The 60,948-nt window shown below is 44.1% G+C and overlaps 2 protein-coding genes across 6 annotated transcripts; one reads left to right on the top strand and one right to left on the bottom strand.

The window, feature by feature from the left end:
- The first annotated feature begins 15,032 nt into the window (after positions 1-15,032).
- Positions 15,033-34,287, top strand: GTF3A (general transcription factor IIIA). Its single transcript, XM_028502906.2, has 10 exons — positions 15,033-15,049; positions 19,449-19,839; positions 21,985-22,085; positions 26,266-26,362; positions 26,735-26,823; positions 27,831-27,904; positions 31,592-31,672; positions 32,259-32,488; positions 33,646-33,705; positions 33,948-34,287. Exons 1-10 carry the CDS (start codon positions 15,033-15,035, stop codon positions 34,110-34,112), a joined length of 1,305 nt encoding a protein of 434 aa, XP_028358707.1. The 3' UTR covers positions 34,113-34,287.
- A 224-nt stretch (positions 34,288-34,511) lies between these two features.
- Positions 34,512-49,644, bottom strand: MTIF3 (mitochondrial translational initiation factor 3). 5 transcript variants are annotated; one of them, XM_036018347.1, is made up of 5 exons: positions 49,460-49,592; positions 42,164-42,231; positions 38,227-38,690; positions 35,701-35,858; positions 34,512-34,816 (listed from the first exon to the last, which is right to left on the bottom strand). In XM_036018347.1, the coding sequence occupies exons 3-5, from the start codon at positions 38,687-38,689 to the stop codon at positions 34,601-34,603; spliced, it is 837 nt and encodes a 278-aa protein (XP_035874240.1). In that variant the 5' UTR covers position 38,690; positions 42,164-42,231; positions 49,460-49,592; the 3' UTR covers positions 34,512-34,600. The 5 variants fall into 5 exon arrangements, 4 of the variants coding, with proteins under 4 accessions (XP_035874240.1, XP_035874241.1, XP_028361057.1 ...); XM_036018348.1 differs by lacking the exon at positions 49,460-49,592 and adding an exon at positions 45,149-45,163; XM_028505256.2 differs by lacking the exon at positions 42,164-42,231 and having other exon boundaries at positions 49,460-49,608.
- Positions 49,645-60,948: the final 11,304 nt, after the last annotated feature.

Below are 60,948 nucleotides of genomic sequence, written 5' to 3' on the forward strand. Positions count from 1 at the left end.
CACTCAGACCTTGCTAGTGGGAATGAATGTAAAATGGTAGCACCACCTGAAAACAGGCTGGCCATTTCTTAAAAAAAAAAACAACCAGAAAACAAAAACATGAAACTACCCTATGACCCAGCAATTGCACTCCTGGACAATTATCCTAAAGCAATGAAGACTTATGTTCATGCAAAAACCTGTATGTAGACGTTTATTTGTAACAGCCAAAATTTGCAGCCAACTTAGCTGTCTTTCAACAAGTGAACAGTGCAACTGTGGCACGTCCATACCACAGAATACTGCTCTGCAATAAAAAGGAACTAACTCTGACACACAGAACTTGGGTGGCTTATAGTGCCTCTTTGCCCTTTACCTGGTTTAGCTAAATTTCTACAATTCTTCATTCTTTGTACATTGTATATCTTAGCTCAGAGACTAATTTAAGGCTTTGGCTTTAGAGCAGTCTAGGGAAAATCCCAGTTGTCCAAACGTTTGTCAGTCCGAGGTCTTCAAAATTAAGGTTTACCAGAACAATAAGCGATGTTAGAGCTGAATATTTTTATGTCTTCCTAGTACAACAATTCTGAAACTTTTTGTCTCAGAATCTCTTTACATTCCTGAAAGTTTTTGAGGACCCCGAAGAGCTTTTGATGTGTGGGCTATACCTACCCATATTTGCCATATTGGAAGCAAAAACTAGAGGAATTTTTAAAAATATTTTATTAATTCACTTAAAAAGAACAATAATACATCCTTGACATGTTAACATAAACAGCATTTTTGATCCAAAGTAAATATATTTTGGGAAACAACAAAACATTTGGTGAAAAGAGGAGCATTGCTTTCCATCTTGGTGAATTTCTAATGTTTTGCTTTCTCATTTGCAAATCTCTTTTAAGAGCTGAGTTCTCATGTCTGCTCCCGTCTGTTGTGATCTGTTGGTTGGTTGAGCTGAAGCATGTGAGAAGCCCACCTCACACAGATGTGCAGTTGGAAGAGGGAGAACTAGACAGGCCTCCCAAAGTGTCTGCATCCCCCCAGGGATCCATGGGCCACACTTTGAGAATCACTGACCTAGTGCATTTCCTCAGATTTCATTAAAGTTCTTCTTTTCTCAAAGTCACAGAAGACATGCAGAACTTGACATTTTGTTCAAGTCTTTGGAGGACATAGTGCTTTTAGACAATTTAGGGAATCGTAAACAGGAAATAAGATAATGAGGAAAACTGTCTCCAGAAGGCATGTTTGGGGGCGGGGAGGTGATGTCTGTTTTCTTTAAAAGAATTCTCCGACGACAAGGGCTGAGAAGCTCCCCAGGCCCGGCACTGGGCAGCCCAGAACAATACTCCTGAACCGCCTGCGCCGTGAGGTTGCACAGGTGACCCAGTCCTGGGAAAACTGGGCGTTTTAAGCAGCTAAGTAAAAGCAGCGTCTATCTTAGCTTTCCTTTTTAATGAGATTAGTCTTGCTTTTCCCCTCCTCTTTATTTCACTGTCTGCAGGCCACCTCTTGGCGCGCACGGTAATGTGATTAGCTGGCCTGTGGCCCACACCGAGGCCACTGTCACAAAGATCTCTGCTTACTTGAGTGCACCTCTTTCCTGAATGTGTTTATAGTCGCAGGGGTATTGTTAACTCTTGGATCCCAATAGAATGGGATATTTACGACACCCTCCTCCCTCCCCCACCCCCATAAAAGTTGATTCAGGGAGACACTTAGGGAAGAAATAGACAAGACAGATGTGTTTCCTTCCCCAGATGCTGAGGGGCTTCAATTGTTCTGCATATGTAATGACTTTTTATGGCTCCTCGCAAATGTCTCTCCTGGCTTTTCAAAAGGTGTCAAAGTCAAATATAGGTAGTTACTGAGAACGCTTTAGTAATCTCACCGGATGCTCCAGCTGGCTAGAAATCCTCTATCAGAGGATACATGATAAGCCTCCGCCCTCTTCCCATTTTATGGGTATGACTGATTTAAGACTGTGTAAGTACAGACAAAAAGCAACAGTATCTTTCACAAACATTCAATGGTTCAATAATTGTTTTAAGGGCAATTTATGTAATTACAGCAAGAAGAAATGAAATTGTTGGAGAACGTGTAACCTCCACTTCTTTTCTTCTAATGCAAATCAATAAATCCAATAATTTTTAAAGGACGAGTTTGATTGTAGTGATTTTGATAATTCAGGTTCAGCTGAATGGGAAAATGCCCAGGGCAGGGAGCGCTCCTGTCTGGAACGCCGCCCTTGGGCAGCCTTGTGCTGTGCTGCTCTCACCTGAAAGGCGATCTGTGAGTTTTCGCCCCGTGACTGGGCCCCAGCACACAGGGACTCCCGCCTTGACGTCCGAGGGGCGTGCGGAAGAGTCCTGGGTGCTCCGCAGACCTGCCGCCACTGCCATTTCCCGTCAGGGCCTGCAGCCAGGAGGCAAATCCTCGATGGATAACAAAATGGCAAGACGGAGCAGACACGTCCTCAGCACAGCTACTCTTCCACCTACCTTCCTTCCAGGTCCGTTATCTTCTGTCTGTGAAAGTCCTTGATGAGGTGTGCTCAGTAGTATGCTGGTAAAGGCTTAACAACCAGCAGTTTGGGGGGGAAATGAGTCTTGATTTGTCCTGTTTGTCATTCCTGTGGGGTAAACACTCCCCTGGCTGACTTCAAGCCACTGCCGTGATGTTACAACCCCACAGTTGGGAAGAGATGCCGCTGATGAGCTCCTGCTTGCCCTTGCCCGGCTCCAGCGCGCACCCGGCTTCTTCCTGCTTAAAGGAGGAGCTGGAGGCCCCCAAGCCTGTGCCTCCAGGGCGACTACAAGGGCAGTGAAGGAAGAGAGCCTCTACAGGTTTGTGCCGTCTAGAGCGTCCCACACGGAAAGCCCCCCACGAATCGTTGCCGAATTGCATCATGATCATTACTATTTCTATCCTTGCTGTTGTTATTTTGTTGACACTTATTACATTTAAATGTACTCTTATAAGAGCCTCATTATCTCATTTGCTGATGATGAGTACAGGGCTGTATTATGGACTATGGAAAACAGTATGGTGGTCCCTCCAAAAATTAAGAGTATTAACACTACTGACCTATACACTTAGAAATTAAGTTGATAAATTTTATGTTATGTGGGATTTTTTTAAAACACAGTTAAAAAATGGAATTGCCGTATAATCCAAAAACTCTACTTCTGAGCATATATACCCCCCAAAATTGAAAACAAGGACTTGTACACATATTTGTATATCTTGTTCAAAGCAGCATTACTCACGATGGCCGAGAAGTACTAGCAATCCAAGTGTCCACTGACAGGTGAATGAATAAACAAAATGTGGTCTATACAACAAAATATTATTCAGCCTTTAAAGAATTTTGACAAATAGTACAACACGGATGAACCTTGAGGACATTGTGCGAAGTGAAATAAGCCAGCTACGAAAGTACAAATAGTGTGTGTTTCCACTTACAAATAAGGTACCTAGAGAGGGGTCAAGTTCATAGAGACGGCCAGCAGAATCATGGTTTCCAGGGCCAGAGGGAGGCAGGCATGGGGTTTGGTTGGTTGGTGTTTAGCAGACGTGGCGTTTCAGTTCTGCAAGATGCAAAGAGGCAGGTGGTGGTGATGGCTGCTTGACAATCTGAATGTACTGTTACCGCTGAACTGGGCACCTGAAAATGCTTAGGGTGATACATTTTATGTTATTTGTATGTTACCAAAACTTTAAAAAATAAAAAGTTAAAGAATATATCAGCAAGAATAAATGCATTTGTTGAAAGAGTTGTTATGAGAATTATACTCATTAAATGCCTGGAGACTAATAACAGTGTTTATTTCCTAATCTTACCTCTTGTTCTTTCCCGCTTTAAGGAACATCCCTTCCTCCCTGTTCCACCTCTTCTCTTCTTATGCTGTTCTCTTCTTATGCTGTTCCACCTCTGCCTTCTTTCTTGTGTGTGTGTGTGTGTGTGTGTGTACACAGCTGTTTTCAAACAATTTTCAGTCATTACAATCACATCTTTCTTCATCTCACCTACAATTATCAGTGTCATCCCTCTGCAAAAACACGTTTTGTGTTTTCCCTTACCAAGGAGGTAGGCAAACCAAATAGCTGCCTCATATAACACCTCATAACCCTCCTGGACTTAGGCCCCCAGGGCAGTAGACAGAGGGAGGGATGGGATGGGGGGTGGGCAGTCTGGGAAGGACCGTGTTCCTTTCAGGGCCCCACCACCAGTGCAGAGTCTCAGGGAAGAGCTTGCACGGCACCTTCCACGTGGCAGTTCAGTGAACCGGAAGCCTAGGGACCTGGCTTATCAGTTCTCATTTATTTATCTATACATTGGGAATAACACAGTTTCTTATCATTTTTACAGAAAGTTTGGATATATGGCTTTGTGTTTTAAAAGCACAAAGTATGATGTATGCCCACATATCAGTGATCTGGCTGATACAGAGCTATTTTACCATACTGATCCAAATATGTAAGATAGTTGGTGTTATTAGCATAAAAATGTTTGTTGCATATTTTTTAAATTTCCATTTTTGCTATACTTTGGTCCTTGTTGTCTTGGTTATTATTTGTCTTTGAAAGTGGTGAGGAGCTCTGTGACCACGAATCGTAATCCTATTCAGCTACACCTATTCGTGATGTCCCAGGAAATGCTGTCGACCATTGGTCCTCATCAAACATTTCCCAAATTTCAGGATTGGACAAAAGTTACAGAGATTTCCATGTTCTCTTAAGGCTTTTTCCTGTACTTTTATTGATTTAGGCTGTTGCTGCTGAAATACATAATGGTTTCTTCATAAATTAATTTGAATATTATGTCAACTGCTTTATTCATTTGCTTACAGTTATTTGGGGCATATACCCAGAGGACTGTTTTCTACTTTGGATTAAGAATATTCGGTCAACAGTTTCTTGTGGAATGAATGCTGTGCCAGGGTTCATAACTGGGCTTCCCAAGGTGCTGCTGGTGACTGTTTTATTCAGTACCCTGTTCCAGGATGAGGCCCAGCTTCAGCCCGCCCCCTTCTCATTCTCCAGCCTCAGAGGAAAACTTGGACTTCCTGGTGTTTAAAGACAAATCCACTGACTGTGGTCTAACCCTAGATACCTAAGTAAGCTCATAGAAGAATCTTCAGTTTAAGTAGCCAGTTTTATATTCTTGGCTAATTGGAGAACCATACCCCACATGGGCGGGGCGGAGGGGGGAAATCGGAGCTGTAGCATGTCCAAGGTACAGCAGGCGCACACACCTTGTCTTACTGGGCTTATGACCTCCTCGGGAACAGGAGGGACATGACTGCTTGTTAGCCCACCAATAAAACAGACACGGAGATGGAGGCCCAGAGGGACAGGGTGACTCAGTGAGCCCCTAGGAGACGTGGGCAGACCACGACACCAGGCACCCTCAGCCCACACACCGTGGGCATTGACACTGGGAGATGGGTGAGGGGCAGATTCACTAGGAAAAAGGGAACATGTAAACCTCATCAATTCAGCCCAATAAGAAATGCTTCCTCCTTCAAAAACTAGAATGTGTTTGTCGTCCAGAGACCTTTTCATGAAAGCACTTACTTATGTCAATACACCAACTGGGCACAAGGAAAAGAGTGTTTGAATGTATGTAACTGCTATTATATTAAAGTTGTTCACACTGTGGGTGACAGTTCTGTTTCAGCCAGTGCCGCTCGCATTCCTTTCTCTCTTGGGCCGTCTCAGAAACCAGACCAGTCAGTGCAGCTCAGGACTGCCGTCTCCCCTGACTGAAAGACAGGCAGTTACGACACTGCCTACTTTTCCCAAGCTTTTTAGATTAAGAAGAATTGATCTGGCTTTTTTTTCTTGTTCAACCTATTACTACATATCTACAACAAATAAAAGTTATTGATTTAAATATATTTTCCTGTAATATCTTTCAAAGGATTTGTGTTTAAAGCTCAAGGATGGCTTGCATATTGATGATTTGCTTGCTTGTGTTTTTAAACTGTTTATCCCAAGAAGATCACAGAGGGTTCTTTGGAGAAGAGTTACCAACTGGACGTCACCCTCTCACTAGAACAGTGTGTGCTAGGGCCTGAGGCTGGAGTGGTCGAGCACGGTCCCGGAGGGAGGAGAGCCCGGAGACAGCGATCACGGACCTGCAGGGTCCCAGTTTGCTTCAGCCACAAAGTGGGAGTGGGAGATGGGGAAAATGTTTGTGTCTTGTTATATGTTTAAATAAATGGGACCTTTTTAAAAAGACATTAAGATGTGTTGTCATTAAGAATCAGATACTCAGAAAAATAAAACTTAGAAATTCCACCAACCAATCGAAGAATGAATGCAGTTACACAGAGTAACAAGGACCAATTTTAGTCATTTGATAAAGCATGACAAGATGTGTGAATCATACATACCTGTCCTTGAACATGCCCTTTAATACTGGAATTTGAGTTTTATGAGGTGCCTATAATTAAAGTTTTGGGTTCCGTTTTTAAAGAACTGAAAATTAAACACTTTAAAAGCCAACACCTTGTTTCTCAAGATGTAACCCCGGGCAGATTTTTATGGCTGCACTAGGCTTGTAGTCACTGACTGGCACTCTCCTTCTAATTCTTCAACTGCTCCTAGCACTTCCTCTTTATGGTGGGGCTGCACTTCCCGCGGGGCCACAGGCGGAGGCCTGCCTCGGCCCATCTCCCTGCCAACAGGCTGTGCAGCCACAGCTCAGTCCCCCAGTCCCCCGGGGGTGGGGGCGTGGGGGGCAGACGCAGGGCCCAGGACGGTGACAAAAGGTGGGGGCTGACACTGATGGGGCTGAGTCCAGGCTCAGATGCCGGCCGAATTACCAACTGAGGGGAGTTGGAATGGGAAACACAACCAGTGTGTCTGAAAGCATAACCGGCCTTTGTCAAACCACAGCCACCTTTGCTGCCCTGAGCTCAGTGGTGGGCCTGGCTGGCTGGTACAGGCTCGCAAGGATCTTCGGGGATGTTCCAAGTCTGTTATTAAGTGCAGCCATTATCGTTATTAATAATGAAATGATGTGGAAAACAAAGGTGGTAGTACTCCAAGCTGATCACTTCCTATTTGTTTTTCACTGCCCTTTACTACTCTCTGTGCCCTGGAGGCCGCCTGCGTATTGTGGCAGTGTGGACACTGCGTAAGGGTTCTCACTGGATGTCTCCTCCCAGCCCTGCATCAGTGACATCATGTCAGTAGGTGGAGGCTGCCCACCGTGCCAGTGTGCGTGCAAGGGTTGGCACCATAGAAATTAGCAAAATGTTACAAATCAAGGCTTGCTTTATTGTTTGGTTGATGGTCTAGAATAGATCTAAGAAAGTGATGGAGAAAATGCTAACGCATGTTAAACTTCAGTGTATGTCGGTAGCTGTTACACTGTAAATAGTCGAGAAACTGAAAATGTATTCCTCCAGTGTCTGAAATGTTATCTGATGTACAAAGAATTCACATATATCATGAATAAACAACTGAAGTTTGGACATAGTCTGTGTTGTTTGACTTTTGCCTTACTCCCCAACAAAAACATCAATTAACATTTATGCAGGAACTACCCTTGTTTATCGGCTGCAACTGTGTCTGGCCACAAACACACAGACTCAACAAAACTGACCACAGGCCTCTGTGAGAATCGATTGGCTTTATGGAATTCACAGTCACTAGTGCTGCATTTTTTAATCTGTCAGCTGTGTATCACACCTCCCCTACATCCGTAAGTGCATAGCAAACCCATATATAAGCACATCACACACACACATACACACATGTGCTCTTATCCCTGGTGCTGGTTGCTGACATGCACTAACACACCACTGCTCACACCAGTGCAGTGTGACTCCAGACTTCCAGGGCAGTGGCTTCCACACCTTTCCTAATGGCAGCCCATTTTGACAAGCTACACACCTCTGGGCCTACCTACCTCAGTTAGTTTGCATAGGGCACAGAGGAAGAGTTCCTCAAATACATTCAGCAGAACTAGGCATGTTTTAAATTCAGCAGGAGGGGTGTGGGTTCACCTTTGAACCTCAGTGCATTTCTGTGTGAACGTGTAGTCACTGGGGAAGTGCAGGCAGGTGCTGGGCTGATCCCACGACCCACAATGAACTAAATGGATAGTAACAAAGCTAAACCAAAGTAAGTTATAATTTAAAAGCAAGAAAGGCAGCAGTTATGAAAAGCATGGCCAACTCGGGACAGCACTGATGACAGAGTGTTCCTCCCTGAGCTGCACAAGCCAACCCTGCTCAGCAGTCAGACCTCCAGGGACTGACGTGGAACTCTTAGTATATTCTAGCCCTGTGCTAAGTTTAGCTCATAAATAATACATCGTGCCAACTCCTAAGGACTCAGTTCTTGGGTCACAAATAATTAGGCATCAGTTATCTATAAAAACAAAAGTGTCTGGAACTGCCTGTCATTTCAGAACAGAAGGAAGGACCTGTTCAGCACAGGTGGGCTGCGCATCCATGTACGCCCACGCATCGCAGGCTCTCAGGAATTCTGTGGTATCCCTAACGTTTCATGCATAAATGCCCTCTGCACCCAATTTGGCTCAGACTTTGGAGTCCTGTGCTAAATAAGGTCCTTGCTCGTAGTTAGGGCAACCAGGCTGGCATCTTTGTGGAAGCACAAATCCTTCAGGTGATCAATCAGTCAGTGTTGCCGGGCCAAGTCAATCACAGGGTTTCTGCGGTTAGCACAAGGCTGTACTTTCTCCAGGCCTGTGGAGGGCTTCCCTAGCTCTTGGTCTCTACAGAGGCCCATCTCCGTCCCAGGCCAGAGGGGACTTGGCCAGACAGCCCTCTATCATCCGAACGAGGCCCAGTGGCTGGTTATCTCTGCTCGGGAAGTCCTGGGTTTGCTTCGTGTGCACTTTAAAAAGCTTATCTTTCTGTTTATTTGTCTCTCCTGATCGAAACAGCATTGGCCGGGTGACAGACTGGCACCCGGAACTGCCCCAGCAGCCGGACCTCCTCAACTTTGGTTTAGAGTTGATTTTGGGGTTAAAGTTTACACGTTTTGAGAAAGGTGGTAAAACATTAATGACGGCTAAAGTTCCTTCTCTCTCGCCCATAAGGTAACTGGGTAATCCTGTTTGCTCTACAGAGTGAGCCGTGTCTGCTGAGGGTAATCTGAAATGAGCAGCACAGACAACATCCTTGACTTCCTCCTGCCTCTGTGCCGCTGCGTGGGGTGGGTGTTACAAGGTGCTGTCAGGCAGCCAGAAGCAGCCTTGTCCTGACCGAGACCCACTCTTAATCAAGTCCCCCAGTGGGGCAAGTGCTGCATATTTTGTGAGAATCGCTGGGTTAGAAACTGGAGTACCTAAGACGCTGGGAACCACACAGACTCTCAGGGCCTGAACCTTGTCTGCAGACGTGCCACCTGATGCAGGCACAGCAGCGAGCCTCGGCCCACAGTGAACTGGGGAGCTGGGGAGTCTGACCGACTTTCATCACTGGAGGCTCTGATTGTATTACCATCTCTGGCCCCCAGAGTCCTGGATGACCTTGGCCCGTGCTTCAGATGCTACACCTAGAATGCGATGTGCTTCTTTGTTCACTGCCTGCTTCCACTGGAACAGAGGCTCCATGAGAACAGGACTTCGGCCTGTTTTGTGCATTGCTGTCTTCCCAGGGCTTAGAGCAGGCACTGGCCCAGAGCAGGCACTCTGTAGCTGTTAAACAAACAAATGAATCCTGTTTCACACTTTTTCCCATTGCCTTTGTGGCACTTACCACTTCCCTGGGGAGACGTGGGTGTTACGTGGCATATGTGGAGCAATGAGGCGACAGGGTAAGACCAGCAGAGCCAGGAGCTGAACCACGGGCAAGGCCAGCACTCTGTGGCAGGAAGTCAGCAGGCGCCAGGCCCGTGTGGGCCAAGGGCTGAGGTTGGGCAGGCGCCTCTGCGTCTGCCGGGCAAAGGTCAGATTGGCATGGACAGCAGCGGGGCAGGAGGGTGGGGCCGGGTGAGTGTGGAGGATACGGGCATGGAGAAAAACTACCTGTTTTAAAAATCTAACTGAATTCTGTTTTAGCTGACTTCAAAGGCATGGCCAAAGCCATTTGCAGCAGATTATCCCCCGGTGGGGGTTAGGGATGTTCCTCAGTGTTTCTTATCCTGTGGTCTTGAGTCTAAACTTTCCTGAACACAGCCCAGAGGCCTCCTCCTTCCAGCTTGGGGCAGGCGGCTGAGAAGTGGCCCAAATCAGAGGGAAACATGTACTGGTGACTCCTGACCATTCTCTGGGTAGTGAGAAAAACCCTCATCAGTCGTCTCGTTTCCTAAAAAGTCTCTTGCAGTAGGTGCCCAGGACAAGAGCACCCCTGAGCTCAAGTGGGAGGTGACCTGCTCACTTGAGGGCTGAAGGTGGTGTCATCAGCCACAGGGGAGGCAACTTGATGAAGCTCTTTGTTACTGTCCAGGCTGCTTAGAACAGTCCTACAGGTGCAGTCGATGTCAGTGCTTCAACTACCAGGTGTTCAGGTGCAGGTGCTTGGCAATCCCCACCCAAGTCTGTCGTATGTGTCCCTAGGTGGGGGTGGGGTGCACTCAATGTGCTCCCACAGACAGCAGTGTGTGGCTGCTGTTTGCAATGTGAGAAAAGGCTCGCCTGACTGACCAAAGAGAGAGGTGCACAAGTCCTTCAGGATGCAAAGGGATGCTCCAGGCCTATGTGGTCTCTGACGGACGAGGGCCCTGCCTCACGGACAGCGTGGCTGCACAGCCCTGGCAGCCGTGTATAGCCCTCTGACCAGGATCACTTTCCAACAGTACAAAAATCCAAACCATGTAAAGGAAGCAAATAATAAATCTCTCAGGATCATGATTCCCCAATTTGGCTGTTTACTTTAATCAAATCACAAACAAATGATCAAATTTGGATTTGATTATGTGCCTATAAAGATAACTAAGGAGACAACATAAGTTGCTGTCCATCAAACTCTTCTCAGACAATGGCTGGCATTACCACACGCCAATTACGTTTTTATCAGGCAGTTAAGTTAATTACCTGTGGTAAATGTGTTCATGGGACCAGTGGAGACGGCTGTCAACATCTGCTGGCCACTTTAAAGTGCTGCCGGAGGACGGGAGGAACAAGATACAAAGTATGCAGGTGTGTTTGCACCTGTAGCGTCATATAAAAGCCCACCAAGTTTTTTAGGCTGAAACCTGTGCATCTTTTTTCCACCACAAGATGGCTCTGCACGGTTTCTTCTTGGAAGCAAGGTGGGATCCAGGGCAAATTTGTGTTTGTGAAGCACCACAAGCCTGGGCGAAGCGTCAGGGCGAGGGGGTCACTTTGTAGCATGGACTTGAGGCCCCCTTCCTTGCAGACTGAAACCCTCAGTGCCTTCAGCCACCCTCTGTGCCAGGTGACTGCTGCCTCTGGTGCCTGCCCCCTGCCAGAGCCGCCGAGAGCTGAGAGCTGCCGGCTTCATTCACTGAGGAAAACCACGGGCTGACTCAGTGTCGGTTTCATGCTCTGTCAGTCTCCAAATGAGGGTGCTACCCTGCCTGAAATTCTCCCCCACGTGCAGCAGTGGCAACTCTTCACATGGTTTTTAATATACAACTTAGTCCCTTTGGCTTTTTGTATTGGTAACCCCTTTACCAACTCCCCAAACTGGTATAATTCAAAACTTGGTGTGGCTCAGTGGTTGAGTCCCAGCCTGTGAATCAAAGGGTCTCCGGTTTGATTCCCAGTCAGGGCACATGCCTGGGTTGCAGGCCAGGTTCCCACAACCTGTAGGGGATGCATGAGAGGCAACCACATGTGGATGTTTCTCTCCCTCTCTTTCTTCCTTCCCCTCTCTAAAAAGAAATAAATAAAATGTTAAACAAAAAAAAACCCTTGTTCTCCATTAGGAATGTTAGACACATTCACATTTCTTCCCGCACCATTCCTAGGCAGTACCAGCTGCAGTTAATCCCTGTTTTTAGGAAAATTATGGGTTTATCTCATTATCTCCAAAGCATTTTTTCTACCAGACTAAAAGCCTACAGAATAGTTTCACTGCCTTTGACTGTTCTGAGTGCTTACCATATATTGACTTACTTAATTCTCTCTTCCATTTGACTCTGCTAAATCAGCTGCTATTTAAATTCCTGCTTTCTAAAATACAAACTTGTGTTCGAGTACAGTTTGAACAAGTTGTCTCCTGCTCTTTTCTCCTTCTGGGATAATATGCTTTTTGGGAAAACCTCCTTTCTGTCATTTTATCAGGGTTTCAGGAGGAAGCAGTCACTGCTTGTGTTCAAGTCACCAACTCAGTAAGACCGCTGACGGGAGCCCTTGCACAGAACATCTCATTCACTCATTCTGTCACCTTTTACTGTGCCTTCGTTGTTCAGGCGAGGAAACAGAGGTGCAGAGGAATCGACCGCACAGCTAGAAGGTCAATAAGAATCCAGTCCCTGATCCCTTTCTTCGTCATCCACAAGGTCACGTCACCCTCCCCTGTTCCCAGGTCCACCTCTTCCTTCTTTTTCCTTTTTATCTTGGTGGGGCATTCTGTAGCTTCCTTAGAAAGAGTACGGGGAAGTAAAATTTCAGGGAACCTGTGCATCTAAAAATATCTTTTGTCTATCCTACTTAATTGATTGTTTGGCTGAATATGGAATTCTAAGTTTAAAATATTTTCCCTCAGGATTTTAACCGCATGGCTAAAATAAAGATTTTCAAGAAGGAAAGAGAAATCACAATTTATCACGTGGAGCAGACGTTAATAGCATTGATATAATCATGTTAGTAACAATATGGAAGCCTGACTTAACTAAAATTATGGCATAATCCCTCAGGATAAGGAGCCGATTGAGCGTGTAGACTCTGAAGCCAGAGTGCCGGTGGCAAACCTGCCCCCCCACCTTCCCCTCCCCCCAGCATGTTTATAAGCTGTGGGGCAGGGACACAGGCTTTACCCTTCTGACTCAATTTCCTTATCTGTAAAATTGGGCTATAAGAGAACCCAGGGTTTGGGGGAGTAATAAATTAATACATGTGAAATGCTTACAATAATGCCTGCTGTGTAGTCAGCTCCATATAAGAGTAACCTAGTGTTGTTATTTTATAAACATTTAGGAGAATGGAATGAGAAGTGTGTGTGTGTATGTGTGTGTGTGTGCACGTGTGTCTTAATCTTCATCTTCTGTAGGGAAAAATCAATCGAAAATGCCTAAAATGGAAAAATCAGAAGCAACACTATGCTATTTAGAGAGGTAAAGGAACATACCGAAAAGTGGAAGCAAAGATGAACATACAGTGGTAGCTCCTGGAGAACAGGAAATTGGAGGGAGCCTGGGATGGGGGCGGGGGTGGGCAGAGGCAGGTAGTTTTTCACAATAAGCCTTAGAAAGTGATGTGACTCCCGGCGCCCCAGGAGTGACTGTGAGACAAGGAGTTGTGTGCAGGACTTATCAGGTGTCTTCAGAGGAGGAAGGAGAGGATGGGGTGCGAGCCAGGGCAGGAGAGGCACAGCCTGGGCTAAGGGTCAGGTGCTTCCCACCCGCAGGTGGAGGAGGCTTCCCACAGCCCCAGGATGTGCATCTGGGGACAGTCCTGGCACTGGCACCCAGAAGGCTGGCATAGGCCTCAAAGTGTGCAGAAATATGGGTGGTGGCCTTTAAAGAGCTAACGGTCCCAAAAATATAGTTTAAAACTCCCCAATTTGTGTCTCCAGCACTGTGCCCCACTGTGTCCACCTGTCTCTGCTGCTCCTCATCTTAGTCATGGGGTGGCTCTCGCCCTGAATCCTTGTTTTGTAAAAAGCTTTGATAAATATTTTTGGGTGAATGGATGTTGCAGAGCATATGTGAAGTTTCCGTGTTACCACTCCGTGCTGCTAGGTAAGCGGAACAAGTGACTTTCTAGCCTCAAGAAGCAGGCAGGTTTCACTCTAAAATGTAGTTGGTAAATAAACACCTCCCCATGCTAGTAAAGGGATTCCTCAGTAGGGCTGTGTAGAGCCCACAGATGTGGGGACAAGAAGGGTCATTGAGGGCCTGAGCCTTAGGGACCAATGCGCAGGTGTGTGGCTGTTAGCGGATGCAGAATGTCTTGTGCAAGGACACGGGTGGAAATTCCTTACCTGTGAGGAGAATAATGCCTTCCTTATAAACTTAATGGGAGGATGAAATGAGATGGTGTCTTTAAAGTACTTCGTATAGTAATTAGTCAAGAATCGACCTAAAATAATTCAGAAGAAGAGGGGTGTGTGTGTGTGTGTGTGTGTGTGTGTGATATTTCAAAGCCATTCATAGGATACAGAAAACTTGTGAAGTATGAAAGAAATTATAAAAACTCATTGACATACCAGAAAGCGGTAATTAAGTCTTCTGTTCAAGCCAAAAATTAGTATTTCTTGTGACATGTTATCTGGGCCAGTAAATGTTTTACCAAGAGAAATGCTGTGAAAACGTCCACTATTGATTCTGCTGCTTCATTAGCAGAGCTGGAAAAGGTATTGATTCAGTCAAGAAACACGAATTGGCACCTGCCGCATGGCAGCTTCTGTGCTAGGTGCTGGGGCTACAGTGGTGACTAGCAGGCAGGAAGCCCACCCTTCAGAGCTTGCAAAGGGCTGCTGGGGAAGACTGGTGAGACAACTGTGGTAAAGTGTGTGGAGTGCTGTGAGGAGGGAAATGCAGAGTACTGTGGGGTGTGCAGCTGGCCACTTCGCCAGTAGGAATGTGCCTGTCAAGCTCTGGGAGGAATTTACCCCTAAGCTGCCACCTGATGAGTTGACATTGGCTGCTCCTGAGGAACAGCAGGGTGCAAGAAGGAGAGAGTGATACCAACCAGCTGAAGAGGATGTGGGAGGTCTGAAGGGAAGTTAGAGATGGCAGGTGTGAGCAGTGAGAGGGCTCAGAAGTGGGAAGGCAGGCTGGACGTAATGCTGGCTCCTTTGAGGTCTTGCAAGGGCACCTGTAAGGAGTTGGGGTTTTATCCCAAAGGCTATGGGAGACCCCTGAAATTGCTGCCTTTGGGAAGGGGCCCTCAGCCATAGTGTGGACAAAGGATTTGGGAACGTGAGCCTGGTTGCGGCATGCACCTGAAGATCAGGTGAGATGCTGGCACACTGGATCAAGATGGCAGCAGGGGAGCTGAAGAGGGGCAGGTGGATTCTATCCTTAAAGTAAAGCAAGAAGCCACCCATACAGGGGGCAAGGACTCCCTGGAGATGACTGCTTACCTCTTTCAAGGGCATCTTTGGTAGCTGGCAGAGGAAATGATCAAACACAAAAGTCTTGGCTGGCTGTGGATGGAAAAAGTACATTCCAGCATCTGACTGCATGGGTAACCACAGAGCAATTAGGCCTCGCTCACTAGATGGAATCCCGCTACTTCAGAATAAAATGGCTTTGAAGTGGATGTGAGTGATTAAGCGTAGGTCTGTGGTGGTACCCTCGGGCCATTACAACCACAAGAAAATGTGATAATCAGACCTAAGCAGGGGGAGGGCTGATTAGAGCAGCCAGGCTGGAAATGCACAATGAGTGGAAAACCAAGAAGATAAATGGTAGTGGGACTGAGCACTGTCCACTGGATAGTTCCAAAGGTCCACGTGGGGGACATTCAAAGAACAGATGCTGAGAGGGTGAGAAATCCATTAACAGTACAGCTAGGAGCAAGGACAGAGATAAGGTGACAGCGTGGGGCACCTCTCCTGACTGAGCAGTGAGACAGTCAGTGGCTCTTGGGGGCTCCCTGAGGGATGCCTGTGTGGGTTTCATCGAGAATGTGGCTGAGGGCTGGAATCTCTGTTGCTCAATCCTGAGGCTCAGCAGAAGGAACTTTTCTTAATGTGGCTTTCCAGCCTCCTTCAGGCTGCCCACGACCAATGTAACAGTGCTCATTCACTCACTTTTTGTTTGAGCCAACATTTGAGAACTTAGCGTCAGAAACAGTGTACAGATGTGTAGCACTTCATGGACGGTGAAGGGGTCTACACAGGTTATGGTAACCATGGTGACGAGAGCTGACATTCCCTGAGCCATTCCTCTGAGTCACCCATTTTGCTATGTGCTTTGCATATATTTTCTTGTTTAATTCTCACAATCTGTGAGGTAGGTACTATTGTCCTCAGTTGACCCATGACGAAACTGAAGCATAAAGAGGTTAATAGCTGAGTTCTTATGTGATGCCCACAGCAACTCTCGGAGTCTCCTTTGTTTTATAAATGAGGCAAAGATGGCTGGGAAGAGTTGCCCAAAGTCATACTGAAGTAGTTAGTGGCAACTGGGACCCAATCCAAAGGCCTTTCTTGCACACCTACAAAAGAAGAACAAATAGTTCTGTTTCTTTAAGTTACAGGTGTGTTTCATAGACGATGTCCTGGTTCCCTGCCAAGCCACAGGGACGATGGCCTTAGCTGACCGCCTGGGCTGTGCTGGACGCATCTGAGATAAATAAGCCTTGGAAGATTAGAGTAAAATTGGAATTAAAGGAACTACACACTGAAGATCTTCCGGGGCAACCCACACTCAAGCTATCATGCCCAGTTATCACAGTAACTACATTCAATCTGGTCACACTATGAATCTGGTTTTTGGTTAAAAGAAGCTTATATAATGGCTGGATGCTGAGTCAGAGTCCCCCTCCTCTCAGAACTCTTTGTCTTCAGACACTCTCTTGTTAGTCTGAGGTCAAGACCACGGGGTCAGGAATTTCTTTGCGTGATGAAAGACTTTTGCTCTTTGTATTGGTTATACTGTATGCCAAATTACCAGACTTGGTGGCTTAAACCAACACACATTTATTATCTCATAATTTCTGTGGATCAGGAATCTGGGCACAGCTCAACTGGCTTCTCTGCTTCAGAGTCTCTCCCACACTGCAGTGAAGGAGACAGTCAGCAAGGGCTGGGGTATGATCTGAAGGCTCCAGTAAAGAAGAATCTGCCTCTCAGCCACATATTTGTTGGCAGGATTCAGGTCCTATTCAGAAGTATCAATGAAGAGAGTATATCCATTAGCTATTGCTATATAATTGCTGCATAACAAAGCATCCCACAATTCAGTGGCTTCCTATTGTTTATGGTTATGGATGTGTGTGTGGATTGGCTGAATGTCAGATGGTGGCAGGCCGATCTGTGCTGGGCTTTCCTGGGGTGACTTGGTTTTTCTTCATGTCTGTCTTCTTCAGGGGAGAAGCTAAAGCAGAAATGTCCTCCTTGTGGCAGTGGCAGAGGCACAACAGAGCAACCCACAGGTTCTCTGGAGGCCTAGGTGTGCTGTCACTTCCAACTTATAGGGCCAAATTAAGTCACACAGCTGAGCTGAGAGCCAAGGAGAGAGAAAATATCTCCAGCCTTCTTTATGGGAGGAAAGAAGTCACGTGGAAAAGGGCAGGCACAAAGCTGAGGCAAGTAGACACAATCTTCTTGCTAGAACAGGCTCACCAGAGTTCTGTCTAGGTTAACCCACAAGACGCACAGTCTTATCCCTTCCGGGATGAAGTTGTTTGGGCTTAGGGAAGAACCCGAATCCCAGATGGGCCAAAGACTTTTTCAGGAGTCATTAGCCATGGCACATTAAGGAGCCAGATTATATAAGATCCAGGCTGCTTGGGTTGAGCCAAAACCCTTAGAAAACCACAGTCACAGGGGCAGAAACTGAGTCTTGTAGAAGAAGACAAGCAGGCCTGAAGCCTGGGAGAGAGAGAGAGGGGAAAGGAGGACAGGAAGGGATGAGAAACGGGTAGAAAGAGCTCAAACATCTTTGCAGGTGTTTAACTTATAAGCAAGAGACTATTATCAGCTTCTTGACTGCATTTAATTATAAAAATTAACATGTATTGTGGGGCAACTTCAGTTTTAAATGGTATTGTCCTTTTGTTCCTACACACACCCACAAAAATATTCTTTACATTTAGAAAGAAGAAAAAGGAGTATTTTAGCTAAGCTTCCTGATATTTGCATATTGTCATCCTATGGATAGCTGCACAGATGGCATTAATGGACATATAACAACGAGATAACACTTTTGATTATAAAAATCATATTCTTCCTATGAATCAAGTCCATACTATATGTACATATAATATATGTGATATTATATCATAATATATCTCTCATAATATATATGAGATATATGACCTTTTAAACAGAGATAAATTCTGGGATTGTGTAACTGTAACGAACATAAAAATTGGGTTCTCCTGAAAAAAGAAATCCAGCTCCAATCACTTACCATATAAGACAACATCTAATTGTTTGGGGATAATTAAAAGTTTTGAGAAACACCTCCCCAGTCATTCTTTCATTTTCAAGGTGTTCTTATTCATTGATCATTCTGTTAACATTTGACACCACTGATAATCCTCCTTTGGGGAATCTTTTTCTTTGGATTTTCTGCCCCTATTACCTCTGGTATGTCTTGGACAATTCTTCTCTTGAATTCAGATTTTCTTCTTCCCCAGATGGGTTCCCAATGGTCCTGGGTTGGAGGGTCAGGAACTACATCCTGGGGATGAATGTGCCTTACGTATGGGGCCTTTTCCAACTGCCCCAATGATTGTGAAGGGACACTGGCATTCAGTGAGAGAAAGGTATAAGGAGGGGATAAATAGGACGGTTCCAAATGACAAGGACTCGTTAAAAAACAAATAATAAAGACGAGGAGACTGAGGCTCAGGAGTGGATATGATGTAAGGATCCAGGTCAGGACTGACTGCTCTTGTTCTCTGCAGGAACCTGTTCATCATATCCAGACAAGGGCTTGCTTAATGATTTGCAATGATGTAGGCTGTGAAACAGACAAATGTGGCAGAACTCAGACCATCCATCATGTCATTCTCATCCAAGGACATCCTTTAAACATGTGGCTTTATAAATAAAGATACATACAACACTCATTCAAGACTCTAAACAGTGTTTTCAAATTTCCATGTCCGTCAAATCACCTGCATATCTTTTTGACTTAAGTAGGTCTGAGGTTGGGATTTCTAACGATGCTGCTGGTCCACAGAGCACACTTGAGCAGCAAAACCTTAAGGAAGTGGTTCCCAAACTTTTCTCTGCATTGGAGTTACCCAGGGAGTTTCCAAACTACTGATTCCTGTTTCCCACACACAGAATTTGTAATTTAATTGGTCCAGGGTAAGCTCTGAGCTTGAGTTTTAAAAGATCTCCACGTGTTCTTATCTGCAGCTAAGTTTAGGAAGCGCTGTTCTGGGTGGGGCTTGAGGAGGAAGTATGTAGATGGCGCGCAAGGAAATGAATTCGTAAAGAAGACAAACTATATAACGTCATAAGAACAGGAAAGCTTAAATTTTGCAAGGTTAGTACTTTAAATAGGATGGTGACAGATGGGAAACGTCACATTTAATCAGTGCCTCGGGATATGTTTGAGGCCCAAGGCTCTTTTTGCTGTGAAGGAGGTAGCCAAAGCCCCTCAACCAGAGCGAGAGAGATTTAGACCCAAGAAGGGAGGTGGGGGGCGGTCTTAGTCTCACGGCCTAGGAGCACGCACGAACACCACGCTAAAGGGGCGTGGCCTGCTGTCCGTGCGCAGGCGCACAAGTTCCGCCCCTTGGCGGTCGGGGAAAGGCCGCAATCCCGGAAGTGCGCCGAGTTGGGTGTGGGGTCTATTCGGAGCGGAGGACAGGTGTTCCTGTACGCGGTTCGGCACGTGGCCTGGCGCCTGGCCCCGGCCGCCCTGGAGCCGCCAGGCTCGGTCGCCGAGGCGGTGTCGTCCCTGACCATTTTCGACGCGTTCGTGAGAGCAGGCAGGAGCCCCGCCCCGCTGCTCCCGGAGCATCCTAGGAGGTTCATCTGCTCCTTCCCGAACTGCAGCGCCAATTACAACAAGGCCTGGAAGTTGGATGCTCATCTGTGCAAGCACACGGGGGAGGTAAAGAGCCTGAAGGCGTGGCCACGGAGGGCCCTGGCGACTGGGCCCTGGGACTAGTGGTGGTTGAGCTGTCTGTGTGCTCCGCCCGGGAGTTCTGGGAACAGCGCGTGGGTGTGCAGGGTTGCATGCCTGGCTTTGCAAAACACGTTCACCTTTGGTACCGTGGACCACCCTAGTGAAACAGCCATGATTAGTGAACCAGCCATGATTAGTGAACCATGCCTTAGGTTAGGAAAGTTGCTGAGGGGTAGACGAGAAGTTCTAGGACCGAGGTATTCTTGTCCACGGGTTCACGGTTTACTGAGCAGCCTTTCCCTTTCTTTCATTTTGAGTCTTGGCCAATCACCACCTCCAGGTAATCTGTAAATAGGTGCACAATTGCAAGTCCCCACTCCAGCAGACACCTGCCTAAAGCACCTCTTTCCCAGAACTTGTGTGTAGAATGACTTATGGTACTGGAGGTTTTGCAAGCAGCATGCATTCATTCTTTCGAAACTCAGTACCATTCCTGCCGTGGAGAGAGCAGTGAACAAAACAGGCAAAGCCTCTGTTGCCAAGGCTCTCTCTTTGCACAAGAGAGAGCCAGTGGGCCTTTGGGGGTGGGGTGGGTGGGACAAGCCAGTGTTAGTGGATGGGACCCATATGAGAGAACCTCTGAGAAGCAGGTCTAGTGGGATGATTTGTAGGCCAGGACACAAAAGGGTTTGGAGTGTGGGTTTTCCTTTCAGAGAAGACAGTTGAGGGAAGGGAGGCTCATGGAAGCCAAAGAATCTGCCCAATTTCCTACTTTTGGGAGGAGACTGGCTTCACACTGCCTTAGTGAAAGACCCGTAATTTGTTTAAGTTAGAGACCCGCAGTTGGTGCCTTTGCCACTAACACCTACCTAACTCGAGATCACTCCTCCATGTGGCCTTAATGACACCCATTCTCCTTTCCCTCTACAGCATTTAAAGGCTGACCATTTCCTTTTCAGGATCTTCTCCAGCTCTTTTTCTCTTCCTCATTGGCCCCTTTCACTAATTTATTATCTTCTGCCCTCTACTTTTTCCCGGTTCTCTTGGCAAGCCTACCTGGTGACTGGGTTCACTCATAACATCCATGACCTTTCGCCTCCTGTCTTCCTTTTACCCCCTAGCCCCCAAATTCTGAGCACTGTAACCAGTATGTCCAAATTAGTGCTTACCTTTAATTTTAGACATGCATATAGTGCTACCAGCTTCCTTCATATGGGCTAGAAAACATGAAGGCACCTTTATTGTCCCAAATCTCACATTAATTTGACAAATGTTGATTGAGCCTACTCCATGACGGGAGCTGTGCAAAGTCTGTGGATCTGCCCCTAGTAAAAAAGCTCATCTGTCTTCCTCTCCATATGCTTGGCTACCAGTACTGTCATTTGAGGCTTATTATCTCCCTCCTGGATTATCATGGTTCATTTTTCATATTAAATACACAAAACTGGTTATTTGGAGGATGTGTTTTGGCTTTTCCTATAGATTCAGGATTGAGTCCCCTCCTCTCAACCACTAGGTCCCTAGGGGTGGTTGTGGTTAGGGCTGTGAGCTTTGCTTTGCCCTGGCACCTATGAACTTTTTCAGGTGTGACACGTTTTCCTGCAGCTGTGCCAGCCATTCTCTCAGCACAGACACTTAGCTTGTTCAGGATGCGGCTGAATGTGCGCATTCTTCTTCCCTAGGGTTTGGATGGATACACACATGCTGTGGTAGAGATCTGTACTTATAGGCCATGTGAATAGGCAAGTAATGTTTAAGACAGGGGTTGTACCTGAAGCCAGGTGTCAGGTTAGGAGCAGGTTAACCAACTGTGAAGGCTGCCCACTTATTGCATATGCCATTCATTGAGCAAAGTCTTTACCTTTAATTTTAGACATGCATATAGTGCTACCAGCTTCCTTCATATGGGCTAGAAAACTTCTCTTGTTGAGAAGTTGTGGCACCGATGTGTAACTTCATGCAGGACAACCTTGCCTGGCCTTGGTGTAGCGGGTGCTCAACTCTTAGTGGAAACCATCTCTGGAGACAGAGCCCATGGCCTTGCCTACTGGACATTTGAGGCCTTTAAATAATATCAGAGTTACTAATGTGGGCAGAAATGACATGCTTTTTTTCTTTCCTTCCTGCTAGAGACCGTTCGTTTGTGACCACGAAGGGTGTGGCAAAGCCTTTGTCAGAGACTACCACCTGAGCCGACATGCCCTGCTTCACACTGGAGAAAAGCCCTTTGTGTAAGTTAGAGAACTGGGATTAGGCCTCTGAACCGGTTGTGTGGCACACTGACCTGGTTAGAAAACTGACTGGTTATTACCTCAAGACCAAGAGAATATGAAGCTTCATTTGCATCTCCTAACACTTGAGGAATAAGTTGCTCTGAAGTTCTTTTGCATTTTCATCCCCTCGTCTCCTTTTGAAGTATACACTAAGTGGGAAATCAGCCTTGAGACAAACACAGTTTAGACCAGGTGAAAATGATTCTTTGTCAGGTTCTTGGCTCCCCATCGTCAGGGTCTTTCTGAACTGATAAGTTGCTGGGATAAGAGATAAAAGCAGAAAGAAAGTCGAGTTTTGTGTGTGTATGATTTTTTTAATCCTCACCTGAGGACATTTTTTTCATTGCTTTTAGAGAGAAAGGGAGGTAGAGAGATAGAAATAATGATTGGTGGATGCCTTCTTCTAGGGACCCTGACCTGGGATCAAACCCAAAACCTGGGTATGTGCCCTGACTAGGAATCAAACCCATGATCTTTTAGTGTACAGGACGGCACTCCAACCAACTGAGCCATACTGGCCAGGGCAGAAGTTGAACTTTTAACAGTTTATCTTGTATTTCTTTGGATTAAACCCCTGTACCTCTGCCATGCCAATTTTAGTATTCTTCTCGGAGTTATTGTTTATTTATCTGAAAGGGTGGAGATACAGCTTTTCTTTTAAATCCACTACTTTAAAACACAGTGGACCCCAGATTGAGGATACATCAGAATCACCTGGAGACTTGTTATACAGCTTGCTAGACCCCACTCCCAGAGCAGCGGGGCCTGAGCATTTGCATTTCTAGCAATTTCTGGGAGATGTTGATGCTGATGGTCAGGCATCACTAAATGTTTAGTGGTTTAGAACCACTAAACAGAATGTTCCAGGAAAACATTAAGTTTTCCTTGGGGGAAAAAAGTAAATAAATCTAGTAGATGTCCAGAACTTTGTGCAGGAGATTGTATTAGGAAATAGCTGTATGGCAGGTTTTGCGAATGTTAGGATTTAAGACCATAAGTTTGTCTATGATACAGTTCCGTGAAAAGTAGTAGGGTTTTCAGTGGCCTGAGTTGATTTCTGTTAGTTTTAAGCTGATAAATGTGCATGAAGGGTCCCCTGTTTCCCTAAGGCTCCCACAGTCTGAAGGAGGTGAGCTGTTGACACAGGACAGTCTTCATGGTTGTGTTCCCTGTGTCAGGCCGTGTCCCCTCCCCTGACCAGTGTGCCAGCCAGAGGGAAAGGGGCAAAGTACTGAGGACGGTGGATGTTGGTTTCACTCCCCGTTCAAGCACACAGTATGTCTTCAACATCCATGACCCTAAGTGAAGCTTAATTTATTTCAAAATATAGTTCAGCTACACCAGCAAAGTATAACCAAGGTAGTCTGGAAAATGGGGCTGGAATATATTCTTTGACTTAGAAGTTTCACTTTGGGGAATTGATTCTACATATACACTTGTTCCTATACCAAAAGGATTGTGTTAATATTAATAGTAACAAAGCATTGGAATCAACCCACGTGCCCATCAGGCGGGTTAGAGTGTGTCGTCATGGTGGAATACTATATAGCCTTAAAAGTGAATGCAGATGATCTCTGTGAAATGAAGAAAATCTCCAAGGCACATTAAGTAAAAAAACCAATGTTCAAAGTATATATATATAAAGGGCTAGTTTTTGTGTATGTAATGGGAGGGGGTACAGATGGAAAACATATATTTATATTTGCTTGTGTATATAGAAGAAGCCCTAGAAGTGACATAAAACTAAAAACTTCATCACCTGTCTTTGGAGTGGTGGGAGCCCTGGTGTGAGCACAGGTAGGGGCAGGGGTGGAAGGAAACATTATGCATCTGATTCCTTTTTTATGCTTTTTGGTTTCTGAACTAAGTTACGGTACACTATTTAAAAATGACAACAGAAAAAATGGATCTGGGTACAGATACACAGGATGCGTGAGGAGAGTTCATTTCCACTGGAACAAGGTGATGTCTTCCAGGTCTGTCTCTAGCCCAGACCCCTCTCTCTTTAGCTCCAGATCCCCATAGCCAGCTGCTGGCTGGCCAGCATTACCCAGCTGTCTCTGTGGCTTCTTAAGTTTGCTGAAATCCAGTCTGAGCTTGGCTTTTTTTTTGGCCTTCTGCCCACTTATTTCTGTCAGGCAGCATCACTGTCTATCTGGTGACCCACAGCAAAGATAAGGCAACTCCTCTGGAGGCCTCGGTCTACTCTCCTCCCCAGCACACAGGTCATCAGGTCCTGTTCTTGACCCCTTAGGTCTGTCTCTCCTGCTCCAGCTGCCACTGTCTTATTTCAGGCCCTACTCCTCACTGGAATGGCTGTTTTCTGTGTCTCCGCACTGGCCCTCTCCCACATTATTCTCCAGGTTGGTTTCCCACTTAAAACGGTGCAGTGGTTTTTAAGCATCCTTAACGTAATGAGGTCCAGGTTCTTAGTATGTCATGTAAATGACCCTTGTGATTCGGCCTTTCATTTGTTTGTTTATCTTGACGCATTTGCTTGAATTTCAGATGTGAAATTGTGGTCCACTTACGCTTAACTGACTGGCAGTCTCTCCCTGCTCACCCCTGCTAAGTCTGCCAGGGTCTTCAGGGCCCCTGTGCCTGCTATTTGGCTCCTGTCAGGACTTTTGTTGGCTTTGTCCTGCCCCACACCTGTGTCAGGTTAGACGCTTGTGTCTGGATTAGAGTCAAGAGGAACAGAAAACCCAGCTCTATAGAGGTAGTGGCTTTCTCTCTCATAACTGAAATGCAGGAGCAGACAGTCAAGGGCCCTTCCATAATCAGGATCTGGGCTCCTTTCAGCTTGTCTTTGCCATCCTCACCCTGGGGCTTTAACGTCATGGTCCAGCATGCCTGTTGGAACTCTAAGCTGTCACATAAGCGTGGTAGCCACCAGGATGGAAGAAAGTGCAAAAGAGGAGTGCCCCCTTTTCAGATATGTTGTGGGATGTAAATGGTGTGGACCAGAACTTCACCATTTGTGTTTATAATTGCAAGGGAGGTGGAAAAAGCTCTTTATGTTGGCCGTGTACCCAGCTGAAACTCAGCATTCTGTTCCTGAGGTCAAGAACACCTGTTGGTCTGGCCAGCGTGGCTCAGTTGCTTGGAGCATAGTCCTGGAGACCAGAAGGTCGCCAGTTTGATTCCCAGTCAGGGCACAATCTTAGGTTGCAGGTTCAGTCCCCAATTGGGGTGCATGCGGGAGGCAGCTGATCGATATTTCTCTCACATCGATGTTCCTGTCTCTTCCTTCCTCTGTCTCTCTCTATCTCTCTATCTGTCTCTCTCTCTCTCTGGAATCAATAAATATATATTAAAAAATTTTTCAAAGAACCTTTTGGAACTTCTAGAGATTTCTGCTCTCCAGAGTGTCTAGAGACAGTGCCCCCCAGCATGCCCCTCCTGTGTGTTTCCAGTGGGCTTCTGGGCATAGCTCCCACCGTCAGTGTGCAGTTAGTCTTGGCCTCCCTCTGCCTGGCCCTGCGGACAGCACAGTGCCTCCTGGGACTGTCACTCCGTTTACCAGGGAATGGTGTCTAAGATGAGGGCTTACAAAGGAAGTCCTGCCTCATCCATCAAGCTGATAAAAACTCACCACAGACAGAACACATATGTTCAAAACACAGTTTCCTGAAGAATTTAGGTAATTCAAGGTCCAGATATAGAAATGCTTGTTAAGAAAACTTGACCGGCTTGATGGTACGCCAGACAGCAGAATGGTTTATGGTCCTGTAAAACCAGTTTGGGTTTTTTTTTGAAGTTTTTTTTGGAAAGGCAGTTTATAGTGACATTTCAAGCAAAACTATAGTTATCAGATTCTAAACTGAGAACAATTTAACTTAAATATGGATTTAAGCCTAAACAGGGTCTGTGCTTTTGGAGCTAGTATTTTTCACCTCCCCTCTGCCTGGTGTGCAAAGGATGCCGGATGCCATGTGGTTGATTGCAGAAGCCTGACATGAATTGCATCTTGTTACAGGCTAATCGAATCAAAGCAGAGAGGCCTGCTTGGTGTAGCTTACACTTTGGAATTTGTTAAAGACTATTTTATACTATACTTTGGAATAATTAGCTTTTATAAAGTCTTAAAATTTTTCTTCCCTTGGTTTGTTAATATTTGGGTTTATGATTTCTACAGTTGTACAGCGAGTGGCTGTGACCAGAAATTCAACACAAAATCAAACTTGAAGAAACATTTTGAACGCAAACATGAAAATCAGCAAAAACAATATGTAGTAAGTGGGAATGATTTCCTATGCTTAAATTCTCTGAATATTTTTATGTGTATTGTCTGTTTCTAAAATTTTCAATATCCAAATTTTGTGTGTCAGATATCTGAATTCAGCCTGACACTATCATAATAATTGTTTTATTTTGAAAGCAAATATTATTGTGCCAACTAAAGTATATTATTGGTAGACTACCACAAATGAAACATTTTGCTCTTTCAGAAATGTTTCTCTTTAAAGTTTCTCAACAAAGAATTTTACACTAACTAAATGGGTGAAAGTAGCAAGTCTGTAATCTGCACGGTATTTTTACCTTGAGGGGATAGTTATGAACTGGCCTTTGATTTTTCTCATGACTAACAAACCTTCACTGAACAGTGCACCTTTGAAGGCTGTACGAAGACTTTTAAGAAACATCAGCAGCTGAAAATCCATCAGTGCCAGCATACTGATGAACCGCTGTTTAAGTAGGTACTTGGGGGGTGCAGAGCAACATGGCGAATTTCAGGGGGGAATAGACTGAAATGCAATTGGGTACAAATGTTTTGAAACAGTTTATTAATCAACATTTTTCTGTTAACGTGTATAGTGTGTGCCCATTTATAATTAGTTCAGTTTTGCTTTTGTTTCTCTGATATGCTTCAGAATAATTTGTGAGATTAGTACAGTTGTAGTTAAGCTTTAAGGGAGGACTGACAAATGACTTAACTATTCGTATAGCCTGTTGAATTACATGACATGTCATCAGGAAGACACTAATTATTCTTGTCCCGTAAAACAACAGCGGTGTGGGCAGGCCTGCATTAGAGAGGGTTCTGTGAGGAGCAGGAAGGGGGGACAGGAGGTGTTAGGCAGAGGGCATCGAGGGCTCCTGACCGCCTGCTCAGATGGCCACTCCTGAAGAGCATGGGTTCTGGGCACCTTCCTCCCACTCACACAGCGATGCCCTCTGCCTCGGAGCTGCTGCCAGGACAGTGCCTGCCGTTGTCTGCAGGTCTGCCTGTTCTCGCGCCGCCGGTGGCATTGAGGCGGGAGCAGCCTGCGCGTCCCATTGCTTGTAGGAGGCTGGCGAAGCTGCTGCTGTGTTTTCTTGTCACACCACCCTGGGGTGGCATCATTAGAAAAACTAGACACAAATGATTGGGAATGATTTAGGTGTCGACCATAACCATCTTTCTCGTAGCCATGAAAACAGTATATTTTCAGAAGAATAAAGATATAACAGTGTTTAATTTGATTCCATAAGCAAAAAAAAAAGGTCACGTGACTTTTTTCTTCAGTTTGTTTTCCCCCAGTTTGGTCAGGTAACTTGAATTTTTTCTAGGATATAGTCTAACTTTTAAATCATTTTTACATGACTGGTTTAGTTGTGGGCAGGGGAGACTGGTAGGAGAATAGGACAAAGTATGCTTTACTGTAAGTGGAGTTGTCTGTGAAAGTGGCCTGGCTGACACTTTGTGTCCTGTTGACCCAGGTGCACCCACGAAGGCTGTGGAAAACACTTTGCTTCACCCAGCAGGCTGAAACGACATGGGAAGGTCCACGAGGGTACGTACTTGGCAGTGCTCACTCCGACTAACACACTAGCCCCAGAGTGTATGTTTCTAAGTCTTTGAAAACTCGGTGCTTTCTACTCTTCTGTGGTCATACTGAGAACTGAGAACGAGGCGGGGGGCACCGCTGTGCTTGTTCAGGTTCTATACCCCTGACCAAAGAGGTGCTGTCTGTGTGTTGCATCTGTTCTCCCACCCGCTGGCCCTGTGTTCAATGCCAGAGCTTGGCCGTGCTGTGTGCTTCCGTTGCTTCTTCATGGCATTGGGCAAGCCAGAAAGTCCATTCAGTTTTGTCTGTACAGTGGCTCTGGTAGTTCTTACTTATCTTTAACTTCATTTAAAACAATCTGGTTAGATCGTATTGTGACAGCTGTCATACCAGCTTACATTTAAAAACAATTACCAAAATTGGTGAATTTTTTTGTAGCCCTTTTAATATTGAAGATGAAAGAAAATATGCAACATTTTGGGCATATTATGTTTTGTTATTTCAAGAAAGGTGATAACTCAAAAACTCAAAAAAGGTGTGTGCAGTACACGGAGAAGGTGCTGTGACTGATTGAACATGTCAAAAGTAGTTTGCGAAGTTTCTTGGTACTGTTGACCTTTTGGCCATATAATTCTTCACTGTGGGGCTGTCTTCTGCATTGGGAGATGTTTAGCAGCACCCCTGGCCTCTACCCTCTAGAAGCCAATAGCAGGAAGTAGCTGACATACTCAACTATCCAAATCAAGAAAGTTATTGGTGAAAATGAAAAATGTGTTTTTCATTTTACGGGGTAAAAAACAAATGAAGTTGTTGGCCAGCCCAATAGTTTTCAGCCTCTTGACTTACTCCATGTGCCGCTCTTCTCCTGGGGGGCGTCCCAAGGGCTTAGTTAATACAGTAGTTTGGAGTTTTGGGAGCAGTCACATTAACTTTTTTCAAAAACACTCAATTAAACTACTTGACTCTTCTGTGTTTCCATATAGGATTTTTGATAACTATATCCTAATTTCCCAAGCCCTAGAATTTATAGGGTTTTTTTTTTTTTGGTTTTTGTTTGTTTTTTTAGAAGAGACTAGTAGCTAAGAATGACAGGCAGCCTTTCTTTTGTTTCTATCTGGTATTTTGTTGGGTGAAACTCAGGCTGGCTGTTACATTGACAGAATAATCCAATTCTAGTGCTTTATGCAATAATAATTTTCGTTCATTTTGTTTTTCTCTGGATTATTCTAGTTTATTTTTTCTTTCTCAGCTGTACCCTGCTTCTTTTTTGTCATACAAAACTTACAAGATGGTAAGGCTGGAGGAAGCCAGCGAGTGGACACATACTTGCTAAGCTCTAGTGTTGATGGTTTGCTAAAGACAAAGAACTAAACTTTTTTTTTGCTTTCTTTTAAATATATTTTATTGATTATGCTGTTGCAGTTGTTCTATTTCCCCCCTTCACTCCCCTCCACCCTGCACACCCTCTCCCACCCACATTCCCCCCCTTCAGTTCATGTCCATGGGTCATACATATAAGTTCTTTAGCTTCTACATTTCTCATACTGTTCTTGCCCTCCCCCTTTCTATTTTCTACCTACCATCTATGCTACTTATTCTCTGTACCTTTCCCTCCCTCTCCCCCTCCCACTTCCCTGTTGCTAACCCTCCATGTGATCTCCATTTCTGTGGTTCTGTTCCTGTTCTAGTTGTTTGCTTAGTTTCTTTTGGTTTTGTTTTAGGTGTGGTTGTTAATAATTGTGAGTTTGCTGTCATTTTACTATACATGGTTTTTATCTTCTTTTCTTAAATAAATCCCTTTAACATTTCATAAAATAAGGGCTTGGTGATGATGAACTCCTTTAACTTGACCTTATCTGAGAAGCACTCTATCTGCCCTTCCATTCTAAATGAAAGCTTTGCTGGATAGAACAATCTTGGATGTAGGTCCCTGCCTTTCATGATTTGGAATACTTCTTTCCAGCCCCTTCTTGCCTGTAAGGTCTCTTTTGAGAAATCAGCTGACAGTCTGATGGGAACTCCTTTGTAGGTTACTGTCCCCTTGCCTCTTGCTGCTTCTAGGACTCTCTCCTTCATTTTTACCTTGGCTAATGTAATGATGATGTGCCTTGGTGTGTTTCTTTTTGGGTCCAACTTCTTTGGGGTTCTCTGAGCCTAGACTTCGTGGAAGTCTATTTCCTTTGCCATATTGGGGAAGTTCTCTTTTATTATTTGTTTAAGTAAGTTTTCAATTTCTGACTCTTCCTCTTCTCCTTCTGGTACCCCTATAATTTGGATGTTAGAACGTTTAAAGATGTCCTGGAGGTTCCTAAGCTTCTAGTTTTTTTGAATTCTTATTTCTCCATTCTTTCCTGTTTGGTTGTTTCTTTCTTCCTTCTGGTCCACTCTATTGTTTTGAGTCCCAGTTTCCTCCCCGTCACTATTGGTTTCCTGTGCATTTTTCTTCATTTCTTTAATTGTAGTCTGCATAAGTTCATCTAATTTGTGACCAAAATCAACCAATTCTGTGAGCATCTTGATCACCAGTGTTTTGAACTGTGCATCTGATAGGTTAGCTATCTCTTAGTCGCTCAAAAGGATGAGTTCTGGGGCTTTGATTTGTTCTTCTGTTTGAGCCATCTTTTTTTTTTTTTTTTTGGTCTGGTCGCACCTGTTACAGTACCGGGCAGAGCCTTAGGTGTTCACCAGGGCAGGGCACGCCAGTTGCTGTGTTGTGACATTGTATGTAGGGGCGGGGTCTAGAGGGAACAATGGCGGTTGCTCCGTTCTCCGTGGGACCTGAGTCCTCTCTGCTGCTTCCCCCAAGCAAACTGGGCCCCTCTGGTGCCAGTTCCCGTGTGGGTGGGCTTTTGCATGCCATGGGACCCTCCAAGGACCTCCCCCATGAGGATGGGTGTCTCTCCGTGTGCCTCAATTCCCACAGATGTCCTCAGTCAGTGTCCCGAGGCTCTATTTCCCAGTGCTGTGATCCTGGGTTGTGCGCCCTGCCTCACTTTACTATCGCCGCCTCATTGGGTCTGCTGGTTGCTGGTTGCCACCCCTGGGCCAGGGTCTGCCAGCTGCCACCTGCACATTCAGGGTCCACCCGCTGCGGTCCTGCGCACCCCGGACACCTTACGCGCCCCCGGATGTCTCACACACTGGTCCCACTGTTCTCTGCTCTCCGCACCTGGCTGCTCGTCTCTGCTCCTCCTACCCGTCTGGATGCACGGGTCTAATTCAATTTCTTGGTTGTCTGACTTCCAATCAGATCAGTTTTCTGTCATTTCTGGATGTTACTCTGTTTCTAATCGTTGTTGTCCCTGTCTTGGTTGTGCGTGGAGGTACGGTGTGTCCACCTATGCCTCCATCTTGGCCGGAAGCCGAAACTTTTTTGCAGAGGAAAAAGGGGCAAGCATAAAGCAGGGGGTGGGGGGATTAAAGCAGCTGGAAGTCCACATGCCATGTAGTCAGCTTACCGAGAACAGCAGAAAGCAAAAGGAAGCCTCTTGTGAAGTCTGCTGAAGTCAAGTCCTACCTGAGGCACCTTGATGTGCAGCTGTTCGGTTTTACTGTCACCTCTGGAGACTGGCAACAGAGTACTCTTGGGGGGTAGGAGAAAAAGTACACGGGCATGTAAGTTTCCTTTCTAATTGTGATTGGCGTTTACACTGAAGATTCACAAAAGGCAACACACCTTTGTTTTTTAAATAGGTTATAAATGTCAAAAAGGATGCTGCTTTGTGGCAAAAACATGGACAGAGCTTCTGAAACATGTGAGAACCACCCATAAAGGTAAGGCAGACACAAATAGCTCAGCGTAACCATTTGCCCCTGTAGAACTGATGCAGTGCTTTTAAAGAAATAATTGTGTTCTTAAAATAATAGGTATTTTGTGAGGTGCTGGGTACTTCAGCTATTTGACAAAAGAGAAGATACCTATGGTCGCAGGTTTGGGAAGAGCTATGCCAGGTCTCTTCGAGCCATTGTGTATATTCAGCCTTTTTAAAGGCTCTGGCAAGTACAGAATCTCGGGGGACACTGGGACTCTGTGGGGCATTTTGGGGAAGAGTGCCCTGTGTGCTGGGATACAAGGAAGGAAACTGGCCTATTTAGTTTCCTCCCTGTTCCCACAGCCGCCATGCTGAGCACCCCTGCTCCTTGACAAGGGTGACTTGCTGTAATAGAAGCACTTGGGAGAATTGAGACAAATGTTCAAGCAATAAAAACGAGTTATTTTCCTCTGAAATTTCTAATTTATGTACAATCACAAGGTTTTATGTATTGAATATGTTACTTACATATTGAATATAGTATTTAATGTTTTCTATTTGGCAATACTTGGGGAAATTGGTTACACTTTTTTTGTGTGTTTTATCAGAGGAAGTGGTGTGTGAAGTATGCCAGAAAACCTTTAAACGCAAAGATTATCTGAAGCAACATATGAAAACACATACTGAAGAAAGGAGTGTGTGTCGATGTCCCAGGGAAGGCTGTGGTAGAACCTACACAACTGTGTTCAACCTGCAGAGCCACATTCTCTCTTTTCACGAGGAAAGGCGTCCGTTTGTGTGTGAACATGCTGGCTGTGGCAAAACGTTTGCAATGAAAGTAAGTGCTCACCCTCCCAGGGGCAGTACTGTCGGTGTGTCATTTCCAGCTGGGTTCCACAGAGCCCTGGGTTCCAGGATGGTGTGTCCAGGGCTGGCGGGCTGGGTGAGCAGGGCCCTAAGACCTTCCACTCTTGCTTCAGCTGGAGCGGTTCTGAATGGAAGTCTGCCACACAGCCAGATCTGCGTGTGCCAAGTGGTTCTGAGTTGCAGCCCTGGCTGAGGAGCTCCAGCATCACCTGGAAACTTGCTAGAAATGCACAGTCACATGCCCTACTCTAGGACTGCTGAACCAGAAACTCTGGGGTTTGGGGGTGCAGGAACGTGTTCCCAATACATGGGCTGTATTTGAGAACCAGTAGCATATGGAACCAAACGCTTATTCAAGAGTATGCCAGTATTTTGGGTGTCCTTTCAGGCTGCTGTCATCCAGGAGCCATCCCTTTTGGCCACAGTCATGTAGGGATTGAAAAGGGAAATGGGCAACAAGGACACAAGGGCCTGTAGGACTTTGGGGGTCCATCTAGTCTGTATTTGAATGAAATGTATTTCATTTGTGGTTCATTGTATTTTCGTACAATCATTTGTTATTCAAATAGCTAGGAACGTGATACAAGTTGGAGGGGGCTGTGCAGTTTGGGAAACTCTCCCATGGTTGGTACTCTTACAAACACTTAAACCATGAATTATAATGAAGACTGGAGAGAGAAGTGAGGCCCAGCATATGTCCAAACCATTAGAAAACAGCTGGGAGCTGCTGGGGCTCAGCATTCTCAGCAAGGACAGCAGTACTTTGGTCAGATATTCCACTGGTTTTGGGATGCTGATGACATAGCTTTGGTTAAAAGAACCTCCCCTTCAGCTTGGAATGATTTATTCAGAACTAGTTTTCCCAGCCTTTTACTTATGAAAGAACTAACAAGCCACAGGGGACCAGCCCAGACTGGATAAATTCCTAACCTGGGTCACTGGAAGAGGCAGTGACTTCAGTCCCGGGTTTGGGAAGAATCCTCTATGGGAATCTTTGTAGAGGTCACACCTCTCAACAGAACATAACAGAAAGAAGGCTGTTTATTTAAGTAACGCATGGACTTTTCGTATTAATAGACACCAAATGGCAGTGTTTTAAAAACAACTTTATTTTTTCTTTCATTTCAGCAAAGTCTCACTAGGCATGCTGTTGTTCATGACCCTGACAAGAGGAAAATGAAGCTCACAGTAAGTTGAGATGATTTAGGCGAGCCGTTTTTTAAAACATAAATTGCAGACTGAAGCCAGATGCAATCTACTTAGAGTAGTTTCGACTACTTGTTACTGTGTGAGTTTGCGGTGCTCCTGAGAGCACCTGGATGGGTTTTACTTTCTTGTAAGGTGTGTTGTGTGCCTATCAGGGTGTACAACTATTGTAAAATAAGTTCAGGTAATTTTGATCCTGAATTCTGTTTTCCTTATTTCCAAAGGTAAAACAAACTCGTGAAAGACGGAGTTTGGCTTCCCGTCTCAGTGGCTACATCCCTCCTAAAGGGAAAAGGGAACACAGCCTGTCTTCGCCTCAGCCTGGACAGCTGCTGAGCCGCGCTGAAGACAAGGTGCTCTCGACGGTCGCGGTGCTCACCCTCAGCTGAACACCCAGTGGTTTCCACAGACCGGCCAGCTCACTTACAGGCAGGTCTCAGAGGCAGTGCAGGTGGCCTCCAAACCACTGCAGCAGAGCACATAGTGGGAAAAAGTGAGCTGAAATGTTTTTGCTGGTGAAGGGTCTTGCCTTCAACTTGTAAAAAAGGGAACACCTGTAAAACAGTAAAGCACAATAAAACAAGGTATGCCTACACAGTGTCACCTTGGTTACTCCTCATTAATTCATTCCAGAACTCGTTATGCGTGCTGAAACCGACGAGTACCAAGCAAGCGGGGAGTGATGAAGCATTTTCTCTTGCAGGGTGACATTGTGACTTACATAGGTTCTAGCCAGTGTGACAAGTCCCAGCAAGCACCAGGGGCTGAAACGTTTTCTTCTCACCCAAATGTGACAAGTATAGAGTTTGACAAGTTCCAAAGCCAATGAGTACTGCGGTATGACTGTATTTTCTCTCAAAAGCACATTTTTCTTTAATCACTGATGCAGAACATCTGATTCTGTGTTTCCATTTTTTTTGCTCAAAGGCTCTCCTTCCTGGGTCTGCTGAGTCTCTCTATATGCAGTCTCTTCTTTTTTGCTCAAATGACGAAAAACACACATTACAGCTTTTCCTCCTTTAATGGGTTGTGGCCTAGAGGAGAAGGTAGCTATTCCAGGCATAGTCTGGAGGATTTGATTAAATATCTCCTCCTAAGAAGGGAAAACAGCTAAAGGTTAATTTAAAACCAGTATCTTGATTATTTCTGGTGTTAATTCTCTAATACCCATAAACCCGAGCATTCTTGAATTGCTGTATACGTGATTAGCTAAATCAAATGCTACTGCCCAGTTAAGCTGACTGAAACCTGTACAGCGACCAGGAAGTTACTCAAACTTCATGTAACTAAACGAAGGCACTAAAGGCTTGATGGTTTTAAATCCCTACTCCGTCACTGCACTGAGGCTAACTTCTTAAAGAACAAGTATAAAGCAGTGGGTGTGGGTGTTGGCAGAGTATGAACTTACTTGCAGTCACTTGGGCTGTTAGAAGACTACATCTGGTTCTAGAGATTCCGGGTCAGCAGATGGGAGCCTAGGCTTAAGTGATTCTAACTCAGAACTAGGGTTGACCTCACCACTGGGCTGATGATGCCTTTTAGTTAAGTTATCTAACTCTCAAGAGAGAAACAGGTATTCAGCACACTTATCCTGGGATTGTAAACTGATACACACTTTCTTGAAGACAATGATGCTTCTTACTAGGATTTATAAAGAGAAAAAAAACTTTAAAAAAATGAAATCTATAAAGTTTCCAGTTTTCCTATTTAAATGTTAGATATTCTAGTTTATAAAATATAGTATATAGCCTTTAAATTATGAAGTAGAATGTTTTCACTTAGCAAAAAATGTGTGCTACAATGGAAAAAGTAAATATAAAAGTATGCTTACACATTGAAAAACAAACTAGAAAGCTATCATCACTAATATTGATAGAATTACTGTCACTTTTCTTTGCCTTTACATTTTCCAGATTTTCTACAATTGTACTTCTAGATCAGAGACCAAAAAACACAGTTGCTCCTGTTTTTACTTACTGTTTTATTTTCTGGTTCCTCTGTATTCTTGGCTTTCTTCACAGTAACTTGAACTTTGTATTTTTTCTCAATCCATTGCTGAATCTGTTTACTCTTTGTGTTCAAATCGTGTTGCCCAATATTTGAAGAAAACGTTAGTTCCTTTGTCAGAGTCGGTCCTAGTTTGAAACAGTGAAACTTGGTGCTGGTCTGTTTACTGCCCTGTGGGTGAGACCAACCCTCAGCACACAGAGCACCTCTGGCTGCCCTGGGGCCCTCTCACTTGACTCGTTTCACAGTCTAGGAAACACTTACAAAAGGGTGACAGACACAAAGGTACCATTTTTTTTGGCCTGTCAAGAAAGGGTGTTTAAATACGAAATGTCTCCAGTCATTGTTACCATCGTTTGATTAAAGAACAAAAGAATGGTCTTTCAAAAGGAACAAGTTTGGCTTTATGATAAACTTAATTATCCTTATTTTTCTTTCTGAGGTGGATCGTCTGGGAAGTGCTTTTCTCATCTTACTCTTTTGTGATGCCCTCCTGGCTACAGTGGGGTCTCCCAGGCTGCGTCCTGCATTCTTTCCCTTGACTCTGGAACTCCCGACTGTTAGCAGGTTATTTTACAGGGAAGGAACAAACTGCTCACTAAAGGCACTGGGACAAATGAGTTTTGTACGGGGCAATAGTTAGATTTTGACCCAAACAACCATCTCCCTTGATGGACTACCTAAATGTGAAAAATACAACTTGAATAGAAATGGGAGAAAAGAAAGGATAAGTTTATGACCTCACAACAAGGGGAAAAACAAAAGAGAAATTTAACTACAAGGTTTTTCTCTTCACACAGAACAGAGCCGTATAAATCAGAACAAAAATAAACCATCAAAGTAAGAAAAGAGGAATAGGAACAAGCAGTTGGCAGACGAGGAGACTCAACGGCTGAAAGGAGACACAAACCGTACTGCGGTCTCTCGGCCGTGAGCCTGACAGGAGAGTCTGACGGCACCAAGTGTGGGCGAGGGCGGGGAGAGCCGTTGACACAGCTGACCAGTTTGCCCTGCAGGCGTCTGGCGCGGGCACCAGGAGACTCGGCCGAGCATGTGCTCCTTCGTAATAATAAAGACTGGAAACGGGTCCAACGGCCAGGGAAATGGGCTGACAAAGCTACAGTATGTGCTCATGATGGAATGTCATTAGTAATTATAATTGGCTATAGCCATTATATAAACACCTTGAAAACAACAGTGAGCCATTCATAATTCTAAGCAAGCATTACTATTCTGTATACTGTCGATGACTATATCTGTCCTAACTAGAGTTTAGCAACATGGACTGGACCCACACCCTGAGTCCAAGAGTGAGCAGGGGCCTCTGGGGAAGGAGTGCGGAAGGGGAGGAGGGAGCACAGGGGACCTTAACTTTCTGTCATGTTTTATTTAAGAAATCTAAAGTACAACAATGTTAATGCTTGTTCATTTTGGATGGTAAGAGTTTATTATATTTTTCTGCATCTAATTTCCAAAATAAGAGTAATTTTACTAAAAAGGAATGCTTTTATTAACACCTATTTGCTTCCTTAAAGCTTCAACCAGATGGTCCTAGTTTCCCGTCAGGACAAAGTGATGCCTCTGACAGTCTCTGAACTCGGCAAGGTGTCTTCCCCAGTCTGTCAGCTCCTTTTTTCAGTGACGCAGTTTGATGTCCTTACCCCCCTAGGTGGCCTCTTCTTACACATTTTTGTTTCCCAGTCAACATTCTGGTTGTTCGGTGTGGCGTTACAGACCAAGCCACCACTGGACAGTGCGATTTTCTCAAGGCGCACCGCCTCGCTGTGGCAGCTCTGGGCTCAGTCTTCCACTCCCCACCCCAGTGCTTTCACCATTGAGCAATCTTTCATTATGGTGAGTACAAACTAAAAATCATGAAAAACCAGCATCTTCACCTCAGATCCCATTAATAGCTTTTATAAGGTTTTGATGACAAATGCCTTGTCTGGTGATTGGCAAAATATGTAAAGGAGTGTTACTGCCAGTATTGTAACAAAATACTTAGGCATGGCAGATGAATCACTTCCAAGTTTAAAAGGTGTTTCCATGGAATTAACCAAACGCCTCCACTTTGAGATGAGAGGCTGTTTGTTTCCTTTTTAAGGAGGGTAAATGAGGGACTCAGGACAGCAATGGGAACGTGAGTCCACCCCTTTGGAATCCCATTTCACTGCACTCATCATTACGCTACCGACCCGAGCATTAGGCAACAAAGCCAAGGGCAAAGGGGAAAGAGCACCTATCATTCTGGTGGTGTTCACCTTGTTTTTCCTCATTTTACGTACGTTTAAAGGAGGAGATGACAACACAGGATGCAAAAGGAAGAAAACAAGCAATAGAAATTAAGTGAGGGATGAAAAGCACTGGAAACAGTGATGAAACTGAGTTTTCCAGTTTTGCACCTCCCCATTGTCAGAGGCACCACAGCAAATGCTGACTTGAAACTGCTGGTTTGTAGCCATACAGAATTCAAGGGGCAAACAGCAAACTACCCACCAGATTTAGGTCTCGCCTTCTCCTTCTCTCTCTGTCTCAGCCGCTCCTCATGAATCTGCGGGCCTGTCATGAGCTGGTATTCGGGGGGCTCAGCGCTGGGCTTCCTTTTCACGAGTCTCAGGTCACGCTCGTCCATGAGCCGAATCACTTCTGCTCGGTGCAAGTTTCCCAAATCATTGCCCTGCTCATCAAATAAATGAATAATTCGCTCACTGATTTTTCTTCCAACATTACTAAAATCAATTTCATTCTTTTCTTTCTTTTTTCTTTCAGCCTGGGTGTCTTCAACAGTACTAAAAGCTTTTGCGTGAATTAGGTAGGCCGGTCTTGGGGCAGAGGCAGTACGGGCCAACTGAGCTGGTGCCATCGTCTGAACGGTGTACTTCCCCAAACATCTTCTAAGGCAACTGTTTCCAGTCGTCATGGTTCGTAATGGTAACTTCTTCAGAAAAACAGCAGCCATCCTAAAAAGCAGGAAGACAAGTTGATTACAAGTAAATCATTTGTTCTTGTGGTTTCATACTGTGGTACAAAGAGGGCATGTGTGAGGCCGTGGGAACGACGTCATCTGTGAATGTTACTGATCTGTGTACAGGAAATTTGCACCAACAACATGGACCATCAGTGGCCATGGGCACACTCACTCTTGGTGGTGCTGTTCCCAGTATTGTTAGAATAAAAGATGTGCTTTTACACAGTGCTTTTGTCTCCCATTTTTTTCTTCACCAAATATGATTCTATTTCCCACGGAACCTACAGTGCCAACTTCAGAAGCAAAGATCATCTCAAGGATTTTACAGGGGTGTCCAACCTGCGGCCCATAGGCTACATGCAGCCCAGGATGGCTGTGAATGTGGCTCAACACTAAATTGTAAATTTACTTAAAACATTATGAGACCTTTTTGTGATTATGTGTCATAATGTATTTAATGTGTGGCGCACAGACACCAAAGGGCTGGACTCCCCTGAAGGAGGATGTGGTATAGAACATACTCGGTGATTCATAAACACCAATTCATATGCTTTTAAGACATAAGCAATTTGTCAATATACCTGATGGTATAGAAAGTACAAGAGTGCTATTCTGGGAAAGTAGCCTCTCCACAGGGAAAGCTGACCCACTGGAGGAACTAGTTGAGACTATCAGAAAGGAAATACCCTGATGTTAGCCAAAGTGCTGACCTCGTTAACTGTAAAGATCACTCACCAGGTAAGTAAGGCATTACTACCAAATGTTAACCAAGCATCAGGTACTTGTGATAGTGGTTTCATGGTTCTAAGTGCTGCGCTTAGTGGCATTTTGATTTTTAAGTTGCTCCTCTACCATAATACGGTCTCTGTCCCTCCATTCACGTGTTAGATGAAGCTTAGAAGTGCAGGCTGCAGGAGGGATGAGAAGGCCCACTCATCTCCTCATCTAAGGTTTGCTGAGAAATACCAGAGAACCAAGAACTCAAGAGAGGCGTGCCTTGTCAAAGATGAAAGAGGAAAGGATGAGGTGCCTTACATAGTGCTTCCAGAGAATGGTCCTGGGGCCACCTGCATGAGACTCACCTAGGCTGTAAAGACTGGAAATTCCCTCTGGTCCCTAGATTTGATCCCACCAGTCACCCCACTGATCTTACCCACCACTACCCCTCGTACCCGTGGTTGACAAGTGATATGAGAAAAAAGGCCCAGCAAACTGAATAGAAAGTGCACAGAATGTGCATATTCTCACTTCCCTCCTTCACTAGCCCCTCCCCAACACCCCCACTTAGGTATCTACCAGTGGCCCTAAGTGAACATGACCAAGACGGAATTCTCCACTTCTACCCTACACTTGCTCTTCTGTTTTCCTGGTCTCGTAAAACGACAACACCTCCTGTTGCTCAGGTCAAAATGGCCAAGTTATTCTTGACTTTTCTTCTTCGCTCAGCAACTCATCAGCAAGTCCTATTGTTCAACAGCTAAAACACATCCAGGGTCCAAATACTTCTCACCTCTGTTGCTATCAAAGCACCCCTAAAAGCCACCTTCATCCTCCACCTGGACTATAGTGATTGCCTCCTGACTGGTCTCTGTTGTCTGCCTTTGCCCCCTAGTAACTTATCACCCACAGGGCACACAGGGTGACCCCTGTAAAACGTATAAGTCAGACAATATGCCTCTCTGCTCACAACTCTCCAGTTGCTCCCATCTCAGGACGAGAGCAGAGCGTGGAGGCCTATGGGGTCCTCCACGACCCAGCCCCCACATACATCCTCTGCCACAGCGCTGACCACGCTCCCTCCAGCTCACTCTGTTCCAGCCTTGTGGTTTCTTGCAAACACTGGCCCTGCCCCCTCTCTGGTCCTCGCACTCAGGTGTTCCTCTCCTTCGGACAGCTGCGTGGCTCATTTACTTCAAGTCTCTGCTCAAATGTCGCCACCTGATGAGGCCGTGACTGGCCACTCTTTATAAAATGGCCATTCAAACACATTACCTAGCCTTTTAAAAAAATTCACTGCCTAACATATATTCACATGTAATCTTTCCTCACTGGAGTGGAAGCTTCATGAGAAAACATACTTTGTCCATTCTCTTCGCGGCGGTGGTCCTAACATTAGAGCCAGAGTCTGGCTCAGTGGCACATACTGAATGAATGCGAGAGCCTCGGGGTACAGCCTGGACCCCAGGGGTTTCTGCTGGCACTTAACCTCGAGGTCTTTAGATGTGTCACTCCCCACCAATCCACATAAACGCTGGTCAGCCACAACCCTCACGTTTCTAGCTGATGCTTCAAATGCCCACTGACATCAGTGACATCTGCGGTTGGGTGTTTCATCATCAACAGCAGGGACCTCAAACTCATTTTCACTGGGGGCCACATCAGCCTCGAGGTGGCCTTCAAAGGGCTGAATGTAATTTCATCTCCTTAACTGTTAAGGAGTAGTTACACTTACACAGTCCTAAAATTATTTCAGCCCGAAATAAACTAGGCATAGGAAAAGGATAAAATTTATTGAAACCCTGGATATTTGAGGTTGAAAATATAATGATTTTCCCCCATTCTTCCTAATTATTTCTCAAAGTTTTTAATAAGGAGCAAGTATTTTTTATCCTAGTAAATAAGTTATATTTCTTTATAAAGACTATTTCAGAAAAATGACATAAAATATTTTAAACTTTAAAAACACTTTTCAAGAAAAGACTGTAGAAAAATACTGTAACTATTTTTTAAAGTTCTTTACCATTATTCAAATTTTAAAAAACTTTACGTTTTCTTGATTTATACAGCAATTAAACTTCAATATTAGCTAAATTGTGGCTTTAGATCAGCAAATTTGAAGACATACACAGTTCTTCAAAATAAGCTTTTAATAGATAAAATTATAAACACAGTTAAGAAAGAACGTGTTACTAAATTTGAATTGTAAATATCCACAGAAATTCAGATAATTACAAAAGTTTGAATCAGGAAAAATTCCACACATATACGAGAACACTGCAATGCGCCTAAGCACCCGTCACTCAGCTGACTTCCCAGCAGGCGGCCACGCTTGTTTCACCTTCACCCTCACCAACCCCTGCCCTCCCCATCCAGGAACTACTTCAAAGAAAGTCTCATCAATAAATACTTCAGCTTGTCATCTGTAAGAGGTAAGGCCTTTTTTATCTTTTCAATAACCACAATACATCTTCCCAACTAATAATAATCCCTTTATATCACCCAAGACCCGGTTTTCCCATGTCCCTGACAGTATTACACTCTTGCTTGTGTACATCTCATTTACAGTTTGGTAACAAGAAGAGCCTCCCACTGCCACATGTGTATAATTTAAGCATGAATGACTAAAATTCATTTCAACACATTAAATATGCAAAAATTTATTAAAAGAAAGGTCATTTGCCATGACTGATTATTACCCTTACTCCTTACTTTGAAAATCGGTAAAGAACTAAACATGTATCCTACCATTTAAGGAAGAATTAGAATCATCCCCAACTGATAAAGAAAAGCTCTTCTTCAGAGCAGAATGCCAGCTAATACATGGAGAAGAAAAGTAAAAGTAATTTAAAAATCACCACTTTGTCACCACCAATCAAATCACTGATTTAGGCAAGGATGGACACGAACATCAACAAGTAAAAAGCTGTTGAGGAAACAAGGCGTTCACGTGGTGCCAAGGGGTGACCAAGGATGACTTCCGCGTTAAAACAGGAAGAACACTCTGCTGTTACCCAAAACAAAGGAGAGACTCGGCATCCCGACGGCGGGACAACCCGTATCCTAGCACCTGTCTCCCGGTGGCACCCGGCTCCTACAGGCACCTCCTGGGAAGAAACCCTGCCTGGTCTGGTGTCTTCAAAAGGCAGTGTCACTGGGAAAGGAAAGGTCTGCGGAAGTCTATGCTTAAATAAAAAGACTAAGGAGACATATTGTTGAATGCAATGTGTTTGAAAAAAAGCACCTAAAAAGACATTTTGGGATAAAGGGAAAATCTGAATGTGGCCTAGATTCAGGATGGATTAGATATTCTCCGGAAAGTATTGTTAATTCTTAGGTGTGAAAATGGCATTATTAGGAAATGAATACTGGAGTATGTAGGGAGGAGGGTCTCATGACATTAGCCACTGACCCTGAAATGGTTTGGCAGAAAATACAGCAATTAGGGCAACATTTGCTGAACCTAGGTTATGGGTATATGGTGTTTAGTTAGTCTTTCAACTTTTCTGTATGTTTTTCATAAATAAAAAGTTTAAAAAAATCAATAGCCTACAGGGAGGAAAACATTTACTAGTTGTGGACTTCCAGCCAAGATGGAGGCATAGGCAGATACAGTGTGCTTCTCACACACCAAAAGAAGGACAACAACAAATTCAAAAACAAAAAACAATCTGAACTACCAGAAAATCGAAATGTATGGAAGTCCGACAACCAAGGAGTTGAAGAAACATTCATCCAGACCAGTAGGAGAGGCAGAGACAGGCAGCCAGGGAGGAGAGGACTCACGGCAAGGTGGCAGCTGGCAGGGCAGGCGGTCCCACATTTGTGTGTGGATAAATTGGGGGAACAACTGGGGAGTGAGACAGACCGAGCAACCCAGGGTTCCAGTGTGGGGAAATAAAGCCTCAAAACCTCTGACTGAAAACACCTGTGGGGGTTGAGGCAGCAGGAGAAACTCCCAGCCTCAAAGGAGAGTTCGTTGGAGAGACCCACAGAGTACTAGAATATACACTACACACCCTCCACCACCTGGGAATCAGAACCAGAAGGGCTAAATTTGATTGTGGATAGTGGGGGAAGTGACTGAAAGCCAGCAGAGGGCCAAGCAACTGTCATTGTTCCCTCTCAGACCCCTCTCCCACATACAATATCACAACGAAGTGAAGTGGGTTGCCCCACCCTGATGGGGGGCAACCCACCCCTCCCTAAGGCTCCACCCCTTACTAAAGGCATGCAGAGACCAAAAAAATGGCCCAAATTAAAAAAAAAAATCAAAGCTCCAGAAAAAATACAACTAAGTGATGAAGACATAGCCAACATATTAGATGCAGAGTTCAAAACACTGGTAATCAGGATGCTCACAGAAATGGTTGAGTATGGTTGCTAAATAAAGGAAGAAATGAAGGCTATGCAAAGTGAAATAAAGGAAAATGAACAGGCAACCTACAGTGACAGGAAGGAAACCGGGACTCAAATCAACGGTTTGGAGAAGAAGGAAGAAAGAAACATTCAATGAGAACAGAATGAAGAAATAATTCAAAAAAATGAGAGGCTTAGGAACCTCCGGGACAACTTTAAACGTTCCAACATTCAAATCATAGTGGTGCCAGAAGGAGAGGAGGAAGAGCAAGAAATTGAAAACTTATTTCAAAAAATAATGAAGAAGAACTTCCCCAATCTGGTGAAGGAAATAGACTTCCAGGAATTCTAGGCCCAGAGAGCCCCAAAGAAATTGGACCCAAGGAAGAACACCACCAAGGCACATCATAATTACATTACCCAAAATTAAAGATAAGGAGAGAATCTTAAAAGCAACCAGAGGAAAGGAGACAGTTAACTAAAAAGGAATGCCCATAAGACTGTCAGCTGATTTCTCAAAAGAAACTTCTCAGGCTAGAAGGGACTAGCAAGAAGTATTCCAAGTCATGAAAGGCAAGGGCCTACATCCAAGATTACTCTATGAAGCAAAGCCATCATTTAGAATAGAAGGGCAGGCAAAGTGCTTCCCATGCAAGGTCAAGTTAAAGGAGTTCATCATCACCAAGCTATTATTACATGAAATGTTAAAGGGACTTATCTAAGAAAAGACAATTAAAAAATATGAACAATTAAATTATGACAAACTCACAACTATCAACAACTGAACCTAAAAAAAACAAAAACAAGAACTAAGCAAACAACTACAACAGGAACAGAATCACAGAAATGGAGATCACATGGAGAGTTATCAGCGGGGAGGTGGAGGGGGAAGAAGAGGTAAAGGTACAGAGAATAAGAAGCATAAATGGTTGGTACAAAATAGACAGGGGGAGGTTAAGAATAGTGTAGGAAATGTAGAAACCAAAGAACTTAGAGTACGACCCCTGGACATAACTAAGGGGGAGGAATATGGGTGGGAGGAGAGGTGCAGGGCAGAGGGAAATGAAAGGAGGAAAATGAGACAACTATAATAACATAATCAATAAAATATATATTTTAAAAATTTACTAGTTGTGCCAACAGGTAAAAGTTAATATGTCTATTTTACAGTAGAAACTGCATGCCTACCAGCATCATCTGGGGATGCTTTTTCAAAACAAGATGTTTCCTCTCTCCTCTACTGTTAAGAACCGCTTGATTAGGGCCCCTCCTTAAAAAAGATGATTTAAGGTCCTGGCTGGATGGCTCGGCTGGTTGGAATGTCATCCCATACACCGAAAGGCTATGGGTTTGATTCCTGGTCAGAACACATACCTCGGTTGCTGGTTCAATCGAGAGGCAGCTGATCAACGTTTCTCTCACGTCAATGTCTCTCCTTTCCTCTCTCTCTAAAAATAAAAAAAAAAATCCTCAGGTCAGTATTAAGAAAAAGATGACATAAGAAAATGAATAATACTATAAAGTGAGTTCAAGCAGTTTGAGCTAGAATGTCCAGGATTATCCTTAACCTTTCAAAGTTGATGAGAAATAGAAAGAAAGCTATGTTCTCTAGTGAAATGCCCTTGACACCTCTGTCCAATAAATAAGAGGGTGAAGGAACCTGTTGTCTAAATCAAAATGAAAAGGCTCATGTTCTGATGATAATATGGGTGAATTTAGTGACTCTTACTCCCAGAACTATCCTGAGACATCCATAAATATTTTAAAGGGAAACTACCTTAAAGTCAGTTACTTAAAATGCATAATTATACCACATCTGTGATTTTATGATTATTCAGACTTTACCAAAATCACACTCACTCTGTGCCACATACCATACTTTGCTGTATGTAATATGCACTTCTTTGCCCAAATTTTTGAGGGGAAAATAAGGACGTGCATTATACATGGGTACAATGAATACATAATCTCATGTAAAACGTGCACAAAAAACGTGGGCATGCATTATACACTGCAAAATACAGTAATTTTACATCTGTTGGTAGTTGGTTTTCTTTTAAATCCTCACTGCAGAACATGCTTATCAGTTTTAGAGAGAGGGGAAGGATGGAGAGAGAGAGGGAAACAAGGATGTGAGAGAGAAACATCAATCAGTTGCCTCTCACATGCGCCCCAACCCAACTGCAAACTCGGCACATGCCCCGGCCAGAAATCGGGAAATGAACCTGCAATCTTTTGGCCCACGGGACAATACTCCAACCAACTGGACCACAGGAACCAGGGCTCTGTTGGTAGTTTTAAATTTAGTAGTCAACTCCATATTTAGAAAGAAACACAGAATTCCTTTCTATTCTTTATTTACTTGAGATTAGATCACTGATAAACTCCTCCAGTCGTCACAGGATAAGCTGACCGACAGCCCAAATACATTGCTCCTGGGTGCTGTACTTCCTCTCAGCCACTTCTGCTCCTTTCAGTCCTCACCCCTCCTCCTGGACCTCTTTGGCATCATCACTAACTCTCCTAGAGCAAGGCTAGAAAACAGATCAATTGGATTATTCAAAATGAACACAACACAGAGTAATTTTATTGAGTGATCCACATACTCCATAAGAAATTGAAATGATTTCAATATTAAGCCATGGGGTGGGAAATTTTTTAATGAAATAAATATGTGGCTACTTCCATAGGCTATGTATTTCAGGTAAGGTTAGGGCTGTGTTCTTTGTATTTTCAAGTTAGTTTTCAGTTGTCTAAAATGAACAATATTCTTTGGAGGCTTATCTTCCCCAACTTTCATTGTGAAAATGTTTAAACATACAGAAAAGTTGAAAGACTGTACAGTGAGCGCATCAGTACCCATTCACCTAGACTCTGTAATACACGATGTTTTCCTCGCTGTATGTATCCATCTACTTACTACTCTTTCACCCATTTTATCCAATACATTTCAAAGGCAGCTGCAGACATTGGTACATTCATCCTCAAATACTTCAGCATGCATATCATTAACTACAGTTCTGCATTTGTTTATAATTCTTTTTGTTTTCTTTTGAGGCAAAATTTACATACAATGAAATGTAGAAATCTTAAGCCGTCGTTTGATTATTAGTTTTGACAAGTACAAACACTTTTAGAACCAAAACTTCTATTGACATATAGACCATTACCATCACTAGAAATTTTCTTCATGCTTCTTCCAAGTCAATCTCCATCCCTGTCCAGAAGCTATGACTCCTATTTTTTTTCCATCATGGTTTGTTCTAAGATTTCGTGTAAATGGAATCAAACAGCACATGCTCTTTGTTGAAGGCATCTCAGCATGTTTCTAAGATTCATCCACATTGCTGCATGTATCATTCATTAGTTTGTTCCTTTTTATTTCTCTGAAGTGTCTCAGTACACGAATAAACCAGTTTTAAATCCCATTTCCAGATGATGAACACTTAGGCTATGCTCAGTTTTTGCCTATAACAAATAAAGCTGCTAAACATTCTTGTACCACACCCCCCACCAAAAAAAAAAAAAAGAAGACAAAATGATAACTGCTCCAAAGGACAGCTGCATTCCCCTTATGATACATTATTCTGCATTCCCTTTTTTCTTTGCAGGCACCCTTTGTGATCCATTATTTTACATCACCTTTTCCAGTACCTCTTTGGTAGGTACTGAAATGTATTTTTATGGAAACTTCCTAAAATGCAATTTAAATACTGTGGCTTAGTATATATAATCACGAGGAATGGGTGGGGAGTCCTGTCCTACAAGAAATTAAATCTCTTAAATGCATTTTGAAACTATGTAGACTGCGGACTGAAAATAACTTCACTTCTATTGTTTGTTCACTCATTGGTTTTCTTTTGGATACAGCTGATATTCACAAGCTCATATTGACATCTCTTCTTCCCAGGGAAGCTGGCTGACTCAAAGTGACATTAGATCCCAGTGGCTTAAGTGTTTGTGATATTAACTTTACCAATTCCTATGACACTAAAATTATCTTACACCTTCCAAAGGAGTTTCACAGTCTCTGTTCCTCCCTGCATAGCTGTGAACTGTCCCATCCGCCCCATTCCAGCCTGGGTTGTGCCACCTCAATCCCAGAAGACTGCAACGTGGTCACCAGACTCCACGTCACCATCCCTCGGCTTGGGTTTTGCTCCTTCATAAGAAGCACAAAGCATGCTCTACACCAAGGCTGGCTGTTTAAGAGCTCAAACACTGATTTACAGCACTGGAAAAGGCCAACATGAATCTTTAGACAATTTCTTAACCTTTTATCTATAAAATTTTTATTTTTAGTTATTTTATTGAAATACTCCAATAACTGCGATGAAAATCTTTTCTAAAAAGCAGAACTAAAGACTCCATATTACAGGTTATATTACTCTCATACATAGATCTTCTAAATGGTCATTTCATCTTCCAGAACTCCGTATCTCAGCGACCAGCAACCTAGTCCATCCACTTCTGCTCCCCATCACCTTCATGGCTAACCCAACACCAAGTTTCATCAGTTTTACTTCTTAATACTACTCAAACTCATCCATTTCTCTCCAAGTCCACTGTTACCACCTCCGTTTAAGATACTGTTGATCTCTGGTTTGGATTCCCACCAGTCTCCTAACTAGGCTCTTACTTCACACTTGAACTCTGCAATCAGAGCTCCCTCTTGCATTGCAGTCACCACACCCAGTGCCCTTCCCACCTTAAAACTGCCCCTCTGGATGCCAAAAGGCCCTTCCCACCTTCCCAGCCTCATTCCACATCAAACTTCCTTTTTGTCTAAACCGCATTGGCTTTTCAGGTTATTTAAATGTTCTTTCCCTTGGTTTAGTAAACATCGGATCATTGCCTAATGCCACCTTTCTCAGGGCATTTTTCTGATTGCCTCCCAGACTTACCCTGATCTCTCCCTACTCACCCCGCCTCCCCTTATTTACTCGTTGACTTAACATTAATGCCTAAAATTAAACACTTCCAAAGTATAGTTTATCTTTCCCATACAGTATCACAATGATAATTTTGTGACTATCTTATTACTGGTTCCTTCATTCGGTGTAAAGTTCTAAGAAGCAGGGGGAGAATCTGATTTACCCTTCACTGTCTTGTGCCTGGCACTATAAACAGCAGTTCATGTTCCTTGACTCTATTTTCCTGGACCGAGACCTTTCCCAAGATACACTTGGAACTGTGACTTTAAAAAAACTTATTTACTTCTCTCAGGAGTATTAATGCCATAGGGCCAAGAAAATTATAAACGGGGGGGGGGGGGGGGGGGCGTAGGTAAGACATCCCAAAATCACTCGACAGTCCTCCCCACGACAACCTCTTCGATAGCTCTGGCTTGCCCAGCCCTTCCCGCCCAGGCGCAGAGCCCAGGTATCCCAAGGCTGCTAGTGCTACCTCGGGAACGGATCCGATCACGTGCGTCCGAAGCGACTAAGCCAACCCTGAAAAGGGGCGTAAGGACGCACGGAGAGCGCCAGTACGTGCTCTTCAAAGGCCGGGTTTGAAGTTCAAGGGGCTGTAAGACCGACGATAGGCCCAGGTGTTGCGCCCACGGCACAGCTGGGGAGCAGCTTGGGCCGGAAGGCGGCTTTACAGCTTGTCTCGCTCCCCGACCCCCCGGCAGAGCCCGCAAGGCCTCCCCGCGCTCATCACAGCAGCATAGGTGGCACTGACCTTCCAGGGACACGCTGGAGCACAATGACGCCTTCTCTGCAGGCATGTCCCTAAGCCCACTTCCTCCCACTGCCCTTCACCTCGGTCGCTCGGCACCCTGCGTCTTTGGGGTTCCCGCACCGGGGCTGGCGAAGGTCTTGCAGAAGGAGCGGTAGATGGGCTCTTCGAAAGACCCCTTCGCTTCCCGTAGTGGGCGGGGCCTCGGCCCGGGTCTTTTAAAGGAAAGTGACCTAGGGAGGAGCCTTTCTCTGGTTCTCCTAATAAATCCCTCCGACAGAAATAATTCTGAGGGCGAGGTTTCCGCTGGCAGCTTGCTAGTCGATCACCTGTCTTACGTCTCCAGAGGCTGGATGAAGACTCGTATGCTGAGTTTAAGGAGTTTAAGTGGCAATCAGAGCTTTCCTTCTGTAGTTATATTACACTGACGCCAAACTCGCCGTGGCTACACTCCCACTAAGGCTTTATAGAGAACTTTCACAAACGTTATTTTGTATTTAATAACAGTATTTAATAAACGTCTAATTATTTCGAATCAGGGAGCATTGTCGCCGTTTTTCAGGCGAGCAGATAAACTCGAGAGGTGAAAGGTTTCCCTTGGTTCTCAGTAACGCGCAGCGGGCCAGCCGGATCCGAGAGTGGGGTCACTGGAGACAGGACAGAGATGCAGCCGGGACTGTGCTCTCCATAGTGTAATTGGGAGAGCTTCCGACAAGCCAGCCATTGTACGAAGGGGAAAACTCAGTAGTTCTCAACTTCGGATGCAACCCAGTGCTTTGGTTTCTCACCTGCCTGTTTTGGGGGGCCCTTTCCCGGTCTCTGAGGTTGATGATTGCTGGGCTTTCTGTTGGACTATTGGGGTCAACCCCTGCCCCTCTCACCTCTTCAATAGGAATTTCCTCCATGGCAGAGTGAGAGTGTACAGTCGTAACTTGAAGCCACCTAATTAGATAATACTCTAATTTATCCTATAAGAGGAAGTTACATTTACTACATACTTGTAGTCCAGCAGAACACATTGCTTTATTTAGTCGCATTAAATAACTTCTTGAGTCAGGTGTTACTTCTTTTATTACAGATGAGAAAACTAGTTCAGCCTTAAAAAGCTCTGTGAGAGCAAAAACCAAGTGGGGGCGACCTCGTCAAGTCCACTCTGTGTCCTCATTAATTCCCAAGACTGGCACTTTAGGCACTGAGTATTTTTGAAATAGTGAAGTGGTAGACCCACAAACAATTCATGTGTCTGTGACCCAAAGTCCAAGGTTAATATTTGCATGTTGGCCATTTCCAAGTTAAACAGGAAGAATTAGAGATTCATTTTATTCAATCAAAAGCATTCCCTAATGCAGAGGTAGAAGTTTGTTTAGTGGTGGTTAGATCTCACACACAATACACTTCAGTTCCCCTGTTTTAGCAAAACTGCCCTGATCAGAGCTTATAATCTAATGGAGGAGGGGAGTCCTATAAACGAATTATAATTCATTCACAACTATTTAAGAATATGCTGAACATTTGAACCTACACACACTTTGCCACATCTCTTTAGTTTCAAAATAAACACAAGGTATTGACTAGTGTAAGATTAACTTCTTCAAGTAATTGTTGCAGTTATTGTAGCAACAGGGAGACAGCCTGGTATTTTAATAACTTTTACGCATAGGAACGATAACAACCGGGAAAGTTCTGTACACTTCTGAGAGTCCCCTTGTATGCATACATGAAATCAGACAGTTTACAGAGGATTTGTGAAATAGTAATACTACTTCTCCAAACCCAGAAGTGCATCTTAGCATGTAGAGGCCATAAACACAGGAAGGGGTCCCAGAAGAGCCAGCTGTCTGCTTATTATCTTTGTTCAAGGGACTTCAAAGTAAGGCTCTCAGTGACTCTAAAAAACTTCCAGGTCTTATTTCAGTTATAGGTCAAAGCAGAGTTCAAGAGATTAAAAAAAACAACAACAACAGCTTTTCTATCTGAAGACATGTCTGTGACACCCACCCTTTTTTGCTCACCTCCTTCTTTTTGAGACATCTGACTCCACTCTGGACACACACGCCTTCAAAGAGGGGCCACAAATGGGGTGCTGGTAGGTGGCTCAGGTACCAATGATTCCTCGGTGTGGGTTTATTCGAATAATAATCCTATCAAATTTCACATTCCTAGTTTGGGCATTAAACCCTTTAATCAATTTTGTACATTTCACTTACCATCCTCACAGACTTCCAGCCCCACTGCTTCCCTCATCAGCACAAGGAACGTTCAGCATTAGGAGCACCAACTCTGATGCCAGGCTGCTTGGGGTTTTTATTCTTGATCTGCCATTAGTAGTGTGACCTCGTGCAAATAACTTCTTTATGCTTCAGCTCTCTCCTCTGTGCAGTGGGGTGACAAGGTTGTCCTGAGGATGAAATGACTTGATAGAAGTAAAGCACTCAGAATAGAGCCTTGTACGCACACAGGTAAGTGCTGAAAGTGTGGCCACTTCCATTGCTGAGCACCTACCATTTCTCAAGGTATGTGCTAGTCACTCTGTCGCTGTATTGCCACGAAATGAACTTCTCTCTTGGTATTAAGGAATGGTTTTGGTAGAATAAAATGAATCTCTAATTCTCTTGTTTAACTTGGAAATGGCCAACATGCAAACACAGGGTCCAGCACAAATAATGCTCCTTTTTTATTATAAAGTCTTTTATTACAAAATCTTAAGCATCTAAGTCTCTTAACATAACAATATCACACTCAACCATACCATATGGCATTTTAGGTGAAATGTTCAAATTAAAACTCTACATTATTACACCCATATTATTACCCTACCAACCACACTCAAGCAGGCATTACTTCTGACAGACCCTGCATTAACCTTGGACTTTGGGTCACAACCATGAGTTGTTCGTGGGTTTACCACTTCACTATTTCAAAAATACTCAGTGCCTAAAGTGCCAGGCTTGGGAGTTGATGAGGACACAGAGTGGACTTGACGAGGACACCTCCACTTGGTTTTTGCTCTCACAGAGCTTTTTAAGGCTGGACTTGTTTCCTCATCTGCAGTGCCAACTCAACCTAGCCGAGGGCAGTTGTCTTAAGTGGCAGCAACTTTCTCCTCACATAAGTGCCAATCTAATAACTTACTGATCATGCTCCCCTGAGTATATGTTTACAAGTGTGTCAAAGGGACACAGAAAGCAAGGGGAGCAGGATAACTCATCAAAACATCCTGAAGATACCCTCAGCCCAATACCAGGTGTCTGTCCTCATATCTGAGAGTGGGAAGCTTCTTACCAGATCGCTACCATTTGTACTCAGGAAGAAGTATGCTTAATCCATTGCAAACATGTAAACATTTCTACAATGAAGAAGAAGAAGGAGGAGGAGAAGGAGAGGAAGGGGAAGAAGGAAGAAGAAGATAGAAGAAAGAAGAAGAAACTCCAGGCGAGGTGATTTAACTTGCATCAGGAGCTCATTCAATGTTTATAGGGACTTAGGGGATCTTTTCCTTTAAGTGCCCCAGATCTGCCTGTGGCTACTGATGCCGGGTCTCCAGAAGAGCTGGAGAACGTGTGGTGACTACATCTGTGTTAAAGCCCTTCATGTACTCTGGAATTATTTTTAGATTCAGAATACTTTTTTTTTTTATGTGTAAGATTTCCCATGGCATTAGACTCCTGATTAATCATTTCTCTTGTAACAAACTGATGGCACCAATTAGTCAGAGCATGATGGTAGATGTGAGTGAGCAAAATAAACTTGTCTAAAATGAATGACATATTCTAAGGAATTTATTGAAAAGCTCTCCTGCCTGCTAAATAAAAGAGTTTATATATGGAAGGCCCACTTATCTTCTGTGAAAATTCTTGAGCAACTAAATGAAACAGAAAATAGGTTCCAAAGTCTCTTTTGGAAAAACAACAAAGCTGTGTGTTTTCATTGTAAAGGTATGGAGTTTTGGGGGGATTCAGATAATTTTGGTCATTTTGAAATACTTAATAAAAATGATTTTCTTCGCCATCATGGAACATCATTTGGAAATACAAAGAGCTAGTGCAGGAAACATACAAAATGTACAATGTTTACTACTGTGTAAAGCAAAGTAAAACAGAACCAAATTATTAATCAGCACTTTCTACTTTAAATAAAACCCAGGAATGTTTTTAAACATCACCATGAGACATTTTAGCCCCAAGGATATTTATGGAAGGCAAATATAATGTTAGCCATCAAACAAATTTGTACTTTCAGTTTTTTCCACCTTTGAGAGAAATGGAATTCTAGGTAAATTGTTCCATTTGGGAAGGGTCCTCAAATGTGGAGTTTTTCATGCTCCCTGTATGGGGAAGACTTTCCACTGTACATTTCAGTCCTCGTCAATTGCCTCCCCCACCCTCCCCTGAAGTTGCTGCAAAGATTTTAAAGGCTGTTTTGTTGGCAGCCTAGGACGCATCTGTGACCTTACCAAAGTGGAAGTGAAAGCTCTCAGTTTTTCTTCTTTCTTCTTCTTTTTTTTTTTTTGCAACAGTAAATCTACTAATTTTACAGTCAGTTGAACAGCAATGGATTAATTTGTTTAAAGTCTGCATTCACAAAGAGAACCTGAACTTCAGTAGCTTGAATGCCTGACATGGCAGCCTGGTGGTTGAAGGGTAGACACTCACAATGTGCTCTGGAAGGAGGCTGGCGGGCCACTGTCACCTGCTCCTCTGCACAGGTGCTGACCCTGCGGTCGATTCCAAGCCCTGACGGGGTAGCAGGAAGGCTGGGCCTTTGTGTGCAACAGAGAAGGCTTTTCCAAGGCCTGAGCCGGCTGCCTCCAGCAGCCACAGGAAGCAGAAGAAAGAAGAGGTGAAAGGCCACGATGAGGGTCAGAATGGGTTAACTTTAGTTAACATCAGAGGTTATAGCTTTTAACAAGCGCTTCGACAAACTTCTTCGAAGATGCAATTTGTTTCTTCTTTGTGAACCATTATTTTTTTTACCCTATTGATAGTGACAGCTTCACAAAGTTTTTATATCCTTCAGAGAATAAAGAATCATGTTCTTTAAAAGATGTGCAGGTGGAAGACTTTATAAAGCTTCCATGATTTTCAAATTGGGAGCTTTAAAATAGACTCCATGCTTGGCTAGGTCAAAAATAATCTGTGAAGGATGCTGAAAAAATCCCCATGCAGGGGCTCTAACTTCTGGAAGCTTCTTTGTGTAGTTCACTTTCAAACATTGTGGTGTAATTTTCCCATTCATTATTCAAAATTGCCAAAGAACCCTCTTCTTAAGTTTCCACACTTGGGTTTCTTTACATTCAGAGCATGATGCTGAGCAGAACCCAGTGTTGCATTTCAATGCTTGTTGCATTTCTGTGTAGGCAAACGAGATGGCCCCGGACTTCTGTGTATGTGTTTTGTGCTCTTACGCTGGTGTCACCCCATGTTTTCTGTTGAAGGACTAAACTCTGCTACATGGCCCAAACTGTCAAGGATTTTGAATTTGTAATTCTACTTTTTACAGATTTTCTTAGGCCTCTCTTGCCATTATACTGTCAGCCTCTCGTTCTTGTTGCTATAATTGCCCACCCAGCTTTAAGAGTACTCCCCCACTTTTCAAGTTCTACTCAACGTCAAATTCAGTGTCACCTGGCCTGATGTAGAGGTTGAAGGGGGCTCTTAGCTTTTCACCTCACCTTACTCCAAATCAGCCCACACGCACAGCCAGGATAACCTTATTTAACTAGAGGACCACCCTTCACACCATTTCCTTGCTAAAAAACTTCTGGCGATTTCCACGGCCTGCCGCCTGCATTGCTTGTAATTTTCCACTGTAGTGTGTATCCCCCTCTGTAGCTCTCAGTAGCCTATTGTATTTGACAAGTCAGTCACTTTGCCTGTACCATCCTGGCCCCTTTCTCAGGCTGTGCCCCTGTTCCTGGGCCCTCAAAGGGGAGCCCTGCAATCCCAAGGTCCTGCCCCTGCACCATCTTCCTGTTCACAGTTGGCTGGGCCAGGGTGGGGGCCTCACCAACAGGAAGCCAGTCTGCAGGATGTAACAACTTGCAAACTTGAGATGGGAGCTTTGCTGGGTATCCAAGGGTACTTGTGGCAGAGATACTAATTGGACATGCACACTTCTCTTTTCCAGGTTTTAGCTGAGCACATAGCTTCCCAGAGTAAAGACAGCATGTGCAGTCTCCCTAACAGATAAGTGTGGCCACGTGACCAAGTTCTGGCCAATGAAATACATGTTTATACACGTAAGTGAATTATTCCAAGTAGGTTACAGGGGAATTTTAGTTTATACCTGTTATTCTGGTATAATTATTAATAGCATTCTGTTTCATTCTCACAAGGGTTCCAGTTCAGGTGGCATTTACAGTCACCCTAAATGAGCAGATATGTGCACTTCCAGAAAGTTCCCTCAGATGGAGAATTGCTCTCCTCCCCTTCTTCCACTCTGCTGATCGAAAGGTGGATGTGGCAGCTGGAGTTCGGATGGCGCCCTGGAGCAAGAGAAGAATATGGAGTGGAAACCATGCTTGGTAGGAAATGAGGCCGGAGTGGGTCCTCACACCACCACCCACCATGCCCGCAGTTCTTGATTGTGAGAGAAAAACAAGCTTTTATTTTCAGCTGGACCTGCTCCTAACCAACAAAGTGCTTGAACTGAAAAGTCTTATAAAGTTGTTTATTTCACTGTGTAGTCAGTGCCACAGGCATCCTGGAGTTCACACCATGTAGATGCATCGGTCTGCGGGGGGAATGAAACAGATGTGCAGAAAGAACCACGCAGAAAGACAAGAGACCATGAGGCCCCATGAGAAATGAGAGGGTAGGAGCCTTCATATCTAACTTTCTATTCCAGTTCCCTTGGGTCCTCTGGTCTTCATTTCCTGCCTTGAGGTACTGCTTGGGTAGATTTTCTTATGATAACTTAGTGTTCATTGCAACCACACGTCTTCAGAGCTTTAACCCTCTTTTTGCCCACTGCTGCTGAGCAGACAGATGACTACCTGCTGATTCCTAACCACATTTTGTGCTTCTCTGCCTCGGTGCATATTCGTGCCCCACATGCTGTGTGGAATCCAGAGCCATCTTTCAAGCTCTAGCTCAAGTACCACCTCTTCATGAAGCCTCCCCTTAGCCCAACTGATGAGTTTTTCTCGTCCTTGGACCCCTGTCATTTTGCATATACTTGTTCTGTGTCATTTCTTTTTTTCCCATCTCCTAATCAAGTTACTTGAATATTTGGCATGTCCTGCCCTCTGCACTGTCAGCTCCTTAAAGGTGCACTGCATTGCGCCTTTCCTGGTTTTGCGCTTTTCCTGGTATTGTGTCTTGTGTGTGGCCTCTAGCAGCCTGCCTGCAGCCTGCTTTGCCAACCTACAGTAAGTATTTGCTGAACAGTTGTGAGCTGTAAAATGCACAACTAAGCCTTTGCAAATGGTCTCTGAAACAAGAGAAAGCAGCCTTTCTTTGAATTAAGTGTATGTACTTGGGTGCAGGACTTTGTGTCTTGTCGAGGCTTTCCTTTACTTTTATGGCTCAGGGCTGAGAGTACTTTGTTGGAGCCCACTAGATATTTTGTTACAGTTTTAGGAGAAATCTTTCTAAGTCTCCAGGTCGGCATCTTTTGTTGAAACAATTTTCTATGCTAAGTAGCATGTTTACTACTATAGTAATTTACAATTACTGAATCAAAAGTACAGAAAGTCTAAGTGATTTATGAGAAATTAAAGAAAGTCTGTGTCTCATAAAGCAGTGATGACAAGCTCTTTGGGTTTCCTTGTATCAATTGCTACGCACGGGCTTTCTAACTGCAGCCTGCACTCAGCTAACCAGCACCACGTTGTCAGAGGGACTAGTAAGTGATGACACGTGTATCACTGGGTGACCTCTCTGTCTCTACGACAGAAAGTTCACACACAGCACAGTAGAAAACCCAGTCCACTTCTTTAATTTTTTGTACATGATTGATTGATTTTTGTGACTGACTTGGTCAAATGTTTTGGTTTTAATACTCATTGTGAAAAAAAAAACCCAGACATCGTAAAATGTAAAACAGATCTCTGTGTGATTATAGCTGCAACTTTAAATTAGTACTATGAGGGCAAGTAACAGAGTGACGTGGGCTAATGGAGGGAAACCATGTGTGCCTTCTGCCATGACGCGTTATTTATAGACTATAATTGGTAGCTGTTGGCAACTAATAGTGTCCTCCTTCACACTCAACCATCACGTGACGCACTAGTGTGGGTAGGTTTTTATATTAATAATTTAGTCATAAAAGTTGCCAATGATTGTGCTTATTTAATTTTATTTATTATGAATTGGAAGGGATTTGAAGTTTTTTTATAATTGGCCTCTAGCTCACTTGCTTTCTTGGATGGGGACCAAGCTGCTGAGTGACAGCTTGCATGACAGGGGCTGCACTTCACCCAAAGTTGGGTTGTGCCAGGCCATTGCGAGTGTGGCCAGAGGGCTCGCTAGTGAACTTTGTCAGGCAAAGGCAACGGCGTAGATGAAAGGACAAAACGCAGAAACGCATTTCTACTGTTACTGTAACAAAGCCGGAGAGGCAAAACAGGACAAGGGAGAGCTCTGTGTCTGGGGAGAGGTCTGGAGAGCCACGTGGCTGACCGCCGCTGCCCGGCGAGGCTCACAGTGGGCGTGCAGACCCGGAGCCCGTGGCAGGGCAGGTGGTTTGGCCGCTGCGTGTCTTTGGTGAAGGTGCTCTCTGTAAACCTGTTTCATCACCTGTTACTCGGGGATAATGAAAACTTATTCTACGTGAACCTGTTAGCATTTAAAAAATACACAGAGACATACAAACACACTCAGTTCGTGGTACACAGAGGTGCTCCAAACATGTTAGCTCTTCAAGTTATCAACAGCAGATGTGCCCGTGACAGTGTGTGTCACCACGGAAAGGGCACGGGCAAGCCTCGTAGGAACAACAGTCGGTCAGATCGGGTTGGCTGGAGTTTCCCTGATTTTAAACTAATCACTTTCTGTAACTTTTTATTTTCTTATTTGTAATGTGATTTAAAACTGGGTTATAAAAGGAGTCTTCCTTATTTTCTGTTACTTTAATTCATTTTTCTTAATACCTTTAGCCTGTTATATAGCATGGCTTAATTTTCCTAGGCTTCTTTGATGGAATGAATCATTTGTTTACAAGTAGCCTGTGGATATGTAGACATTGTTTAGTTACTACCTTTTTAAGGAAACTGAGTAGTTGAATTTAAAATAGAAGTGTGGTGACCATAAAAGAATTAATAAAAAGTTTTGAATGATGGATTGATTTAAAGATTTAAAAGTTGTAGGAGAAATACAAATCAAAATCACAGTAAGATTCCAATTCAGACTCACTGGGATGGCTAGAGTCAACAAGAAAGACAATACCAAGTGTTGGCAAGGATGTGTAGAAATTGGTGGCCTCCTAAATTGCTGATGGGATTTAAAATGGTTCAATTATTTTGAAAAAAGTTTGGCAGTTTCTTTAAATGTTCATAGACTTACCGTATAGCCCAGAAATCTCACTCTTAGGTATCTAGCCAGAACACATAAAAATGCGTGTACACACCAAAACTTGTACATGAATGTTCATGGCAGCATTATTTACAATAGCCAAAAAGTGGAGAGGACCAAACGTTCATCTGCCGATGACCGAAGGAACATAAAGGGTGTGCCTGTGCAGCGGGACGCCATCTGGCCGCAGAGCAGAAGGAAGCACTGATGCGTGGGCGCCCCCAGAAACGTGGTCGGTGACAGAAGCCCATCACAGGGAGCATTCATTGTGGTGAGTGTGGAGAGACAAACAGTAGATTCGTGGTTGCCTAGAGCAGAGAGTGGGGATGGAGAATGACTGTAGATAGAAGAGTGTTTTTAGGGTGATGAAAGTGTCCTAAAATTAGATTGTAGTGATGGTTGCACAACTCCATAAATTTATAAAATGTTGAATTCTACACTTAAAATAAGTTTTTATGGTATATAACTTTTATAGTATGTATTGATATTACTTATCAATATTGGCTATTTAAAAAAATCAAAGGAAACATGATGTTAATAAGAAAGTAATTAAAACATTTGTGGAAAAATCTTATTATGTAAATAAGATTATAATTTTACCAAATTTCTATTCTTTTTTTTTAAAGATTGTATGTATTTTTTAGAGAGAGGGGAAGGGAGGGAGAAAGAAAGAGAGAAACATCAATATGCAAAAAAGCATCAATAGGTTGTCTCTCACACACCCCCAGCTGGGAGCCTGGCCCACAGCCCAGGCACGGCCCTGACCGGGAATTGAACCATCAACCTTTTGGTTTGCAGGCCAGCACTCAATCCACTGAGCCACACCAGCCAGGGCTAAATTTCTATTCTTAGTATTGCATCTATTTTATCTGAATGACCTGTAATATGGTCATTAGGATGTTAAATATGAATAATGTTTTTATTTTGCTAAAATTTTATTATGCAAAAAGCAGTTTGTACTTATTTCAGCTTGTGTGGTGTTAGATCAGAATATGTTTCCTCAGGGAGTCGGTGTCCTGTAGGACTCTGTGCGCTCAGATCCTACACCTTTGGCTTGGCAGTTTAAAAATAGAGTTGAATTGTCATAGAGTTTATGTTTTAAAGTTGTAATAATTTTAAGGTACCATTTTGGTTACAGCTGATAGAATATTGTATAAAATGAAAACTAAAACAGCTAAGTATTGCATTAGGTTGTATATAAGTCAGTTTCAGATGTTTTATAAATTCAGCCTGTGCATAAATTGAATTTCTTTTATAAATTCACATGTATAAACAGTGAAGTTTATTGTTCCATAAGATTTTATATTTCTTCTTTTTTTCAATCGTCTAAAATATTTTCACGAGAGGAGGCTGTGCCAGAGATGATCCTTCACCTCCAAAGTGCTTTTGCATCTTGTGCTCTGGGGGGGCTGGATCAGGACATGACCACTGCAGATTCCACGAGAACATCGACTCTGTCATTGTTAGACTCTTTCGTGAAGAAAATCTCATCTCCCTGGTTTAAGGGTTGACAGGGCAATGCTACTCCTGAATCATCCTTATGTGCCCTGAAAATGCTTTGCTGAATAGGAGTCAGGCTTTCGAGGAGTTCTGGTGAATTTTGTCCCTAACTCCATGACAAATGACCCATGAGCTTCCTAAGGGACAGCACCCTCAACCATTGGGAGCGACAGACCTGCACAGGAGAGGCACTGACAGCAGAAGGGGTTTGTGAGCCAAGCACCAACAGTTAGAAAAGGGCCTGGACAAAGTGAGCACACAGGAGTCACGTAACCCTGGAAAGCAATGTGCCAAAGATCAGCCCCCAGAGCTGGCACTGCACCTGACTTGGGCCAGAGGGGTGTGGCTGGTGGCAGCACCGGGCACTGTGCTGCATTTACCTGCGGTCTAGTTTTTAGCTTCAGCACCTTCTTAGAAATGATACTGTAGCCACAAACCTGGATGACCCAGCCACGCATACATATCAGGAGGGCACAGGCG

This window comes from Phyllostomus discolor, chromosome 2 (genome assembly GCF_004126475.2).
Source record: "Phyllostomus discolor isolate MPI-MPIP mPhyDis1 chromosome 2, mPhyDis1.pri.v3, whole genome shotgun sequence".
NCBI lineage: Eukaryota > Metazoa > Chordata > Mammalia > Chiroptera > Phyllostomidae > Phyllostomus > Phyllostomus discolor.

Bases quoted from the DNA above. Each gene is read 5' to 3' on its own strand.
- GTF3A (XM_028502906.2), top strand. The intron at 26,824-27,830 runs GTAGGTACTTGG...CTGTTGACCCAG, and splicing joins ACTGATGAACCGCTGTTTAA to GTGCACCCACGAAGGCTGTG. The intron at 33,706-33,947 runs GTAAGTTGAGAT...TTATTTCCAAAG, and splicing joins AGAGGAAAATGAAGCTCACA to GTAAAACAAACTCGTGAAAG.
- MTIF3 (XM_028505256.2), bottom strand. From the start codon at position 38,689: ATGGCTGCTGTTTTTCTGAAGAAGTTACCATTACGAACCATGACGACT. The intron at 35,859-38,226 runs GTGGGTAGTTTG...GTTTCAAACTAG, and splicing joins GAAGGCGAGACCTAAATCTG to GACCGACTCTGACAAAGGAA. The intron at 34,817-35,700 runs GTAAGTAAAAAC...TTCCCTTCTTAG, and splicing joins AGGAACCAGAAAATAAAACA to GAGGAGATATTTAATCAAAT.